The sequence below is a fragment of the Drosophila hydei genome, unplaced genomic scaffold (assembly GCF_003285905.1).
Source record: "Drosophila hydei strain 15085-1641.00,03,60 unplaced genomic scaffold, DhydRS2 tig00008130-arrow-arrow-pilon, whole genome shotgun sequence".
Lineage (NCBI taxonomy): Eukaryota > Metazoa > Arthropoda > Insecta > Diptera > Drosophilidae > Drosophila > Drosophila hydei.
In genome coordinates, this window is record NW_022045839.1 from 2,070,543 (window position 1) to 2,140,451 (window position 69,909).

The 69,909-nt window shown below is 41.2% G+C and overlaps 8 protein-coding genes across 8 annotated transcripts; 4 read left to right on the top strand and 4 right to left on the bottom strand.

The window, feature by feature from the left end:
• Positions 1–12,335: 12,335 nt before the first annotated feature.
• LOC111597921 (DE-cadherin) lies at positions 12,336–20,216 on the bottom strand. The gene is made up of 2 exons (XM_023312865.2): positions 18,516–20,216; positions 12,336–16,675 (listed from the first exon to the last, which is right to left on the bottom strand). Exons 1-2 carry the CDS (start codon positions 19,212–19,214, stop codon positions 12,767–12,769), a joined length of 4,608 nt encoding a protein of 1,535 aa, XP_023168633.2. The 5' UTR covers positions 19,215–20,216; the 3' UTR covers positions 12,336–12,766.
• A 749-nt stretch (positions 20,217–20,965) lies between these two features.
• LOC111597952 (F-actin-capping protein subunit alpha) lies at positions 20,966–23,672 on the top strand. The gene is made up of 3 exons (XM_023312914.2): positions 20,966–21,494; positions 22,157–22,326; positions 22,393–23,672. The coding sequence occupies exons 1-3, from the start codon at positions 21,254–21,256 to the stop codon at positions 22,840–22,842; spliced, it is 861 nt and encodes a 286-aa protein (XP_023168682.2). The 5' UTR covers positions 20,966–21,253; the 3' UTR covers positions 22,843–23,672.
• Positions 23,673–23,747: 75 nt separating this feature from the next.
• On the bottom strand, positions 23,748–24,449 carry LOC111597955. Its single transcript, XM_023312919.1, has 2 exons — positions 24,254–24,449; positions 23,748–24,197 (listed from the first exon to the last, which is right to left on the bottom strand). The coding sequence occupies exons 1-2, from the start codon at positions 24,423–24,425 to the stop codon at positions 23,806–23,808; spliced, it is 564 nt and encodes a 187-aa protein (XP_023168687.1). The 5' UTR covers positions 24,426–24,449; the 3' UTR covers positions 23,748–23,805.
• Positions 24,450–24,621: 172 nt separating this feature from the next.
• On the top strand, positions 24,622–25,363 carry LOC111597956 (39S ribosomal protein L54, mitochondrial). Its single transcript, XM_023312920.2, has 3 exons — positions 24,622–24,734; positions 24,797–24,930; positions 24,994–25,363. The coding sequence occupies exons 1-3, from the start codon at positions 24,638–24,640 to the stop codon at positions 25,153–25,155; spliced, it is 393 nt and encodes a 130-aa protein (XP_023168688.1). The 5' UTR covers positions 24,622–24,637; the 3' UTR covers positions 25,156–25,363.
• Positions 25,364–25,458: 95 nt separating this feature from the next.
• Positions 25,459–26,939, top strand: LOC111597953 (acidic mammalian chitinase). Its single transcript, XM_023312915.2, has 2 exons — positions 25,459–25,523; positions 25,580–26,939. The coding sequence occupies exons 1-2, from the start codon at positions 25,460–25,462 to the stop codon at positions 26,926–26,928; spliced, it is 1,413 nt and encodes a 470-aa protein (XP_023168683.2). The 5' UTR covers position 25,459; the 3' UTR covers positions 26,929–26,939.
• On the bottom strand, positions 26,935–28,755 carry LOC111601014 (chitinase-3-like protein 1). Its single transcript, XM_023317414.2, has 4 exons — positions 28,519–28,755; positions 28,287–28,466; positions 27,965–28,229; positions 26,935–27,907 (listed from the first exon to the last, which is right to left on the bottom strand). Exons 1-4 carry the CDS (start codon positions 28,586–28,588, stop codon positions 27,001–27,003), a joined length of 1,422 nt encoding a protein of 473 aa, XP_023173182.2. The 5' UTR covers positions 28,589–28,755; the 3' UTR covers positions 26,935–27,000.
• Positions 28,756–30,082: 1,327 nt separating this feature from the next.
• On the top strand, positions 30,083–33,676 carry LOC111595247 (sodium/potassium-transporting ATPase subunit alpha). The gene is made up of 9 exons (XM_030225387.1): positions 30,083–30,154; positions 30,225–30,307; positions 30,375–30,558; positions 30,625–31,067; positions 31,125–32,720; positions 32,775–32,866; positions 32,926–33,100; positions 33,157–33,386; positions 33,443–33,676. Exons 2-9 carry the CDS (start codon positions 30,227–30,229, stop codon positions 33,573–33,575), a joined length of 2,934 nt encoding a protein of 977 aa, XP_030081247.1. The 5' UTR covers positions 30,083–30,154; positions 30,225–30,226; the 3' UTR covers positions 33,576–33,676.
• Positions 33,677–35,905: 2,229 nt separating this feature from the next.
• LOC111595253 (RNA-binding protein asd-2) lies at positions 35,906–56,035 on the bottom strand. The gene is made up of 8 exons (XM_023308899.2): positions 55,976–56,035; positions 49,511–49,589; positions 41,918–42,003; positions 41,589–41,852; positions 38,458–38,923; positions 36,760–37,008; positions 36,538–36,694; positions 35,906–36,469 (listed from the first exon to the last, which is right to left on the bottom strand). Exons 2-8 carry the CDS (start codon positions 49,563–49,565, stop codon positions 36,370–36,372), a joined length of 1,377 nt encoding a protein of 458 aa, XP_023164667.2. The 5' UTR covers positions 49,566–49,589; positions 55,976–56,035; the 3' UTR covers positions 35,906–36,369.
• Between the last annotated feature and the right edge of the window lie 13,874 nt (positions 56,036–69,909).

Genomic DNA, 69,909 nt, shown 5'->3' on the forward strand with positions numbered 1-69,909 from the left:
CATATTCCCAACTAACAGCTTAAGAATTCATAAATAAAGCTGCAAACTGTTGCCCGCATCTGTCTCACATAAAGCTTTTTTGAGTCTTACATCCGGCCACGCATTGGACACATAGCAGAGACTTGAGCTGCTACTAAGTGGAGCTTGTGAGTCTGCTTGAGCTAAAGATCTCATGATCTTAAAGCTAATGAACTTAGTTCTTAGATCTACTGATCTAAGCATTTATCAACTCTTCTAGTCTGGGCTACATTTGAGTAATATAAGATTACCAAGACTTTTAAATTTTTGTGTTCTCAAAAAGATTGAATATTTTAGACCCAGTAAATGGGATTCTATAAATATATATAGATATTATTATTTTTTAAATATATGTTAAAATATACTATATATATATAATTACAAAAAAATTAAACACTTTTAACCTTCTTCTTCTCTTAAATCTTACAATAACTCAAAATCGAAATCAAGAATTTTTCTTTTCAGAGCAAATTCAAATGACAAAACAATAAAAATAAAATAAATTAATTTACACTAACAATTAGTGCTTAAATAAAATATACAAAAATACGTTCAAGTTTTCGTTTCTGTTTAATTTTTCTGCTTCTTCAGTTTGGCGTTGTTTGAGTTTCGCGGTTCATTTGCCTGTTATTTCCGGCTCAATAAATTAAGTGAAATCAATTAAGCAAACGCTCGCAGTTTTGTGGCTGCCTCTAAATTTGTCTAAATGCGCTTTTGAGCGAAGCAATTGAAATGCGTGCAGCGATGGCCCCAAAATGTCGCTTGGAATGTGCGTGCGCACGCGCCAATTCACTAGGCTCCACTCGCTCCACTGCAACCTCTTCATGGCACTGGTGGCAAGCGGAAGTGCACTGTCAGCTGGCCTAAGCTTGGCGGCCTTTGAAGCCGCCGGCCGGCAGCAGCCAGCTGCCAACTGTGGCAAGCAGCGTGGCTTTTGGGGCAAGCACGTCCAGCCCCAAACAGTCAAACGGCAAACTTGAAAAGATCTTTTTGTTTTTATGGCATCGCCGCTTGAAAGCTACTTTTTCAGATAGACAATTGCACTTTGAGTCATTGTCACTCGCCAGCAGCTGCCCCATGCCACAGCTCAAGCCCGATGCAGCTGACCTCAATCTAGCTTCAGCAATGCGTCAAATGCAATTTACGCAGAAAACTAAGTGCAAAGCCAAACGAGAAACAAATGCAAAGCGCAGCACCAACACAAACCAACTAACAATGCCCCAATCTGTGCCACTATCGATACAAACATACTCTGTCTTTGTTCAAATATCAATTGGCCACTCTAATAACAGTTGTTTGCGAGTGGAGCTAATGCATAAGCTGCTTAACTCTACTCTATTCTCTGCATGTCGATACTAATCCATATGTCGTGGCCACACTAGATACAGATAACATTCTTTGCTATTTATTATTACTATTTTTAGCTTAGCATATATTTATAACAACTAACAACCATAAGCTACTAGTGTGTGCTACTATTTTGTGAATATTACTACTATTATTGTCTACTGTCTTCATTTAGTCTTCTAGGTTATTAAGTTATGCACTACCTATTCTTAGTAGGGTAAAGATATATACTATTATATGCTGCTATATGATTCCATTCTGTACTATTGTTGGAAATAGTTATACTTATACTTCTACTAATAATATAGGCTACTTTTCTTTATTACAATTCTTAGTATTGTAAGTATTTATACTCCTATTACTTCTAATACTTCTACTACAACTTCTGCTACTACTACTACTACTTCTACTAATACTTCTACTACTATTTATACTACTACGTCTACTACTATTTATACTACTACTTATACTATTACTTCTACTACTACTTCTAATACTACTTCTACAACAACTTCTACTACTACTATTATTACAACTACTTCTACTACTTATTCTACTATTAATTTTATTTCTACTGCAATTTCTACTACTACTGCCACTACTACTTCTACTACTACTTCTACTACTACTTCTACTATTACTTCTACTACTACTTCTACTACTACTTCTACTACTATTTATACTACTACTTCTACTACTATTTATACTACTACTTCTACTTCTACTACTACTTCTATTACTTCTTCTACTACTTCTACAACTACTTTTACTAAAACTTCTACTACTACTTTTACTACTACCTTTATTACTACCTCTACTACTACTTCTACTACTACTTCTACAACTACTATTTCTACTACTTCTTCTACTACTATTATTCCTTCTACCACTCCACTCGAAGGGCATCAAAAATGTCTTTTGAGTTGTTGGCAACAAAAATGCTTTTAATCTATAAATTGGTAATGTTTTAATCCTCGGCTCACACGACTAGCAAAGCGACGACTGCAAATACCAGAAGAGCTTACAAAAAGCCCGCTGTAAAAGCAATTTGCGTGCCTCGAGCGGCGGGGCGTGGTGCTTGGTGCTTGATGGTGCAACAACTAAGCGGATCCAAGCAGCACACGCATTGCCGTGGCATTCTTGTCCAGCTCTAACTCTCTCCGCGCCCCTCTCGCTGTTCTCAGTCTCTGCTGTGGCGGTCTCAAATAACAATGGCTGGGTCTGTCGGTCTTAAGATGCCCAAACGATCGACTAATTTGTCAAATGCCTGACCTGCGTCCATTGCTGTGCGAGGTTGTATGATGAGACAACAATGCCTAGATTTTCCAGCCTCATCTAACGCAACGCAGAGCTGTTGAATCATGCAACATATTGTTGCGAGAGAGAGACTTCTATGAGAACTGTCGAGGCACTCAAGTTGATCGGTTCCAGCGCCATTCGGTGCTAGATTTCGCGCTGTGTGGCCCCTCGCAGGGTTAAGTACCTCATAAAGCGGGTCTGCGGTAATTGAAATGGGTTTCCCTACTAATACGTTCTTCAACAATGTTGGAAAACTTCTGCGGAGACCACAAAAAACTCGCATTGCACTATTATGTTTCATGCTCAGACATCATTTGCTCTCTGTAAATATTATGAATGCGTTTTATGATCAAAAACCTTAGATGGATTTCTTTAAGTTTTAAGACTCTGCCTAGTGGCATATATTTTAGTGAGCTGGAAATTCTTAAAGCCATGTCTGAGTGAGTGAGTCACTTCCTCCTATGCCGAAACTTCATGGCTCAAATCACAGCGTAGCTTCAAGTGACAAGCCACTGCCTTAGCTGAAGGCCATCAGAGCTGATGCATGTTAGTCATATTTTTATTTTAAGCCAGACTTATGCATGTTTATAATTGTGTATAAAGGGTGTATTAGTTTCATTTATTTTGTGAGCAAAGAGTGGCAGCGCTGCTTTGAGAATAGACTCCACTATAAGTGGCTATAAGTGGCTTTTAATACGCGCTTAAATAGTGAAAAGGGTATATTGGTTTGGAACTAGAAGCTTTTTATCTTCGTGTACATAAATCACATAGGCTCGTTGTGTTCTTGATAGCTTAAGAATAGCTAAGTTCTGGAAAAAAAGTAAAAAAAAAATCTATAAAATTTTTACTTCACAAAACTCTGAATATGTTCTACAGTTTAAATGCCTATATAACAAAATCCTTTAAATGAGTTATTTTTGATGCCCTCTTTAGTTCAGATAGATAAATTTATATAGTTAGCCATATAGTGACAGATGCCTGCTGCTGGCTTGCATAAAAAACTTTTTGCTTCTAAGTTTTTTGGCCAAGTTGATGAAGTTTTTGCAGTTGGATTATTGTTGAGCTCTATCTAAATATATATAATTATATATATTTACTGCTAGATGCTTAAATTATGAGTTCATAAATACGTAACTTCAATAAGTTCAATACAAATTGAATTTATGTCAACACATAAGCTGAGAGCTTCGCTTCGCTTTGCCCTGAACTCTGAACCAATTGTGGACAAATAAATAAATGGATTGGTTGACCTCCGACCTGGTTTATGCGCAGCCTTAGAAGTGTTCACATTTGGTCGCTTTTTGCAATGTAAACTGAATCTTTTGTGTCATTTGCTGTTTTTCTGCTGTTTTTATTGGCCACGAGCGATCAAGTCCAAGTCAAGCTGCCCCACTTCATCGCGTTCTTCGCGCTATTTTTATTTATTTTTAATTTTTTATTTCTTATTTTTTATTTTTACTTAGCTGTCTCAAATGTCTTTATTCTGTTTACTTCCATTTGTCGTCGCAGTTTGTTGCTTTTATTTCAGTTTTTTTTTCATCTGTTGTTGTTGGTGCAGCAAAACCTTCGCGTCATCGCATTTTGGCTTTATTTTTGCTTTGAATTTGAATTTGAATTTTCGCTGTGTTGGCGAAACTCTAAAACACATTTGACAGCCAGAGATTTCTCAATTTCGTTTTGATAGCATGTCATTGTCACACACGACTTTTGGCTTTAATGAACAAATCTTGTAGGGGATAGAAGAGCAGCAGATCAGACCAATCAAAGAACTTTTGAAGCAGTCTTCAGGTTTTTTTGTTGAAGTCTTAGTTTAGAAAATTTTATAAAATTTCTTTGTCTTAAAATGATGTCTTTGAAATGTGATTTAATGTAAGAGAAACTTGAAGTTTTTGTTAGTAAATATATATTATATATATATATATATATATATATATATATATATATTTGATATTAGATTTAAGGAGCTTCAGGCAAGGTCATACCTGTCTGCCCGTCCGACTGTCCTTCCATCTGTCCGTCCGTATATATGGAAGCGTCGATCTCAGAACCTAAAAGAGCTAGAGGCTTGCAATTGAAAGTTGAAAGTTCGTCTATAGCAATTTGTTTTAAATAATTATAATTATAATTTTATAATATAATTATTACCCTTTTTATTGTTATCGTTTAAAACATGATCGAAGTGCAGCTAGAGTCTCTAAATTTTGTTTTTATTTTTATGTAAAATTTAAACAATTTTAAAGATTCAAGACTTCAATAACAACAGCCATTATTCAGCTTTCAATAAATGAAACCTTCACTTATCCCAAATCTCAAAACATATATGTAGGTACAGTACTTATTGCACGCCCTGGACAATCGAGTTGGGGTGAGTGCCTAAAGGTTCCCTAAAAACTCAATTCACCTCGACGTTTACCGCTATTGAGCTGCAGCACGTCGCAGGCGCTGACGGTGACGCAGCGGCATTTATCAAAGCTGTCAAAGAGCTGTGCACATTCAGTCAAAGCCATAAACACAGGCTTATCCATGTCAGTCGATGCATGCAACAGCAACAACTAGAAGCAGGCGACATCGAGATAAACGAACTGAGTTCGGAATTTCAATATCTTTTTCGCAGTCGATATGGGAAGCACATGCACAACAGCTATTTATACATGGGGTACACACATGCAGAGGTGTGCGTGTGTGTGCGTGTGTGTCTACTCAACGACCTACATATCCGGTGCTCTTATCAATTATCACAACTGCCAACAATTGAGGCGCAAATCAAGAGCGCGGGCCACTCTTTGTAGACACAGGCAATACCCTAGCTTATGCTGTGTGCGGGGAGTTTTAGCTTCGCTAGCAACTGCACAGCCCTTTGGCACTTTGGAAATTCCTTTTTAGTTTTGTATTGTTCATAATTTATGGTTTATGGCGAGGGTTGCTCGTGACGCTCCCTGTCTGTGTGTGTGCTGTGGGGAACTCTAATTTGTATTAGGGTCATATTTCACTTGTAGGGTTTCCAGCGAAGTTTCATTTTAATTTTATTGTTGTCGTCGTGCCACATGAAGCTAAAGCATTGTTTTTTTTTTGTTTTTGTTTTCGTTCTTGTTCGATTTTAGGCCTCGCTATACTCTACTTTATTCGAAATATATTCCACCCTGCGGTCTCGCGCTGGCGTTAGTTTTGAGCCCATCACGTTCCACTAGGGTGGGTGCCAGGCGCATTTCGTGGGTTTCCGCATATTTGGCAGACTCCTCCTCAGGTCTGTTCTTTTATTAATAATCGACAATTGTTGACGCACATTTATAGCCCAAAACTGTGACAGCTGCCATATGGATTCCTATCTGAATTCAGTTGCAGCCGTATCACATATTATGTCACGCTTCATTATTGCAAAAATAAAATATGTTTTCTTTGGGATTTATTTTTATTTACAATAGAAAATAACATTTGCCATATTTGCTTAATGTGTTTCTCAGGTATTTCCATTAACTTATTTCACTGATTTTTTAGTCACTAATAGTTAAAAGTTAATAGTTTATTAGCTGCTTAGTCTCATTAGAAACATGTGTTTATGGCCTCGGTTGAGTGCAGTTTTTACTAACTCTGCGAATTTGTGGCATATTTACGACTCCAGAAGGTGTATAGAATTTTTATTTTTATATATATATATATATATATATATATATATATGTTTGTAACTGTTCAATGGCAACAACTAAATGAACATAAATTCATCGTTTGCAAACGAAGTTTTTGCATAAAAATTATCCATAAAATCCTTTAAAGATCTGCAGTTTACGATATGTATATATGGAAATCTTAAGTTTACGACATTAATATATCAAATCTAAATCGATCTTCATTTACATTATTATTATTTATTTATTATTTATTCTGTTCTTTATTATTATTTATTCTTTGTTATTCTTGCAAGTTCTGTGCCTTGGAATGTTGCTTCTAAGACTGGTGCTATTTCAGTTTTCGCAGCTGTAGAATTCAAATTTGAAGTCTTTATAGTATTCTTGACAGTTAGAAGATAATATATATATTATATATATATTCTTTTTCGACCACGCCTACTTCATTACATTCTACACTTGTTTACATATTTTCAAATGACTTTTAAGTCTATTAAAGCTGTTTCGGCCTCAGTTCAACTAGTTTCTAAGTAAGCAAATCTGCAGTTTTATATAGTAGAACTAGCTAGATTTACTTAGCTTGACAATATATTAGCTTTGTGTATATTTTATTCCACATTCTGCAGATTGTTGGCCAACTGGTGAGCAGCTAAAAACCAAAAGCAATTTCCCGGAATTCCAAATTCTTTGTAAGTCGATGCAGCAAAACAAAAAAAGGTGAGCAAATTCACACTCGACGAATGCAAATGAGCCAAGCCAAGCCAAGCGGGCAGCCAGGCAAAATCTCTCAGCCCCGAGTCCAAAGTGTTCCACTCCTCACCTCCGCTACCCTCTCACCTGTTTGGCTGTGACTGTGGCAATATTTGCAGCTGAAAACTGAATCACTTGGAAACATTGCAATTTAAGCAGAAAATATGGACTTAAACTAGTTTTGCCACGTTTTCGCCTTCAGCCTGAGGCTCTGAGTGGCAACTAATGCTTACGCTGACAAACAAAGCCAACAAAACAGACTAAACAAAAGCAACAGCAACAACAACAAATTGTGAACATTGCTTTCAAATGCCCTTAAAAGCAATCATAACTCGGTAAACATTTCAAATACATGCCAATTTTCAAAAGTTAATTTTAAAAACTATAAAAAAGTCATTGCGGCTACGTGGAGCGCCTTTCTAGTTTGTTCAGCTGTCGCTTCAAGGGCCATGCATAATATTTTTCCCACCAGTGTTGCATGCGAAGCGAATGCGATTTGGAGATCGTTGCGATACAGGGAAATAAATATGGGGATGTGGAGTTAATGATATAGATATAGGGATATATCTAAGGACTTAGATTTAGGTAAATAAATTAATGTAGATATAGAACTATAAAAGACTTAATATGAAATGCATTTTTTATATTTTAAAATTTTAAATATTCTTTGAAAGCTCTTTCAATTGTGAGTTAATAGAGTTAACTATTTCCCTTTTTGGCTATTTTAATTAATATATTCTTCATCCAAATATGAATAAATATCTTTTGCTTAAGGCTCAAGCCATATTCGGCTTAAAAGCTGCATCAATTTTGACATTTAAAAACGATTTTGGCCACACAGTGCAATGCAGCGATCTGCCAAGTGAAGTAGCGTTTACACATGCACACGCGTGCGAGTGTGTGTGTGTTTGTACGTGCTGGGCATGGCAAATCAGTTGATGGGCAAGAATCTGTAGCCGGCACGTCCCGCCGGACAGCATTTCTAGTTGAAATACATAGGCCTCGATGGTCGAGCGGTCAGCAATCGCAGCTATGAAATTTCCCTTTATGAGCGATCTGTATTATTGATTCTAGACGTCAGGCAGGCCAACAACACAGGTAGCTGTGTACCTGTTGGCATGTTGGCCAACTAATAGCCAACTTAATACAACAGCCACGTCTCTAGCTTCATAGAGTTATTAGTGTCGTCTTAAAAGGCTTGTGGGTGGAGGAGCAGCTGGAGTATCGCCGATCAGTTCTCAATGCATTACCAATATATGAAATCTAGTATATATATACATATTTGGTGTACAATGGCTGCTCTTTGTACTACGTTTATGAGTAGAGAACAGTGTCAGAGTCTGCTTGCCTTGGTAATTGAAATTGTGATGAATAATCGCCGAGTGTTAATGAGCAGTTTGGTAGGGCCTCGGAGCAGCGCTACGATTACCTATACACACTTACGACATTCCTTAATGGTCAGCCAGTTGGCAGTTATTAATCAAGAGCAGCAATGCGTCCGTGTGTGTGTGTAGGTTGGGGCGAAAGCAGAACTGCAGCAGTTGGGTAACAGTGGCGGCAGCGACGACGACAAGCAACAGCAAACAGCATCCTCATCAACAGGTAGTAAAACGCCAAGACGTGCCCATCAATATCAATACAATGGCATCGTGCGTACCATGTTCGGCTTCAAGCTGCTCAGTGTGAGAGAGGGAGAGCGCGCAAGAGAGAGAGAGCGACCGAGAGGCAGTGAGCGAACGAATCGAGCGAGGGGACAAGCACAGCACTGAAATAGGGAAACGAAGTTGGCGCGGCAGCTGGCGAATGAGCAGCCGAAAGAGAGAAACGAAAAGACGAGTGCAAATTCGAAATGAACTCAAAGCTTAGAGTCGAAACTTCACTCAAGAACAAAAATGAGCACAACAAGGCGGCAGTCAACAGATACACACCTCGCTGTCAAGCAGTTCCACAAATACTGGTTTTCTGCAGGCGGCCAAGTTCGTTACAAAGATTTGCTTTCATTTTTCCGTTAACGGCTGCTCTGGCTACATGTGTGACTGTGTGTGTGTGTTTGTGTGAGTGTTTCGTGTGTATCCGAAAAACACACACACATTTACACATGAATAGTTAGCTGTGTGCGTGTGCGTGTACTTCGAACTGCAGCAGCTGCCCAGGTAGCATTTGAGCCGCGTTCTCAACTTGGCTTTGCTTTGCATCTTATGCTTTGTTCGCTTCTTTCGCCTTGTCGCTCTTTTATGTTAATCCATTGGCTAAACATCCCAGGCACAATCCCAATTCCCGCACACACACCTGAGTGGCAGCGGCAGCTGCAGCTGCGTTGAGCTCCGCTCTGCGGACAGGTAGCAAAAGGTTATTTGATTATTCAACAGCCATTTTTTTTGGTATTTCCTCTGCGTCGAGCCCTGCCACTACCTGAGCGAAACATCCTCAATTCTGATAATTTTTGCAGTTTTTATTTTTTGGGTTTTTAATGTTTTTTTTTTTGTTATCGTCTGTTTGCTCGAGATAGAAACGCATCTGCCGTTGGCCCTTTCCGCAATCCACGAAAGCCTGAGCCATGACATCAGAAAGACTTTCGTGCACTCAGAGAAATATTTTGTATAGCATTCCTTTTGATTTTCTGCTTGATCAGAAATGTTTTATTGATACATTCGAGAGGCAATTGAAAAGTAATTTGCTTTAAATTTATGAGCATCTGGCAACTGGAACGATAATTAAGGAATTGCCAGTATTTCGCCTTGGGTTAGCGGCAATCTTCGCTCAGCGATAGGCATGTGGTAATCGATTGTTAAGCGATAATCGATAATCGATTTGGCTGGCTAAGGCGCACCTGCACTCTATGCAGAGCACATCAAGTCTTATTTCTCAGCTGCCCCAGTTTGATGCACGCGCTGTAATCCATTTGCTCGTGCTTCAATCGATTTACACGCACTCAACACACACACACACACACAGTCACACCCGTTGAGTGTGTGCCGGCGACATGGCGGCCTACTTTTGAGTCAAGCCCGCTGATAAGATAATGGGGCTTTTCCTCCAACGCCATCACACGGTAGCCACAGTCAATGACTTCCACTGATGTTGGGCTGCCTGCCTGCCTCCCCCTCCCTCCGCCCACCCTCGCCCTGCTCACTACGTGGCTTGCCTTGTGTAAACATTGCCTCTTGAAAAATCGAAATCGTTTGCTTCGTGCTGCATTTGGCATTTTTGTTTATTTCTTCTTTCGGTCTCTGTTTATTTTGGAGCTTTCATAAGACTGTTTGTCTGTATTTCGATTTATAAGCATAATTCTGGCTGTCTTATCGATCATGTTTAGAAAGGGGAGCGCAGAGCCCAACCGAAACTGATGAGCGATCAAGTATTGCTCAAGCATCATATAAATGTGTTTCCTAACTAGCAGTTCGACTCCAAGTAGTTCCCACCTTTGGCAAATTCTTGTTAATCATAAAACCGATCCTGATCGAACATCGTCTTATCTGTATGTATATTGTATAACTCTAGCTGTCGTATCTATTGTATGTTGAAGGGGTGCCACTATATACTATATTCCTGCTCTTCGTAATTTAATGTGGAAAGTGTTTAGTTATTCAGCTTTTCTTATATATATATATATATATATATATATATATATATATTGATGTACGAGTATTTAAGCCTTTGCCTCTTATCGAACATAGTGTTATCTATATATATATATATATATATTTTTTTTTTCATCACGTTTTCTATATTAATTTGACTACATTTCAACCTCTAGGCAAATTCTTAATTGATTTTCTTATAGAGCAATATTACACATTTTGAAAGTTTAAACTTTTAGTAATTGTTTTTATGCTAATCTGTTAAAGTATTATATATATATTTATAAAATAGATGCCCATACCTTTTCTTATCAGCCAGAGGTCGCACTTCAGCTCAATTTAATGCTGTAAATCGTAAATAAATAAAAAATCTTGAAATGTTTTCTTTTAAATATATTTTGTGGTTTATTTTACACAATGTTTGTGTGTGTGTGTTTGAAGTTTTGTAAATTGATTTATATAAATAGATTTGTCAGTTAATCTAATGTGTTGGCTTGTAAAAAATTTGCTTAGTTTTTAGGACTCTGCACGAAAAAACGACTTATAAAAAATACATATCGCATATTTATTTATTAAACATTTTTCACACAAAACTTCTAGTTTTCAGGTTACTTTTATTCGATCTCTATATGGAACATAGAAATAACTGCACACACTCAAATGCATATACGATACATAATACATATATAAATATATGTATTTGGCTTATTCGTTATTTATTGGATAGATTTGTTTCTTACATATATATATATATTTATATATAAGAAATTTACAGCGAAAACTTAAGAACTTATAATAAAAATTGAGTTAAATTTTTTTCGTTTTTTTTTCTTTTCTTTTTTTTTTTTGCTTTTCATAATTTAAATGTAATTAATTTGTCTTAAGTTTGAGTTTCTATTCGGAAGTTGAAACGAGGCTCCACAACCTGTACATCTGGTGCTGGGAGTCTGTCTAAGCATAAAATACGACATAATGCCTTTCATAGAATCTATAAGTAGCTAATGGTCGCTCCTTATCCAAATTTCACGGAATCCTCTCAATGCAGATGGGAAAGTCTGTCTCTCTTTGAGAGAGTTGTTATAATGAAATCGAAAAAGACTTTGAATGGTTGAATGGAAGCAGATGGAATGACCATGATAAGAGAGACAAACACTATGCTCATGGATGTTCCGCTGAAGGTGTTCTGTGACCAGAGGCTTGTTAGTTAGCTAAGAGATTTTATGAACTGCTGGGCGGCTAAGCATAATAATTCAAATTTCTTCAAGTCACACACCAAATTTAAGAATCTATATGCTTTAACTCTTGTCTGGTGTTTTGATAAAGGCTTGAGCAAGTCTTATCCAAAGCCAGCAGATGTAACAATTAATGAGAGCTCTCCAAACGTGAACTGAATTATAAGCCATTTATTAAACAGCCCCAAGATATGATGCACTCCTAGCTAGAACGAACAATGGGAATCCTAAAATGAGAGTTTATGTATCAGCTGGTTGCACCAGAGGATTCCGCTCGACTTCCACTTCCTACACGCTACAAATATTCAGCTTTAAACTAGTCCTAGATCTATTGTTGGGAATATGCAAATCAAATGCAATGCGTTCTTTAATTCATATTTGTTGTAGGAATATTTGATTGAAATTTCGATTATTTCATAAGTGTTTAAATCGTAAATATATATATATTCATATATATATATATATGTCTATGCTACAGATGTGTGTATGTATGTATGACATATACTCTATGTGTATATATTTATATGATATTTGTGTTTAGTTCTATATTTTTTCTCGCAAAAATACAGACAACAAGGCTGCAATGATATTTTGTTCGCAGTTGCTTCGCTAAATTAAAGTTTAGATTGGTTTTACGTAAGATCAAGATCACTTTTTGCGATAATGGTATCGACAAAAACATTAATGTGTTCCTATGCCCTTGCAATGCTCCTCTATTTAGTATAAAAATCTATATATTTGCAATGTCTTGTTCAAGCGCTCGGCACGTCGATTGGCCGAGCTGGGTCCGTCCGGCTAGGCCGTCGTCCCGGCGCCCTACGCACACTTATCATAAAAGTCTTTTGAATTTCGTACTCGCTATTATCTTCGTACCGGTTGGAGTTCTTTGCCGGCTCGTCCTTCGATCGTACGCTGCTCAAATGCGCCAGCCCTGCTCGTCGTCCACGTTTGAGTCGGTATCGGAGGGCTCCTCGCCGTACATATCGGCCAGCTTGCGGAAGCGTGGTCCAAAGTTGGACAAGTAATCAAAATTGAGATCGCCGTCGTCGGTGCACGACGCCAGGCTGGACAGGCTGCCGTCCGAGTTGCCATCGCCCTCGTAGGCATAGTGCCGAACATCGTCGACCGTGTTGGCGCCCGTGTCGCGGTCGCAGTTCTCCTTCTTGCCGCCGAGGAAGTCGCCGATATCGGGTATATCATTGGGATCTCGCATGCCCGACTGCAGCGCGTGTGGATCCTTGTAGAGCTTCTCCTCGTAGAAGGGCTGAGTGCGCAGAACGTTCAGATCGTAGTCGGTGTCCCGCTCGCCGCCGCCCTCATCCTCATAGTTAATGATCGTCTCTCGGATGTCGTCGATGTCCTTCTCGTGCCAGCCGTTCTTCTGCTTCTTCTGCACCACCACGGCCAACAGTATGATCAGCAGCAGCGCAATGCACGTGATGATCGCTATGATAAAGTTGCGATCGATGCCAAAGCTGACGGCCACAGCCACCGCCCGCTGGCAGCCGCTGTCGATGTTCCGCGACAGCGACGGCATGCCCAGGTTGTAGGTGCGCTCGTTGATCGTCAGATTGCGAACGCAGCCGAAGAAGCCCTGCTGATTGGGCACGTGCGTCCAGTTCAGCTGGCGGCCCAAATGCACCAGATCCACGGGCGTGCCGCCCAGCTGCAGGGGCGAGTTGACGTTGAGGAACTCATTGGGGCCCTGAGGGGCGCCCAGACTCATGCAGGTGGACAGTCGGCAGTTGTCGACGGTCATCTCAATGCTGGCCCGTTGCAGTATGATGTCCAGCTGATAGGAGCGACCCGCCTGCAGTTGGATGTGCTGGTGCTTGATGCGCACCATGCCCGAGCCGTAGTCGACGCTGAGCACCGGGTAGCCCTTGTCCAGCTCCAGGGACAGAAAGTCGGAGATCGGCAGCAGCGGATTATAGTTGAGCGGGCCCAAGTACATGATGAGTCCCTGCTCGTGCTGCGGCGCAATCTCGAGGCTAATGCGCGTATTGTCGCAGGCGGATACGGGCTCGTAGAAGGCGTAACCATTGCCGTAGAAGCCCACGGAGACCAGTTCGCAGTGGGGACCCGTGAAGCCATCAATGCAGTCGCAGGCGTCGTTCTCGCCGTATCTGCGCGTGCCTCCATTAAGGCAGGGCTGCGAGGCAGGCACCGGTTCGCAGACGCACTGCGCCTGGACGAACGCATTGACGCCCACAAAGGAGGTGGTGTTGGAGTAGATCATGTAGGGCACGGAGCTCTTGTGCAGCTCGTTGGTGCAGGAGCTCTCGCACTTTAGCCGCTCGATCAGGCACTCGTCTATGTTGACCATCAGCATCTGCAGGCCCAGTTCATCCTCCAGGCGCTGTTGGCTCTGACCCACCATGCCATTGAGCTTCTCGGGCGCATAGTAGGGCGAGCCGTGGGCGGAGAAGCGTACGTCCAGTGTGTGATTCTCGTTCTGGAGCACCGTGAACACATCCACGTTCGACACCGACGTGTTGAACAGCTTGGCCAGCGAGTGCTGCAGGCGATCCTTCAGCGAGAAGACGTCGTCCGCCATTACGTCGCGAGGCACGCTGATGAAGTCCTCCTTGGTGATATTATAGAATCGTATGCTTCCACTCTTGTCCACCGCCTCTTCAGGCAGCTCGTGCACTATGACCGTGACGTCAGCGTCAACTGAATGCTTCTGTATCTGTGGGGCGTCCTCGGTCACCACGAACTCTAGCAAATACTCGCCTTCCTGTGTGCCCTGGAGCATGGTTATCATGCCGGTGCTGGGATTCAGACGGAACTGCTCATGTGGTATGCCGTTCTTCCATTCGAAGTACTTGTCTTCCAGATCCCAGTCATCGTCGTCGTCCACAAAGACGCGCCCGATATCCGTGTCGGGCGCCTCGCCCTTGTAGTTGTACATGAAGATGCGTGACGAACCCTCCGACATGGCATTGTCGTTGACGTCGCCAATTATCAGATGCAGAATGCTCACCGAGCTCTGCTTGGGCACGCCCGCGTCGCTGATGCGTATGGGTATGAAGTATTCCTTCTGATGCTCGCGATCGAACTGCACGTTGGCGAACAGGTAGTCGTTGTCGATGCTGAACTTGGTCTTGATGTCTGCCGAGGCTTCGCTGTCAATGCCGAAGGTGAAGGGCGGTCCATTCTGCGGCTCATCATAGTCGTTGGCCAGCAGCTGCACCACCTGGCCGGGATTCCGATTCTCCTGCCAGATGACGGGCATTTGGTTGATCAGGAAGGGCGCATTGTCGTTGATGTCCTCCAGCGTAATGATCACAGGCTTGACCGACTTCAAAGACGTGCCCACGCCATCCTCGTCGCTGGCCGAGATCAGCACTTGCCAGCTCTTGTGCCCGTTGGGCGGATCACGGTCGAGCGGCTGGATGAGACGCAGGCAACCGCTGTTGTCGATGGTCAGCAGCTTCCTGTGGTCCTCCTTGACAATCGAATAGGTGATGTGCTGGTCGGCATTGCGATCCTTGATGTCCGGATCGTATGCCTCGATATTTAGAATGCAGTCGTTCGACAGAACGGGGCCCTCCAGTATGGTCTTGCTGTACTCTTCCTTGAACACCGGCGGATTGTCGTTGACGTCCTCGATTTTGACCACCACCGTGGTGAAGTCGTCGTAGACGCCATCGAAGGCTCGCACCTTCAGCACGTACTCGGTGATCGTTTCGTAGTCGAGGCGCTGATTGACCGTAATTTTGCCCGTCTTCAGGCCGATCTTGAAGGCGTCACCCACGTTGCCGCTCTCAATGCTGTAGACAATCTGCGAGGCATTGTCCTCGTCCTCGGCCTTCACCTCGATCACCTCGTAGTTGGTGTTGGCATCCTCGAGCAGCTTATCTGCCAGGTACGTCATCTTCTGGAAGTGCGGCTTGTGATCGTTCTTGTCGCCAATGGAGATGCGGAACACCTGGTAGCCGTGATTGTGATCCCCATTGTCGAACAGACTTGAGGGTGAGTTGTCCGTGGCGCTGACCTTCACGTTGTAAAAGTCGCGCTCCTCCCGATCAAACGTGGTCAGCGCTGTGATGTTGCCCGAGTTCGGGTCGATCGCGAAGATTTCCTGATTGTCGGCCAGCTCAAAGGTGATGATATTGTTGGCCGACGTGCCGTCCATGTCGAAGGCGCGCACCTGCATGACCGGCGTGCCCGGCGGCTCGTTCTCTAATATCGTGCCGGACTTGACTTCCGTAAAGAATGGAATGTTGTCGTTGACATCCGCCACTTTGATCTTAATCTGATGCTCAGCGGAGAGCTCGAACGTGTTGCGCACGCTCATCGTCAGTGTGTATTCCGTGATGGCCTCATAGTCGAGGCTCTTGCCCAGCTTGATGGTCACCTCGTTGCCAATCTGATTGAAGACAAACGTATTCTTGCCGTTCGTCTGCTCGGTGCGACCCGTGATCAGCTCAAAAATAACCTCGGGCTTGTCGGGCATGTTGGACACGGCGCTCAGCGTGGCTATCGGCTGCGAAAAGTTCTTGAGATCCTCCTTCAGGTAGATGGGCTCGTCAATGGGATCGACGAACGAAGGCGGCTTTATCGATGACTCCACCACGCGTATGCGCACCTCGATGTGCGCCTCCTGCAGCGGATCTGGCACAATATTGAAGGCGCGCACATTTATCGTATAGGTCTGCCCGGGCCGCTTGTCAATCGGCCGACTGAGATAGATGATGCCCGACTCCCTGTCGATGCGAAAGTATTGGAAGTCTCGCTCCCGCAGTATCTCATACTCCACGATGCTATTGTTGCGATCATCAAAGTCGCTGGCACTGATCGACATGACCACTGCGTCGATCTGTAAGTAGAGCAAAAACAATATCGATTGAAGTTCTATATTCGAGAGAAGTGCCAGCTCCCATTGCCTCAGCGGAAAAACTTGCCTGCCAAAATGCGATTATGCACATTTTCCTCAAGTGAAAACTTATGCAAATTTTTACACGCAAGAAAATTCTCACCAAACCCAACCTAATGTAAGCGCGCAGCTCAACTGAGAAGTCTGCTTGTAAAGCCAAAGACCAAGCGAACAAATTGTGGTCTTAACTACAGTGGCCACTCGCTAATTGCAACCTTGGCGAATTCGCATTTTCTATAAGCACCTTGAAAGTCAACTTTTAACTTTCGCCATTTTTATACTGAGAAAACAAACTGGTTTTCAAGCCTCGCCCTGTGCCCCAAAAGTTCATGAAGTAACAATTTTTACAGCTTTAGTTTAAAGTCTTAGAATGCTAAACTCTAAAATGAAAAAGTTTTAAAACAGAGAATTGGAATTTATATTTTTATATTTTGTTCTCTTCTTATATGTCTCTAAGCATCTACTCTTTGAGGCTTTACTGTATTTAATTTATTGATCCATTTTGTGCTAAGCTTTGTCCCAAAATAATCAATAGCAGCACAGGGCAGGTGTATATATATATATATATATATATATATAGAATATATATATATATATATAGAATTAGCTCAAGGTTCTCTTGTGACATATGGTTTTAGGTCATGGGAACTGCTTAACAGAAAACTAATTGCATTTAAAAGGAAATTCTAGCCAAGCTAATTAAGTAGAGTTACTGACGAATTCCATTTTGATTTGTATCCAAATATCGTAAATTATTTTCTTTATTCAAGTGAAACGTAAATGCAAATTAAACAAGTTTTATCTATAATATAGATGAGCATATATTATTAGGTTTCTGCATCTCCCTACCCGGTTCTCGGTAAACTCTTGATTTTATCTAGACTATTAATAGCGGCTACTTCCACTTCCAGAGTAAAATGAGTTAGGTCTCGACCCGTTTGGCAGCTTTTAAGAACTATTTGTTGTGGGCAGAGAGGTAGAGCGCTTCAAGGTTTCGGGATTGACTCATCGAGTCGCGAGCTGAGAACCGCCAACTGAGAGCTGAGAACAATGAACCCCAACCTGTGCCTCTGCCATTTTTTGCCCTAACCTAACCAGCTTTTCCAGTTGAACGCCCACTCCCACGCACGCCGTGATCCTGCTGCAGCTACCCAGTTATACTCTATATGGGAGAATATCACGACTTTGTTAGCACATTTGCAACTTTCGGCACAGATCCCTTCTCTACTCTCTCTATTTGAAATACTATCCCAGACAACCTTTTCATAGACTTGCATTTTATTTCAATATTTCTCTATTTTTCTAGGCATCTTTATGAAATGGTCTTTCCCTCTTCTTAATTGTTTAGTATTTAAAAATATTGCACCACCAAATATAATTAACTATTTTATGCCATTTTAATTTTTAGTATTTTAAAATTGCAATTTTTTACTACTCTAAAAATACTGCATAATTAACTCGCTGCCTTTCCTTGATATTTTAGCTTTTAAAACAGTTGTAATAAAATATAACAATAAATATATTCTTTACATATTCTTGATATAGTTCTGCATATAAAGATATAAATACTTATCTCACAAATACTTTTTTTTAATATCAAGAGCTTCATTCAATGACATCACAGCACTCGGCATATACAGGGTGCTTCTAAATTTTAGCTGACTCAATATGCAATTCATTATTTGTTGTTAGTCACATAACAGCAGTCGGAGCAGGTAGAGTTCAAAAGGCGGTAATCCGTGGTCCGCACATTTGACCCGAGTGCTCAGTTTGAGGTACTCACCATAGTGTTCTCGGACATGGACTCGTCGTAGCGTGCCTTGTTGAAGACGGGTGGATTGTCGTTGATGTCTTCGATGGTCACGTTGAAGGTGCACACATCGTCCAGGGGCGGCAGTCCATTGTCCGTCGCCTGCACCGTGACGAAGACGAATTTCTCGTGGATGGGCTCGTCGCGGTCGAATGTGTGCGCCGTCACAATGACTCCGGAGTTCGGATGGATGACGAACTTGGGCCGATCGAAGGCCGACTGTACCAAGCTGTAGGTTATCTCCTGATTGGGATCTGGGTCCGTTGCCTGCACTGTGAACACGTATGTATTCTCCGGCTGCTCCTCCTTTACGGATGGCGCATAGCCGGCGCAGTTCTTGAACGCGGGCTTTCGATTGTCGCCCAAAAAGCTATCGTATTTGCCGCCCATGTGAAAGGTAGACGTACTCGGGCTGGAGCTGGAGCTGGAGGTACCGGCTTGGAGTGCTTCGACAAACTGGGCGGGTAAACAAGCGAAGGCGGCAACAACAACTAACGCTACCATCGCCGGTCTCTGTGGCCGAAGGCAGGTGTAGCAACTTGTTGTTGTTCTTGTTGTTGTTGTAAAGCGACATTTTCGCTTGTGTTGCTGATGTGGCTGTTGTTGAGCGGGATTCGCATTGCTGTTGCTGCTGCTGTTGTTGTTGTTGTAGTGTTGCGAACGTAACGACATTTTATTGCATTTTCTTCTGTGAACACGGAAGGCGGAAGGAGAGGGGCGTCGTGAATGGGAATTACGGTTTGATCAAGTTGTGAAATTCATAATCGTAGCAATAAACAACAAATTACACTTCTATATCACCCAGTATTTCTGTTGGTGTTTTATTCTATTATTCTGATACTCTCTGTGTGTATGTGTGTGTGTGGTTTACGTTGCTTCACTTTACGTTTTCTATTGAACTCGAATTCTAAAAATTCTCTCTCGTTCTCGGTCTGGCTCTCTTGCGCTCTTTCTTTCCCGCTTTCTCACAATCGTTGGTTTGTATTTGTGTGTTTGGCAGTTTGTTTAGACTGCATTTTCATGGCAACCGACGCACAAATACTTTGTAAAATCGAACTTAAATCAACTAGCAATTAATTTAATTAATTTTCATTCAACTTGCAGCATTTATTCTCATTTAACTTAAGAATAGTATTCACTCGTTTGCTTTGGTATTCACGTTGATTGCCAGGTTTGCTTTGTTCACGTATTCGTTGTTGCGGCTCTACAGCTTATTTCACTGGCACGAACAAACAGGTAAATCCAGGTAAAAAGTGGTTTCATATACACGCAAGCGCGCATACACATATAAAGGCCGCCTCTTTTGCAGGCATGTATGTGTGTGTTTAGGAGCGTTGTTTGGTCTTTGCACTTGTATTTGTTACCAACGCATCAATGTGTGCGTGCGTATGTGTGTGAATGTTGGCAAGACCAAGAGAAAAGGCACTTTTGTTGCTTTTGTGACGTTTGCACAAGTTACAAGCTCGATTTTATTCGTTGTTTAATTGTTCACTGCACTTTAACACAGTAGTTAACTTTATTTAACTTAACGCTTATTAAATTGGACGTATATCGGCGTTTTGTTTTGCTACAATTTTATTCACAATTGCTTTGCGATCTTGTTTGAAAGCAACCGTTAGATTAAATTAAGCGACAACAAGAGCACGAAACTCTCACGAACATCCGCACGATTCAACTGCGAGAGACAGAATGAGCAACAAGCCAAAAATGAGCGGCAAGCCAGTGAGCACAGCGATATTTTAGTTCAAAATATATCGATATAAAATGTAATCGATAGTTTATTGTGAATAATGTTATTTAACCGTAATTACTTTCTTCTTCTGTAATAATCTAACAGCTTGGAGAGTCTGTTAGTGGATGTAGGCTTAGAATAGTTCGAAATCAATTAGAAATAAATTTAATCACTGCAATTTATGAATGTAAGCCATTATTTAATATCTCTCATATATAACTTATTCAGGTGTTTAAGATTAGACGGGTAAACTTTTACGTCAGCCCCACAAAGTTGTGACCGCCACTAAATTGAAATACATTTTCGAACATTCTTTAAGCGTAATAAATCTTCGAACTTCGAGAAACCTGTCATGCGTTTAGAAATCAAAATTACAAAATTTTATTTGATCCTAAAAGTATGCATTTGTTTTTTGTTATTCTTCTTTGCTGCTATATCTAAGATACAAGTTACCGGTTAATTTGTTTCATATGTGTGCTAAAACTTTGATGCGTTTTATAAATTATTAAAATTACAGAAAATTACATTTTAAAATATGAACTTAAATCGTATCTTAAAAGTCGAAGTATTCCGAAAAGCAATATAATCGATATCGATAACAAGAGTTTTGGCCCGCAAAAACACAATAGCTGAGTATCGTTAAAGTGGCCCTCAAACATCGATACATGCATGCGATATTGGACTTGTCACTAAGTAATATACTAAATAAATACCAAAGGAAAAACTCTGTCATCGTCATCGTTCATTGTCTTTTCATTAATTGCTTGAAAAAGTAAAAAAAGGCCGGATTAATTTTTATACGGGTAGAAAATTTAAGTTTAAAACAATATTGGCGGAAACACATGCCAGTTGCAACTGCCGTACACACCCATATACACGTACTGTGCAATACTGCGATAGTTTAACACCACCAAAAGCAACAACAATAACAACCTAAAAACCAAACACTGCCCCAAATTCGTGAATCACCAACGAAATAATGGAACAAACACAGATTACAGATGCGGAAAAGGTTCGCATTGTCTCCGAGTTTATACTGCATGCTCCACCCGGCGAATTCAACGAGGTATTTAACGACGTCCGCGAGCTACTGAAGAACGACTCCTTGCTGAAGGATGGCGCCAGCCACGCCTTCTCCCAATACAACAAGGACCAACTAACGCCCGTGCGGGTCGAGGGCAGTGAACACAATGCGATCATCTCAGAGTACAATGATTTGGGTAATTATTCCAATTCCAATTTATACGACTTAACCTGTAGGGGGTGGGGGTAGGCAATAGGAGTAGGAGTGGGCGTCAGCTGCTGAGAGTTTGTTTGCTTATGTTTTTATGGCGTTTGCCATATATGGGCATACGCTTCAAAAAGACAGTCAGCCGAAGCACACACACACGCACAATATTTACAACTGGCTACAGTGGAAGCAATCGCCGTTGAATCGAATATAAATAGAAATATGAATTAAAGTAAATGCTTGAATAAAATAATTACAATAATTAATAAGAGGTAAATCAAGAAACTTTAAATAAAATTTTAAATGAGAATTTCATTTATTTTTGTTTTATCAAAAATTAGTCATAGATAAAGTTGGCTGCAGTTATTCCCCTTTTAAAATCGTTTAACTTAAATATTTATTATTTTATTATTTCTAAATTTAGCCACTCAGCATTTTGTAAAGCTTTCTTATCATAAAAGATTTAGATATTGATAAGATATATATATATATATATATATATATATATATATATATATATATCTTATCAATATCTAAATCTAAATCTATATATATATATATATATATATCTTATCAATATCTAAATCTAAATCTATATATATGCATTTGCTTTTATATACATTTTCTTATCTATTTTGTTTACATTTACAGGGAATGGTCGCTTCTATGATCCTCGCACAAAGCAGTCCTTTAAATACGATCATCTAAGGAAAGAGGCGTCCGACTACCAGGACTTGAAGGCCGATGCCAATGCGGAATCGTGGCGAGCTGCACTGGATCTAGCAGCTTTAGCATATACCGCCAACCACTACAGGCATGGCGTAAGTTCAATTAACTAAATATTTTCTTAAATATATATATTTATGAACGATTTATTTGGGCTGCAGGTGAGCTCAGTATTTGGCAAGTCGCAAGGCAATCAGGTGACGCTGACCATTTGTATTGAGGATCATCAGTTCCAGCCGAAGAACTATTGGAATGGCAGATGGCGTTCGCAGTGGCACGTTAGCTTCCAGGCTGGCAGTGGCACGGCGGAGCTGAAGGGTGTGCTAAAGGTTCAGGTGCACTACTATGAGGATGGCAATGTTCAGTTGGTGTCATCGAAGGATTGTCGCGAGAGCGTTGTCGTATCCAACGAACAGCAGTTGGCTAATGAGGTCATACGCCTGATCGAGGAGGCGGAGAACGAGTATCAATTGGCCATCTCGGAAAACTACCAAACTATGTCGGACACCACGTTCAAGGCGATGCGGCGACAGCTGCCCATAACCAAAACCAAGATTGACTGGAGCAAAATCGTATCTTACAGTATTGGTAAAGAGCTAAAGACGCAATAAGAACAGGAGCAGCAAGCGGAAGCCGGTGGCACGCCAATATCCCCGTTGCCCATGGCAGTGCCGGCGCAGTCCCAGATCAAAAGACCCAACAGTCTTCCACTTGCAATGGCAAATCGAGAGTAGTGAACGGATCGGAGCGGAAGTCGCAGCAAGAACCATATATATACACTATCTATTTACGATCGTTAAATGTTGGCGCTTATGTAATAACTGTCTTTAATTTGCTTATCTTTTACAACCACAACACATGCATCAATACTTAACTACTACATCTACATACATATACATGCACAGAGCATACATTTCTTATCTGTTATATTATGATGAAAGTGGATATGTATATATATATAAACGGAACACACACACACTCACACAAACACATACTATGTGCATATATGTATGTGCAACGTAATGTATCAAATCAATTAAACTTGGATGATTGTCGTCAGCTCGAACCTGGATCATAGTCACAATCGCCACCAACAGTCGCCTTTATCGTTTAATTAAGCGCGTGTTTTTAATTATAATAATAATAATAATAATAATAATAGAATGCATGTACTTTCAACAATGTATTATAAACTTATAAGAGCATCGGTCCATTTATGTGTGTAACCCTTGTCTCTCTCTCACTGAAGCTGGCATCAGTTAGATCTAAGTGACAGCACCTTGCAACAGCAGCAGTAAACAATTTATATAAAATCTTTTTTAAAAAACGAACAATATTTTAATGCATTCAATAAACACATCTACACAATTGCAAGATAATTGACAAAAACTATTAATAATACGAATATACATATATATACAAAGAAAGGAGCGCTGCATAAACAAACAAAAATGTAAGTTTTTTGTTTAAGACTTTTTTTTATTTTTGAAAATTTTTGTACACTAAAACGGATATTTAAAAAGCTTGCATAGTCAAATTTAACACGAATAAATAATATAAATTGAAAATTTTATTCATCGCATGCGTCCACCATCCGCAGTATGAACAAAGGCCGAAGACTCCTCCGCTTGATGAAGTGGTTGTGGTTTCGGGTATGTCTGTCTCTCATAATGTGGTACGCCTTCTGGTAATTCCGTGTGATTGCGTTCTAAAGGAGCCTCCATGGAGTAATCATTTTGCTTTTTAATTAAAAACCGCTTATTGGGATGCTGGTTCGCTTCCAATTCAAGTCGATCTATGAACCAGCCTTTTTCTCGATTTGTTGCCCAAAAAAAAACTGTACCTTTGTCCTTGGGTCCACGTACAGAAATCTCAAATTGGGCCCTATCCGCATTGCATATATTGTTGGCATTGGACATGTCAAAGCCAGAGTCTTTAATGGGTTCGCCTAGCAATCCAACAGCACCTGTAAAAATTTGTTTACAATTTAGCCGAACAGCTGGTATTGGTCTATCCCCTTACCCTTGTGTTGGCGTAGTGTTTGCATGGCCAATTTGTAGTATTCTGTGGAACGAACACGATCTTCAAGTTTCCAGCGCATGAACATAACTGCTGAAATGGACACCATCGCTCCATACACACATATGTTGCCCAGTGTTCGATTGGACGGAAGCCGCAGCTTGATTGTCGGCATTCTTGTATTGAAATTTGCCTTTGCTCAACTTGTATAATTTAGTTATCGCTCAAATACCGGCGCAGGGATGATTTCGATAGATTGTTACATGTGTGCCCGTTTGGCAAATTTAATCTGATTATACAACTATATCGCAGCAGTTCGAGCGTGTTATAAATAGGAATGAATTAGATCTGAACTTGAAGTCGTAGTCAACTATAAATTTAACAGCTATGAATAATCTGACGCTTACTTTAAATATGCTAAGGCAGCGCCTCACAGTCTCAACGATTGCTGCGCGCTGCTATGCAGCCAAGCCGGTGGCAGCAGGTGAGTTTCTTAACTTTGTAATTTATTCTTCATATTGATAATTGAAATATCTAACAATATAGTGGGCAAAAAGAAGAAGCTTGGCAAGCTGGGGCCTATAATGGAAAAGAAGGTTATACCAGTCGAAACGGATGCTAATAAATTGGTGAACTACGTGTGCGGCAGCAACTACCTAAAGACGGGTGAAGACATCAAGGTAAATGTGAATTCAATAAAAAACTAACTAACTAAACTGGCGCTAATCTTTACTCATTTGCAGCTGAAGCCCGACGCGGAGTACCCAGATTGGTTGTGGACTCTTAATACAGAACGCATCATACCGCTGGAGGAATTGGACCCCGATACCAAACAGTATTGGCGCCGCCTGCGTAAAATGGCGTTGCGTCGCAACAATCAATTGTCCAAGCTGAAAAAGTTCTAAGTACGTTATTTTTTTTGTGACAGGTGCTGGTCACACTAGCCACCTGACCTTCAACTGTTTAAATGAATCGTGTGTCGCGTTCTTTGGTCAGCCGAGAATTCATTCTATTTGCCTTGCTGTTGGAGCAAGAATAAACACTTCGATTCATTTTATTGCTACGTTCTTGTAGCACATGTATACAAGCTTTTATTTAACAACAACTTGCACTTATCGATTATATTGTTTGCACTCTTTTACACGTACAAAGCGTATAAAATACAAGCGTAACACAAAAAGTTGAATCAATTCAAAAGACTAAGTTGAAATGTGGTCTTATATAGCTTTGCTTTTTGCTTTGACAGCAGTTGCAGAAGCAACGGAGCCCGCTAGTAAGTACTTAAGTTTGGCAAGAGTTCAATAATAATATCCTTAAATTCGCACTCAGAGCATGTTGTGTGCTACCAGGGCACTTGGTCTGTTTATCGGCCGAAGGAGGGAAAGTTTGGTGTGGAGGACATAGATCCGTTTCTTTGCACACACTTGGTTTATGCTTTTCTGGGCATACAGGAGAGTGGCGATCTCCGTGTCATAGATCCCTATCTAGACCTGGAGGACAACGGAGGACTGGGCAACATCCAGAAATTTAATGCGCTTAAATTAAAGAATCCGACGTTGAAAACGCTTCTAGCTGTTGGCGGCTGGAACGAGGGCTCAAAGCGCTTCTCGATTGTGGCCAATGATCCAGAGAAGCGTTCGCGTTTCGTCGAGCAAGTTGTTCAGTTTTTGCAGCGACATGGCTTCGATGGACTGGACTTGGATTGGGAATATCCAGGACAGCGTCATAATCTGACCGGCAACAATGATCGCGAAAACTATATAACTTTTCTGAAAGAGCTTAGGGCGGGGCTGAATCCTTTTGGCTATATACTCAGTGCTGCTGTTGGCTCGGCAGAGTTTTCCGCGAGTATATCGTATGATATACCAACCATATCTCAGTACTTGGATATAATTAATGTCATGGCTTACGACCTGCACGGTCCTTGGGATGAATCTGTGGCTATAAATGCGCCTTTATACGCTGGTGCAAATGATACCACGGAACGGGCGCAGCAGCTGAATGTGGATGCTGTTATCAGATATTGGCTAGACGCTGGTGCACCGCCTGAGAAGCTGCTGCTCGGAGTGCCCTTTTACGGTCGTACCTTCACACTAGCTTCAGCCGAAGGGCATATGCCTGGTGCAGACCATATAGGACGCGGCATTGCAGGCCCATACTCGCGGGAGCCAGGAGTTCTGGGCTACAATGAGTTGTGTGAGCTCTTTCAGCGCGAACAGTGGACGACAGGCTGGGAGGCAGTGCAACAAGTGCCATTCGCCTACAAAGATCGCCAATGGCTGGGCTACGAAAACACGAACAGCTTAGTGCTGAAAGCACAATATGCCATGGAGCACAAACTGGGCGGCATAATGATTTGGTCGCTTGAGTCGGACGATTTTCATGGTAGCTGTGGGGGCGAGAGTTATCCATTACTGCGCAACATAAACCGCGTGCTCTTCGGAAGGGACAATCCAACAGGACTCGCGGCTGAGGTGCAGCCAGCAGCAACGCCTCGCAGCCGAGTTGGGGTCGAAGACTATTGCCACGACACCGATGGCTACGTTAGGGACTCGCACAATTGTTCCAAGTTCTATTACTGCAGCGCCGGTTCGACTTTCCAGTTTGCTTGTCCAACTGGTCTGTCGTTTGATTACAATACAAATAGCTGCAACTATGTTGATTTAGTAAAATGCTAATGGGAATGCACGGCCAAAAGGATTTATTATTTACTGACTACAATTTACTGTTATAAACTCTGTTACAGAAAGTTATTCAACTATCTTCAAATTGAGGGGTAAGTCGCGGAAGTTGTAGCCTTCTTGGCCTGGACGCCAGGTGACAAAGTCGTTTGAACATTTTACCTGTTCAGCGGGCTTGCATTGACTCGATACCTCGTCGAAGAAGTCTCCGTCTGGGCACTCGTAATCGGTGCGCTGGGCGTCGCGGCATTCGTAATACGATTGACAGTTCCATAGATTGCGGAACATTCCGTCCTTGGGGCAGAGGCCGACGCCCTCGGTGGTAGGCGCTGCGGTTGTCAGAACAGATGGGTTACCTATTTGCGAGACGATTACCTTGAGTAGAGCGTAACGTTCTCCGCATCGGCCGTGGAAGTCGTCGGCATCAATGGACCATGCCATTGCGCCACCCAACCGTTGCTCCTTAGCCAGACGCATCTTAGCGCTGATGCTGTTGCCGTCCTCAAAGCTGATCCACTGATCATCCTTATAGGCATATGGCACTTGCGCCTGTTTGTCAAACTTCTTCTCCCACTTGACCGCCTGCGAGCAGAACTCGGCGTAGGTCATGAACCCGGGCCGCTTCGAAAATACGTGCTGCAAGCCAGGCCCCTTGCTGGGTGCATGCACATCCGTTTTGCTCATGTCACGAATGGTATGCGTCTGTCCAAACAGCGGAATGCCGAGAATGAGCTTCTGTGGCATTTCGCTCTGCTGGATCCAGTGCTTGACGCCACGTGCCACACTCTGACTTCCGTTTCCGTGGAGCGGTGACATGTAGTTCAGCTGCTGCCCGTATATATCCTGTGAGTCGTGGGTGTTAAGAATAATGAAATCTGCGATTTTCGCTATCTTGCGAATGTTGTAGGCGGCGAGGGTCTGCTTATCCAGCCGAGCAGAAACGGTAACCAGGAGCAGAAAACGATGTTCCTGCAGACTATTTGGGGAACGTTAGAGTCTGTTGTATTTAATGGACCCCTCCACCTTCACTTACATAATCTTCAGTTCTTTCAATAGTGTGAGAAAGTTATGTCGGTCATCGGGCCGGCCACCGTGCTGGGTCGGAAACTCCCAATTCAAGAGCACTCCACTAAATTCACGTTCGACGAGGAATTTCATGAGCGTTACAAAGAAATGATCGCGTTTGCGTTGGCTAGCTGCCATCTTGGAGAATCTTCTGGAATCATCCTTCGTGTCACCAACGGATAGAATTGCCTGATAGTTGTCACGTCTCACATTTAAGATATCATTCAGAAGCCCTGTAAGATTCGCTGTTAACTAGAGACAGCCTGCAACTAGTTCCATAAGATACTTGCCACGTTTTTCCAGCACTGCCTCATTAATAACTTTCAGGCCGCCCGACCCATTGGGGTCCAAACTGGCGACATTGCCATACACGAAATGCGTGCACAGCTTCTTATCTATACTCCACGAGTTGAAGTAACTCAATCCTTTGCGATTGTAGGAATCCGCATCCCAATGGCAAAAGATCGAATCTACAGATCAGGATTATATATAGCTGTATATACATTTTATATTTGTACTCACATTCTGAGTCTGTTGCCTGGCTGCAGATCAGCGAAATTAAAATAAAAAAAATTACATGCAGGACTTTCATAATGCCAATTGCAATTACATCTAATAGTTAAAACACTAGAAATTTAAGATTATTTTATATATACTTCTGATCTGCGCTCTTTCGAGTGATACGGTTTTTGAAATAAATTCAAATAAATAAATACAATTTAAGTTTAACTAATTTAGCTTGGAAGTGTGAGGCGCCTTCTGATGTCTGGCCTAGGTCTAATAAAGAGAGTTACATGTATTGCAAGGGTTACTTAAATTCGGTTGAAAGGAATATATGATAACTATGATTTTTTTAACTGGTATTGCTCTAAGCGGGTAAGGAACTCGATTGAAAGGTATTTTATTCTGAAAAGGTAGTTTACTTATCAGAACTATAAGAACATATTCTTTGTCATTAAAATGGGCTTAGATACTTAGTAAGTCCGCATGGGATATTAGGCTAGGTCAGGTTAGGAGTGTTTGGGAGTGGTAGTATTAGAGGAGAAATGGAATCTGCTTGGGTCTGAGTCCTTCGCTGCTGGCTCAAATTCATTCTGAACATATTAAATATAATCGTACAACTAACAGCTTGGTTCATAAGTATATTATACACTGCTCATATATGAAAGTAGACTTATATCAGCAAATATATGTTCATGTATTTTTATTTTATTTTGGGGCAATCAAATTTTAATGTGCCATTAAATGTGGCAATAAAAAAAGTCAACTCAGGTATGCTTCAGATTCTTTTTCCAGCTGAGCAACCGGACATATGCATACATGTACATATACAGACATATAATATACATATATACATATACATAAACATACACATATTCATATACATTCAGGGAGTAGCGCATCCGGCACTTTATGTGTGAACAACAATGAAACAAATTTTACGATTATTACTGATTTAAAAAACAAAGTCGATCGATTTTACGCCAATTCGTTTACATAAATACACAAATTTAAGTGCAACATACTCCACTGCTGACTATATTACAAGAGGACTGCCTCGGTGTGTCTCCTTCTGGTAACTTAGTCCTGAGAACCAGCGAAAAGCATATAAATTGCCATCAAAATCATTGAATACAGCTGTTTCTTAGTTAAGAGAAGATAGAGGAAGAGAGGGAGAGAGAGAATGACAGAATGAGAGAGAGAGACAGAGAAAGAAAATGAGTGAGGGGCGGAACAACAGCGAGACTGATATGAACAAAGAACAAGAGGGAGGCAGACAGAGAGACGGAGAGACAGTAAGACAGAGAGAGAGAGAGAATAAGTGAAAGATGAAGAGTGAGAGAGAGAGATAGACAGACAGATAGAGAGAGAGAGGATAGAATAAGAGAGTGAACGAGAGAAGCAGAGAGAGATAGGTACAGGAAGAACAAAAATAAGAGTGAGAGAGATAAAGATAGAAAAAATGAATGAGAAATGGATGGAAACAGAAAAAGAGTAAGAAAGAAAACTAGTTAGATAGAGAGAGACAGTGAAAATACTTTCCATAGCAGTATTTGACATACTAATCAATTATATATATTACTGAGTCTGACACATCTCAAAACAAATTCAAATTGCACTCTTAATGAGGTGCAGGCACATATACCTGTACAAGTAGGTAAGCGAGATGAGGTCCATAAATTCGGACTCTTAAGCGTAAGTCATAAATCTGATATTGGCATAACTAGGCATGTCTGGGAAAGGGAGCTCGACGTTTCACACAGACGACTTAAAAACAGTATGCTTAAAGCTGCAGACCTCTACTTCCACAGTGAGTTCTGGCTATGATGGTCTGCATGCTCGAGAGTGCAAAGAGATTTTGGTGTTTATCGTTTCAGGGCCTGACGTCTGCAGTGGCAAGGAAACGTTTGATCGTAAATGGCAAAAATAAAATGAATTTGCCGGAGAAACCCGAATTCCGATGTCGAAAGTACTTGAGAAACTGTTTTTGTGGCTTGGCCTCAATCATATTTATTTCCATTGTTGCCTGCTTCATTCTGGACCACATTCAGCAGGATAAACGTACGGATACGGGACGCGACTTTGAATATTTGGTAGTCGGAGTTATTTTATTGATAGTTTTTCTAGTGTCTGGACTTTTTCGTTACATTCAAGAGAACAACGACTTCCTCGTTGCATGGGCCTTCATGGACCTGATGCCCATGTACTGCACAGTGCTCAGAGATGGCCGCAAGCAGATAATACGCTCGGAAGACGTTGTTGTGGGCGACATACTGATGATCATGTATGGCGAGCGCATTGCGGCCGATGTTCGCGTCTTTGTCTCACACGACTTGGAAGTGAACAATGTCGCCCTCACCGGTTACTCGACTTCGGTTATAATCATTCCGAACATCAGTCATCCAAACAAGTGGATCTCTCGCAATGTGGGCTTCGCGTGCAGTCATGTCACGAAGGGTTCTGGCCGAGGCTTGGTCATTGCTTGTGGCGTTGATTCCGAAGTTGGGATCATGGCGCGTTTGAGCATGGAACCGCGTCCCTTAACCAGGCCACGTAAGCATATGCGACAGGTCAGCAATGTTAGCTTGGCATTTGCAATTCCAATTCCAGTTTCCGTCTTCCTTCAGGTTAGCTTCTATAGGTACACCTTATGCGCCATCATGTGTCTTGCGTTCTTCTTATCATTGAGAATGGAGGGCCCTCCGGCCCCAATCCTGCTAGATTTCTATGTTAGCTTTACAATATGTTCGTCACCTGTCTATTTGCCCACCTTGATTTTTTTCGGACTGTGGCATACCAAACGCCAGCTGCTGAAGATTGGCTGCTATGCACGAAACATGGAGGCTGTCTCGACACTGGGACTGACTACAGTAATTTGCAGTAATTTAATCGGTTCTATGACACAGAGAGCTTGGAGGGTCTCAGAGTTGCTGGTGGATGGCGAAATGCTCAACGTGCAAAAGGACTTCGTGGCGACTAATCACTTTTTCGATCTGATTCGCGCTTCGATACTGTGCAATCACGCCTACGTCACGCCCGGCCAGAGGGGCTTGCCCAAAAGCGAGCATAACTTCGATGGCACTGACTACGACAAGGCCTTGCTCAAGTTCGGCAGCCAGTTCGTGGCGAGCATTGAGATGCTGCGCGTCCAATTTAAGAGATTGGCCAGTAAGTCCTTCGACGCCATTACCCACTTGCAGGTGAGCGTCCACAGTACAGAGAACGTCGATGGCGAGACAGAATATCACCTATTTATACGTGGGCATTTGACTGAGGTCATGGACCATTGCAGCACCTGTTACATGAAAGCTGATGAGCCCAAAAAGCTGATCAGGTCTGTGCGCAATTCCGTTGTTAAGAAAGGTTCAATGATGGATCAGCTGGGCAGGCATACATATGGTTTTGCCTCGAAGGTATTGACGGCTGATGACTATATGCTCTCGTTGATCTCGAACGGCTTCAGCTACAGCAAAAAAAACACATATAACACTTTCATGCAAACGTATTCTTATTCAATGTGCTTTCTGGGGCTCATTGCCGCAAACAATCCGCCGTATCCCAATATCATAAGTGCGGTGGATCAGTGCCGAAATGCAGGCATCAAGCTGGTGCTCTTGACCCGTGCGGACGTCAGTTTTTCGCGTGCCGTTGCCAAGTCTGTGGGCGTCATTGGCGAGCTCAACGAGACCGCTGAGGATGTGGCGAAACGACTTCGCATACCCATAACTCGGGTCGAACGCCGGATGATAACAGCCGTCACGGTCAACATGCATACCATGAGTAAGCAGCCGCATCACCAGCGCTGGGATATCGAGCAACTGCTGCTCGCCCACGTGGACGTCGTCTTCAACCGCATTGCTGTCTCCCAGCGCCATTTGATTATCGACGTCTGCCTAAAACTGGGCGCTGTGGTAACAGCGATCGGTAGCTCAGTCCACGATACGTCAGCTATTCGTTGCGCCAACGTGGGTGTCTCGGAGAGCGCCTCGTCAAATGTCAGCCAGTCCTGTGCCGACCTCATTGTGCTGGAGAACAACTTCGTCACGTTGGTAAAGGCCATTGCCAAGAGTCGCCTGCTATTTGAGAATATGAAAAAGGCCGTGGTCTATGCGCTCTCCTCGAATATGGCCCATCTAATGATTCACCTATTTTTCATAGTGCTAAAGATGCCGTTTCGAATGTTTCTGTTGCCTTCCATATTTATAGCATTTTTCGTGAATCTGGTAAGGAGTTGCTTCTGAAGCTACTACAGCTATTCCCATTTAGTTGCTTTCTAGATCCCGGCCTTGACGCTGTTCTATGAGCCCCCAGAAATAGATCTAATGAAAGTGAAGCCGAAAGTCAATGAGGATTTCCTGATCAACCGACGGTAAGGCTGTGCATGGATTTTGTTAATGGATCTGAACTGAACTTCCACTCACGCATTAGCATGTTGTTTGTGGCCTTCATCACTGTGGGCTTGCTAGAGGCCTGCGCCGTAGGACTGGCCTTCATTGCGTACATGTTGTTCAACGGGTTTCTGCCTGGATTCTTGCTCGGGCTCAGCGTGCGATGGTATGATGATTCCGTCAATGACTTGGTTGACTCCTATGGCCAAGAATGGGCAAGTATCATCGCATCTCAGCGTATCATCTTCTATATCCTCAACTGCGCTTACAGACGCGCGGTGCACGGTTGCAGCTGGAGTATGAGATAACTTCAGTTACCATCATCACCTTAACCATAATGCAGGGCGTCAATCTCGTCCTGACCAAGGCAGGGCGTGCAAGTCTCCTGAGTCATGGCTTCCTCAACGTTCGCCTGAACATTGCCATTTTCTATATGATCGGCATCTGCATTTTGTTCACCTTTCTAAGCTCGCCAAACGTACTAAAGTGTTTACCCGTCGAGTGAGTACCCTTGATGGAGCATATCGAATATAGTTATCTTATTTTACGGCTTGCAGCTATCTACCCATCTTTCTATATATCTTTCCGGTGGCTATACTGACCATCATTGTAGAATCAATGCGGCGGTTTATATTGAGGAAATATGGCGGCAGTTGGATCGAGGAAGTATCATATTACGGATGTACATAAGAATAATATATTGAAGAGGCGGGCAATTATTTAAAGGAATAAAGGATAAAATGTTCATGTCTACTGTCTCAATGTTAATGTTTTATAGATATATATAATAGAAAGGAATATTTATATAATGGTCTAAAACTAATATAATATCAAGCTGTGAATGGTGCACAGAGGAATAGATGAATCGAAGAATATATGAATATATGAATATATGAATATATGAATATATGAATAGATAAATAAATGAATAGATAAATACATGAATAGATGAATAGATGAAAAGATAAATAGATGAATAGAAGAATAGATGAATAGATAGATGAATATATGCCTATATATGAATAGATGAAAAGATGAATAGATAAATAAATGAATAGATGAATAGATGAATAAATGAATAGATGAATATATGAATATATGAATATATGAATATATGAATATATGAATATATGAATAGATAAATAAATGAATAGATGAATATATGAATATATGAATATATGAATATATGAATAGATAAATAAATGAATAGATGAATAGATGAATAGATGAACCGATGAATATATGCCTATATATGAATAGATGAAAAGATGAATAGATAAATAGATGAATAGATAAATAAATGAATAGATGAATATATGAATAGATAAATAAATGAATAGATAGATGAATAGATGAACCGATGAATATATGAATATATGAATATATGAATAGATGAATAGATTAATAGATGAATAGATGAACCGATGAATATATGAATATATGAATAGATGAATAGATTAATAGATGAAAAGCTAAATAAATGAATAGATGAATAAATGAACAGATGAATTGTTGAATAGTTCAATAGATGAATAGATGATTAGATTATATGAATAGATGAACATGAATACATGAATACATAAAATCAGATGACAATCTCTTGATCGTTATCTTTCGAGATTCAAATTCTATGCAATTATAACTCTAAGATCGTTCATACTCACGCTCACCTTTATGTTTCTTAATATTTATGAAACTCTTTTATTTATTTATGAAATATAGAACAAAGACGCCTTGATTTAATGTATTTTTAAAATATTGCATTTATTTTGGGAATAGCTCGAAGCTGTGGTGGTGTATCTGCAATTACTCACATCAATATTGTGTGTGGGTGTGTGTGTGTGAGTGTGCGTGTGAGTGTATGAGTACCTTGTAGATTAATTAATTATTTAATTAAAGTTGCATATTAATATATTGAGTTTCTACATGCAGTTATTTATGTAGGTACGAGTAATTTTTTATTTATTTTTATTTAGTTTTTTAGGACTTTACACGGTTTGCTTTTGCTTTCAACATCAATATCAATATTTGGTTTTATTTAATGCTATTTTGCTTGTAAATTGTAAATATGCCTTTTGATTAAACTGTTGAACATTAATGCATATACTATTTATGTTTGTATGTATTTCGTATTTGTATTTCGTATTTTGTTGCTTTTGGTATTCATATTTCGATTATATTTAGTTATGAATGCATTGAGTGCACATTTAGATATTCAACGTTGTTTTTCCATCTATTTGTCGAGTATTTGAAATAATTTTCATAAATTTCAGAATTCTCTATACGTACTTAAGTTATTCTCTTCTCTATGTCCGGCAACTAATAGAAACGCAAATCAGTTGAGAACTGATTCTAGAAAGCAGTTGCTGAGGTCTTCGTATAAAAACTAAATTTGAGCAAATAAACTGCGAAAATATAGTTGAGTAATTCGTTGCTTTCGATGTTCTTTTCTTGTCATATATTTAAAACTTGGTTTGTGTTTTAACTGAAACCGAATAATTTGTTATTTTCTTCTTTTTTTTAACGACATTTGCTTTGGGTTCAATATGAAACAAGCTGAAGGCGGTGGGATCACTGTGATCACTTTTTATCCAGGACTTGGAATATCGTCTATATATATATATATGTTTTTATATATATGTATCTATAATATGGCATCAATGTGTACTACGGGTTGTGCTCCAATCTATGCAAAGTAAAGTATCGTAATGCCTGGGTTAAGAGATTTGTGGGGTTTCTTCAAAGTTTCTCAATTCTCGATCTGTTCAAAAAATCTGTGTGTGGTCGCTAAAGTTTTCTTCTTCTTGTACTGAGCTCTCTTTGGGCTTTGAGTTGCCTTTTAAAATACTCCAAAAATTATCATTATTATCAATTTATGTGACGTGTTTTAAGTTTAAGTTTTTCTCGTTTTCGCTTTTGGCTTTTTGGTTTTCTTCAACACATTTTATTTTTAAATATATATAGATTTAAGTACATATTTAAGTATATATATTTGCTGTTTGTATATATGTGTGTGTGTGTTAGTGTATATTTATTTAAAGTAATTTATTTAAAGTAATTGCGTTTACATTGTAATTCTATTGAAGTTGTTCGATAATTTGACACTAATTTAGTTTTTTTTTTTTAAGTTTTTTAGTTTTTTCTCTTCTTTCGAAATAAAACATCGCATTAAAAATACTTGCGTTATTTATTTAGAATTCGCTTAAAACAAATCGTGTGTAGACAGGCTCTCTGGTATTGGTATGGCATGGTAAGGGCTGCAGGCGTGCCCGATTCTCTCTGCGCTTCCTCTTCAAAGACCTCATTTGTATCCCCGATAGACTCGACTCGTATTTTCAGAAATCGTATTTCGTAAATTGTAATTTTGGTAAGCCTAAATTATTTGGTTTTGTGTGGTTGGGTGTCTTTAGAAGAAGGAGGCGGGGCAAATTGTAGTCGGTCAGGTGCGACCATCTGCGGTGCGCAGCGTATAAAAGTCGTAGGGTTAGACGCCTTGGGCTAGACTCTCCTTGGGCAGCGCTATGATGGACTGATCCATGCCCTGGTGCGGAATGATGAAAGGCGAGGCCAGCATCTGGAGGGGCCTGTCAAGCATAGATAATACATATACAAAATCTCTTCAATCTCTGACTCCCAACTCTGAGCTATTTACTCGGCAAAACTGGTGGCTGTCACCACCGGCTGGCGCACAGTGTGTAGCGCCTGGGAGTTCTTGGCCCGCGCCAGCAGGCTCATCACGGTGCGCTTCGTGGGATTCATTCCGGATCGTGGAACGCCCAGCAGCGGTCGCTTGCGGCCCAGGCCACCACCTGCAACGATAAACAGAGTTGATCCACATGCCACGCCGCACGCCCATCGATTAACTGCAACGCACCTATGTTGATGGCCTTCACGTTGCGCAGCGCCGGATGCAGCAGAGCTCCAGGCGGTTCGAGCAGCGTCAATGTCGATGTGTTTGCGTCCCCATCGCCGGCCAGCTGCAATGCTGCGGCGCTGTTCTGCGCGCTGGGCAGACCAGACATGGCGCCGGCTACGCCCACCCCAGGCGCTGGCTTCAACAGGCCACCAATGCCGGCAGCCGTTAGCTGATGCTGCAGCGCCACAGCCATTGCCGTTGTGTGCACTGCAAGGGAAATGTAAATCCAATTTTCAATGTGATTTCAAGGAGTTAAATGCGAGAATTTATAGAAGGATATTGACTAAGTAATATCCTGTAGACAAGTCGGCTAGAAGAGTTGGTACTTTATATATATATTGATATATATGTATGTATGCAGCCATACATATATACATACATACATACATACAGACATATGTACATACATAAAAACATACATACATACATACAAGCATACATACATACATACATACAAGCATACATACATACATACATACATACATACATACATATATACATACATAAATACATACATATATACATACATAAATACATGCATACATACATACATACATACATACATACATACATACATACATACATACATACATACATACATATATACATACATACATACATATATACATACATGCATACATACATACATACATACATACTTACATGCATACATATTTAATATATTCATATACATGCCCATATACATCATATATACATTATACATGCAAGAAAACATGACATGATGTATATATTCATGACATGTTTTCTAGCATTTTCATGTATTTGTGTAAGGATATCTCCAAGCACCCTCAAACACAGAGTCCCTAGTACACGCAGAAGACGATAGATGGCGCATCATGATATGAGTCTGTTTCTATTTATATGCTCTAGACTGCTGGCATGTGGCAAATGACCCAGTAGCATAAAGTTGCAGCAGGATAATGATCAAAGAAATGTCTTCCAGTTGATATAGTTAACATGCGAGAACCCTGATGCTATGCCACAGCCAGCTAAGGCGTCGGAAATGAATCTTAAAAATTTATTAAGAGACTTGCGACATTTGTAAGTCAAATACCAGCCAGTTGAAGATAGATATAAGAAACGTGGTTGGGATTTCTATGTTTTCAAAAACATCGCAGCTATATGAAGTTGCCTATTTGGCTTTAGCATTTAAATTTAAATAAATGCAATCGAGTTGAACACGCTCATGTAACTATGTATATCATGAAGCATATATAAAACCTATATCTTATATGTGAATCAACTATATCTAACTTCTATCGGTATCCACAGCATAAATACAATTATTGTTATTTAAAACAAATTCAAAGTTAAATTCTTAATTTGACATGGAAAGGATGCGCTCGCGTGCCCTTCTATGCGATTCTCAAGTGCTGCCCAGCGAGTTTCATGATTTAATTACAAATGTTAATGCGGACAGAAAGAGGTATTAAAAGGAAACGCAGCAGGAGCTAATGAGCAACTTCGGTTTGATATATATATATATATATATATTTCATGAAATTTGATTATTGCCGGAAATTGGATTCGCTTAATGCGCATTACAATGGCGAGTTGCGCTGCGTGAGGATGTCCACACTCTCATCTCAGTTGACATTTTGTGCTAATTACATTTTCTTAGCCGGCGATACTCACGTGCTGCTGCTGTCGCTGTAGTCGCCTGGCCAGCGAGATGCTCTCCACAGGCGGCAGCCGCAGCTGCAGCGCTGGCTCCTCCGTGCGCTTGGAGCAGCTGATGGAAGTGCGCTGGCTGGTGGTGATGGTGGTGGTGGTGCTGTTGCTGCTGCTGCTGTTGCTGCTGCTGTTGTTGCTGATGCTGCTGATGCTGATGCTGTTGCTGATGATGTGGGTGGGTGTCGCCGCCGCCGCCGCTGCTGCAAGACTGGCCGCAGTCGAGCTTGTCCGGCGAGAGGCAATCCATGCCGCTGGCATCGTTGTCAGACTTGTCGTCGTTGGACGTGTCCATGTCGGCCAAGCCGCCGCCCAGGCCGCGGTTGGTGTTCGTCGGGCTCTGCGAGTCGTCCAGATTGCTTAGCGTGGGCGTGGACGTAAGTGCCTGCATCTCCCACATTTGCTCTTGTCGAATGTCATCATGGTAGTCCTGCAAAGCAAAGTAGACGCAATACACATTAACAATGGATTGGGGACACGCCCAGCTGCGGGCAGCTGCTGGCACCAGGTGCTGCTGGGGCAGTCATGAAAACTGCATTTCGTCTCGTCGAGCAATTAAATTTAATTCAGGCGTTCGCAGTGCGCGTAATAAATGCGAATTTTATTGGATGTCAATTAAAAGTTTGCGAGGCCATTCATGTGACTGACACGCCCACACCCCCACTGCAGCCCCTCTGCCCCCAGCCCCCTGCCAGCCTCGGGTGCGTGCGCGTCGGACCAGCGCGTAGCAGCGAAATATACGGGTGTACACATACATATATTTACTTCTGTATGTGTGAGTGCTTAATGCAATTATGGCGAAGCGCCAGGGGTGAAAACTGAAACTCGAATGGATACACAGCACAAAATTGGGAGCTATCTTCGAGTATGGGAGGCGTTCGGGCTGCCGGCTGAGTGTCTACTTTTCCATTACGAGCATTAACCAAGTTATTGTTAGTTCAACAGTTAAGTGCGCATGTGTGTGTGTGTGTGTGTGTGTGCGTGTAGTCCCCAGATGAATCTTTAATATGGCTACTAGCCAACTACTAATTTCATTCGATTCCATACGACTGGGCAATGCTGAAGTTGACTTTCTTTCAGGGCAATCGGGCCCTCATAAGTCGCTCTGACAGCTGCCACAAGCAGTTGGATTCACTTTGCGAATTGCCCATTCCCACACACACACACACACACATACGCACACACTCATCTAAAGTGAAACAGTTTATGCTTCAAGTGTGAGCGAATCACATATGAGTACGAGCATAAACTTGAAATAATTTCTATGCAAATTTCCTGTAATCAGATCAGAATACTCCCAAACCGCCGCCAAAGCAAATTTATGTTTCTGACAGTTGCGTGTCACAGGTTCGCTCGTGTCTGTGTGTATGTCTGTGTGTGTGTGCGTTCCGCTGACACCACATGTCTCCAGATATTATCCCAAGTTATGAGTTTCTTTTGGTGTGTGGTTAGCTCCTTGAGCATAGGCTGCGAAAGAGTTATGTCTTTATTTCGCAAAGCATATTGCAAGTAGTCTCAGCTCTAGGCCTGACTGAATTCTATATTCATCAAATTGTGTTTTATTATTTGCAAAGCTGCTGCAGAAGTCTTAAAATCTGGGCAGGCTTTCGTTTTTGATTTTTTATTTCTTTTTATACCAGTTTACATAAGAGAAATAAAATATTAATAAATATAATAATAATAAAATAAATAAAAATATATTAAAAGTGAGCAGGTTACCAGGTTGTAAGGCTATTTCTAGAAACCTTCCAGCACAAACATAAACAGAGTCAATTTTATATTAAGTGCTATTTATATTCTCACTACTCTCTAAGCTAAGCTTTAACCAGTTGAGAATTCTATGGTTGCAGAGAGTGAGAGGCAAAGTGTGTGAATTCAGCTTTCACTGCCTGCTGCTGTTTCCTGAAACAGAGTTGGAGACAATCAACTGTGCGTCAGCTAACTTAGCCACAGCTTAAAAATCATTTGCCGTCGCTTTTCCAATTTATTTAATGAACTCGTTTATAGACTTCAATAAAATAAGCTTACTAACTTGTTGAGCAATATTTCGCTTATACAAATCATTTACACTTGAGAACAGTTCATTCAGCTGCTCTAAAAAATATTTTATGCAAAACTTAAATATTTGAAAATAAGTCGCAAATATTTTGTTGAAATTTCATTCGAATGATTTCCTTACGACAAATCGTTCGAGTCTGAAGCAAACATGCTGCAGCGCACAATTTAAAAGCCGTCCTTGGAAATGGATTTGGAATTTAAGAATTTTTAGATATTTGGGTCACTTATGCAGGCCAACTGGGTGGCTATAATTTCAGGTGTATTCGTAGTTTTTCACAGAAAGCGCAAAAATAAATAAATAAATATCGTTGCGAGGGATGTGAACACGTGAACATGTGCACTGCAGCTGGCATGATGGAAGGCAGAAGGATTGTAAACGAGCAGCGAGTAGAGTAAATGGTTACCGTTTGTCTCTCAAGTGGACGTAGCCACATCGACGGGCGTGAAGTGGGCGTGGTGGCACACACGCGATGAGAGAATGTCCTGTGAATGGCATGGCGTTGGCGTTGGCGATGGTAATGGGAATGGAGATGCGGCATGTGATAGTGTGCCAAGAGCCGCACAATGGACAGAGGCGACATCAGGCAGCTCGACAGCAGCAGCAGCAGCAGCAGCGAGTACGAAGTTTATGGAATGCTTCCCGAGTGCTGCCAAAGGGGCGGCAAATGTAATTACAGCACAATGCAATTTAGTCAGCGACGCATGGAGGCGTGCCACGTTGGAGGAGGCTGCTGCGATGCAGCAGATGCCGTGAGCACACGGAAGCTGAAGTCGATAACGAGTGCAACCTTGATGCTGCCCATCCGCCATTCCCCGCTCAACGCCTCGCCTGTCCCTCTGCCAGCACAATTTGTGTCTCGGACTCGGCGGCTATTGGCGTGCCATTACTTTTCGCGCTTGAGAAAATTTAAGATGTTTTTGTGCGCACTGAAAGAGCTTCAACTTTAAGCACTTACGACTGCCAATTGTTGCGAGCGAGCAAACAAAAGCTGTAATGTCAACAGGGACAACGGGGTGGCAAAAGAAAAGGGACTCACCGGAACCAGAAACCGACGCACTTCCGCCAGGGCGTAGGCAATGCGAGCGTGCGCCTCAGCGGGTGCCGCAAAGGTCGAAATCTCAACGTGCAGGTCCTCAAAGAGATGGGCGTAACGGCTGTCGCCACTGGCACGCAGCTCCTCCTCCTTCCGGCGGTCGCGCATCGATCCGCGTCCCAGCACGGCCATCTTGCACATTGTGTCCTCCTGGAGTCGCTTCATCGAATTGCCCTTCGGTCCCAGCAGCTTGCCAACGAAATTGAACTGACAACCAAGTGCCCAATAAGTAAGCTATTATCGTAAGCATGATTAACAGATATTCGACCTACCTTCGGGTGATCCCGCACGGGCACAGCCACTTTCACGGACACCTTGACGGGCTTGTCGCGCGTTATGTCCAGCATTTTGAGTTTCTCTGTAAACGTGAAATTGCGCTTAGTAAATCGAATGACTTAATAAGTGTTTAATGTAAATCAGTGGCAAAAGGCAGAGATTATTTCTCTCTACAAATAGCGTTCGTTGTTCCGGAGTCATGGTGATTTCTAGGAAATAAATATTCCCAGCATTGACTTGACATTATTTAGAGCCAATTAAAGCTCTTTGGCATAATTTCAAATATCAATTTCCGCTTCTTATCTTACGCCAACAGCAGACTTCTGCTTGTTTAGCCTCGGAAGCTAACCCGCCAGAATCAGTTCTTGGTATTGTCTTTATGCTTTGATTATTGACAGATTAATTTATTTGTTGTCTGAATAATTTCCCTTAATCATCTTAAATCTGGCATTGCAGTACTTAAAATATATAATTAAACCCTGACCTTAAGCTCCCGAGCAGCTCTGCCTCACATGTTAAATATCTGCTATAATATTCCATAAGCTCTCTGTGCAGAATTCCATTGACTTTTCTATATTTATGATTAATATTTAATTACCTCTTGTGCGCCACTCTTTCAGTAAAGGCTTATAAAAGGCATAAAATCTCAGGTTAGGCCTTCGAGCTCAGTTTAGTTGAGCTAAGTTAACTATAACTTGTTTTTAGTTAGCAAGCTAGATATATGCATAGATTAATAAAGATTAAGTCTGAAAGTTTTCTGAAGAGGGAAATTCAGCTCCTGCAGCTGGAATGACCCTGCGACCCGAACTCAATGCTCACTGATTTCATCAGAGTTACAAAACGTGCAAAAGTTGAAAGTGTGTGTCTGGTCGGGTGAGAAGATTAACACAGTTGACTTTGACAATGTATTCGAGTGTTTATCAGATAGTTACCTGACATCCTTAATCAAACTGTCAGAGTCAGTTGCTGTTGTTGCTGCTGTTGTTTTTGGCTGAGCTGCTCAGTCCAAGTCATGTGACCCTTAAAGCGAGTCAGTGTCTGGCTGAGGTAGATAATTCCTTTTGGATTCTTCGTTTTTAATGTTTGTAACTAATTAAGCAAAATGCTTCTGCACACAGCAAGCTCACGCTTAGGCCAAATGAGAGCGACGCTGGTGCGGCACGGGCAACTGAAAGGGACAAATCTGTTGACATGCCCAAACATGAAAACATTTTTGTTTGCTCTTCAGCTCAAGTCCCGGCAAGGCTAGGGCCCGGCCCGGTAAGCCAAGACAAGAGCCTGTACACACACACAAACACACACTCACATTTATACCGACACTCATTAGCAGGGAAAATGGCTTTCTTAACACCTTTGTCACTGTTGCTGCTGCTGCTGGTGTTGGTGTTGGTGTTGCTGTCTCTGCCCCCTGCTTCCGATGACTGGCTCTGGCTCTGGCTCTAGCTCTGGCTGATTCTGAATATGTCGAGTTGTCAGTTGCTGTAACATACGTAAGTAGTTTGCAGTTGTCAGCAGAGTGAGTGCACTTTGCCGGCGCACACCCAGATACTTACACACCTGTTCAGGCCTGTGAGTGAGTGTGTGTGTGTGGGTGATGTATTTCGGTACTGACAAATGCATAAACAGTCAAACGGTAAGTGCAAGAGCGAGCAGCTGAATATGCTTATTGCCCCCGCCAGCGTGTGTGTGGGTGTGTGTGGACGTCGTCTATTTGTGTTAATTGTTGTCATTGCCACATCAAAAGCACGCTTCATCATCATCATCTCCACTGTCCGTGGCATTTTCTACATGCGGGAAAAACTTCCAAGACGCACAAACACGTCTCTTTCTATACATCGTATATAATATATATATATATATATACATATGTATACTTATATATCAACACATACATATGCATGTACAATATTTTGCATAATTTAACTGGAAAGCATTTCGGCAACGGTGCGTATGTGTCATGTAAATTTGGCATCAAAATATTTGCATACATGCATAAATTTGAGATGAGTTTCAGAACAGGCTGCCAAGCTTGTTGATTAATTACACCCATCGCATGATTCCCTAAAAGGACTTTTGTGTTTATAATTAAGTTAATTAATTATAATCATTTAAGCAAAACATAAACGAACAAGCTTACCCATCCTAACCAGCATATTTACCACTGAGCTTAAGCTGAACATATTACGTATACGTAATATTTGTAACACCGAAAATACATAATAATCTTTTGGAGGTCTTCTTTAATATGCGGTTAACATATAATTTAAAAATTCATATTTGAAAAATTCTTTTTTAAACTGTTTAGGATATTCCCATTAAGCTTAAGAGAAAAATGTTACGTATACGTAATATTTTAATTAGCGAAAATTCAAAAAAAAAACATTTAATGTTTTAATTTAATTAAAAATTAGATTAAATTAGTTTAAAACATAATTTAATGTTTTTTAATATTCAGGATATTCCCACTAAACTTAACTTTAAAATATTACGTATACGTAATATTTTTCATACTGCAAATGTTAAAGGTCTATTAGGCTTTTTTGTTGCCTGCTGTCCACATATACTTTATGCTCATTTGGCTTAAGTTTTGTGTTTGCAATTTTGATATTCGCCATGATTTGCGATGCAGAGTCCCACAGTGCGTACTAAAGCCCCACCTGCCTCAAGCTCGAATCAGCCTGGTGCGATCAGGCTGGAGCATAAATATGTATTTGAAATTTTCTTTGGAGATAATTTTGATTTAATATGCTTTCAGGTTTTACTATGCTCTTATTCAAATTCTTAAAAATTCAATTATAGCCAAAACGTGTTTTTTTGAGAAGTTTATAATTTTAATATCTTGATCAATGTGAACTATAAACGCTGCTCTTCTAAAGGTTTACTCTATACTAATTAGGTTTACTATACGCATAAATATTTTTATATAATTACAACTGCCCCAAGCTGTGGTTTCTTATGCAAACAATATTCAACTCAGAAAAAATTAATATCATAAATTATAAAAAACTTTCAACGTTTACTTAAAATGTTAATTACATTCTGTGCTGTGTTCAAAGTTGGTAAATCTATCTAGTAATATATAAAATGTATTAAATTTGAATACATATTTTTTATTAATGTTGGGAATTGCCTGGGAATTTCTTTTCAACACGAGCGCCCTTTGGGCAACCATTGAACTAATTACGTAATTAATTTCCGCTTTATGCATCGCATATGCATTTAAAATCCACTTAATTGGCATTTTGCCATGCAGCAATCTATTGATTTTAAATGCCGACCACACCGAACAACAATTATTATAATCATTATTCGTTTACAGTTAACAGGGGCTGACAATAATTGTATAGGTCTGCCGCTGGCAAGGGCAGCATCAGCAGCAATGGGGCTGCAGGAAAAGTTGTTCTATGGCTGGAGAGTGGCTGGGTGGTTGGTTGGCTCTGTTGGCTCCAGCAGGTTAGGTGAATGCAAATTTTTTGGTACTCTAATCTTGTATAATTTATGGGCAAAAGGCCATTAAGCTAATTAGGTATGCATTTCAGGGGCCTCGATTGCGCGAACTGCTGTTCCAACTATTTTCTTGCCCCACTCCCCGCTTCCCAGCGCACATTTGATCAGATTGCATTAAGTGCTGTTTTTTATAGGGGCAGCTGTAAAAGTGTTTTTGGCATTTGTCTATGTGCGGGCTGCCAAAAGTGCCAAAGCTGCTAAAAAGTAAAATATATCAGAGCTGTGGCTCCTGCTGGGCCCCCGGCTCGATATGGGCCACAGATAAGCCCATTGGATGCGTAATCAAACTAAATTTATAGTTCCGGCAATCAGTGAACTAACTGAATATGCAACAAATATCGCAGTCGTTGACAGCCAGCCACTGAGCGAGGAGCACTTCCTGTGTGAAGAGGCCTCAGGACAGCTGCTAAACATTTGCTCAGTCATTGCAATTGTTTCCGTTTGCCAAGTTGTTGTTCAGTTGTTGTGCAGCATTCGCCCCTTGCTCGCATATTTTTCCATTTTTCCATTTCTTTTGTGTTTGCTTTCGTTTGGCTTTTCCAGGTCATTTGTTTGTCCGGAAAACAGTTCCGTGTGCCTGTTGCCCGTCTCCCGGCACAGCACAGCACAGTCCATGCCCATGCCCCAGCCCATGCCCGAGGGGCAGACACTTGTCTTAACATGAGGCTGTGCCCTGCCTCAACCCGTGACCCTCAACACTTCAGCGCGCTGGGCACCCTCTTCACATTGTGAGCATGATTTATTTACCTTTAATAAAAAGGCACACCTGAATTTAAATAAATTACATTTGCCCATCAAAGGCCCAAATACAATTTCCTTAACATAAGTTCAAATATCCGATACTTAATTAAGCCCACTCAGCAAAGATTGATTTACTCTCGATAATAGAGGTTAACCCTTTAGATTTACATAAGCGTATGCTAATGCTCGAAAGCTTTTAGTTAAAGCTTTAGCTTAGATAGAAGCTAGAAAGCGCATAGATTGTTAATATTTAAGCCTGACTATGAGCTTTCTATGCGATAATCAGTTTTCATTTTATTTATCAATTTTGTTGATTGTAATATGGAATGGTATGATGTGGTATGATGTGGTATGATGTGGTATGGTATGGTATATATCATATATGGTATGGTTTGATATGACAAGCTAATAGATTTCTATCATGCTCCATCACAAAGTTGACTATTATAGACATCCCTCAAAGCTAGTTTGCTAGAAGTATGGATGACTCTATTGACATTTCCCAAAGTTATTTCTTAGCTATCTTTAACTCTTTCCAATTATCTACCCAACATACCAAAAGCCTTCTTTTTTCCAGACCCAGGAGAGTAATAAACAATGATCCAACCCCAAAAAACTTTTACAAATTCTAAGCAAATTCGTCTTTTATTGCAATCTTTAGCAAAGGTCATATTCAACTGGAACTGCGAATCAAATGCCAGAATTGAATGTTTATTTACGCCCAAGTTGCTGGCAATTATAAAAGTGACGTCTCATGGCAAATGTTGGCATTCTTGTTGAGAATTGAAACGTATTGATTACAATCAAACAAATGTAACCCTGCCCTGGCCTGGCCTGGTGGTAAGTGCGTGTAAAAGGCTTTGTTGGTATTAATTCGGTTTGCCTTCTGCTGCTTATCGCAAACATGAGCGTATAAAAAATAAGATCCCTGCGTTAAAACACAAAATAAGACCCAGAGGAAACCAGACGCCTTGGGTCAAAGTCAAAGGCAAAGCTAAAGCACCAGTGCCATGGCAATGCCAATGCCAATGCCAGTGGCAATGGCCAATGGCTCATTTAATCGTTTTGCGAAAGTCTTTTCGGTGCTCATGAGGGACGCTCTGATGGTGTTGGCTTTGGCTCTGGTTTTTGGTTTAACATTTCCATGCCAAATACCCAAGGGACGGATTACCAAAATGCGGCTCGTTAGTCAAAAAAATGTGCTGCCCAAGAGCTTACACGCCGCAGCGGCGACGAGGACATCAAACATTCAAAGAACATTTGCCCCCTCGTTACGTTACGTTACGTTGCGTTACGTACGTATCCTTTTCTTTCTCCCTCCTTTTCTTTTCTGCTTTTTATTCTCGTCTAGATGCTGGGGCGACGGCATTGTTATTTTAAACTTCAGTCTTGGGCAAATTGAATTTGAAGAAAAACGAGCATCCGTTTGACTGGGACAGAGTTCGCTCTGTGCTGGATTTATGTACTTTCTGAAATACTTTTATTTTTTTTGTATCTATGCTGAGCTTAGGACTTGTCGAAGGCGTGGGCGTGGCAGTGGGGCTTCGACTAATGAGCTCGAATAGAGGGGGGAGGGGTGCAGGCGAAGGGTGCTAGTCGCCGACAAATAGTTTTGTTTTTCGTTGCTTATCACCGCATGACGTAATCTGCTTGTGAGCTTATGATTAAATTTCGGCGTGTTCGGTTCCCGATATCGGTAACAGCCAGTGCGACGACAGTTTTTACGACATCAGGATGCCAGTCGCTTTATGTCCTTCCTTAACTTTTGCACAAACAAGTCGCAAGTCGAAAAGGTAGCTGAATGTGAACAAGAAAGCAAAAAAAAAAACGAAGAAGAAGAAAACACTCGCCGGCTTCGTTCGACGTTTGCTTAGCTCAGCAGCGCGAGCCGAGCTGTGTGGAAATTCGTGTGGCACCCCGCACAGAGAGTGGGCATGGAGCTTTCCCACCATTGAGTACACACCCACACTCACTCCCGCACCCACACACAATATACACAAGCGTTGCTGGCGCAAGTTTACTTTACTCTGTTTGAATTTCTTTGCCACCCCAAACGCGCACTTGCAGATGGTTTGGCATTTGATTGTTCTTGGAGCTGTTTAAGCTGCTGGAGACTGCAGAGCGTTTCCTCGTTCTTTATTTTCGTAAAAAATAACATAAGTCATAATGCGACCAATGCATAGCAAACAATAAAAACAGCGTAAATCTCTGTGACACTTTCACTCAACTAGCCTTGCAAGAAACTTCTCAATTTGATTGTAAACAGAACAGAGACAAGAGAAGAAAACATTATTTAAAGTTTAAGTTAGATTCAAGAACTTGGCTTTGCATTCGTTATTCATGTGGCCTTAAGGCTCTCTTAAATATTTTAGATAAATGTGCTCTTAGCTGCTTGACTTTATATTATTATTATTTTTTTTTATTCAAAATTTTAGTTAATTTTTTTTTCATGAATATCTATTTTCTTCACTGCTAGTAATCCTGTCACCTATTCTATTTTTCTAAAAATTATATTTTCATTCTAATCTAAACTCTTTTTTAATCTTTTGCAGCTCCATCTTCACATTCTCAACAGCAGCTTAACGTGGCCCTTTCATGTAGCTCTTCAGCTTGGGGAAGAAGACAGAGTCCCTGGCTGCCAAGTCTGGGACTATGAGCATCCTTAGTGTGTTGTTATTAATTGAAAATTAAATACAGATTCTTTGCTTAATTTTTTGGAATATTCAAACATCCAAGACGAGTCAAAACATGCCCAAGCTGAGCAGCTGCCTGGAATGATTTCAGCATTTAAAATATTCGTACTCAGAGGCGTATGAGTATCAAGTAATTATAATACTGAATACAAGTAACTCTAATTGCTACCATTACTTTAATTCCTACTCATTCTATTACTACATATTCCCAAATTACTCTCTGAACCCACCTCGTTTGTATGCATCTTTCCAGCTAGCTAAAAAAGTCCTAATGCCTCAGAGTACTTATTTTGCCTTCCTTCTATCAGCCTTTATATTTCATATGGAGACTTCAGTATATTCAGCATATTCAATATTGACTCAACTCTGTCAACTGTTATTTTTTATTCTTTGCTTAACATTTGGTTTTATATGTTTATTTACTATTTGCTTTCGACTCATTTTGCAGTATTTGTTGCTCAATCATATTTGACTGGGAAATTTTTCTGTAATCCTATCAGATTTTATAGCTTAGAAAACTTGGCTCTTCGTTAGCACTATGTGTACAAAATGAATAATAAAATTAGTTCAGCATACTTTTAGTGGGGCTTTTATATTCGATTAAAATGCTGGAATTTAAAACTTTCACTTTTGACTTTTATTGCATACCTGAACTTTTGAGGGCACGTTCCTCTTGGGTGCTTAAGCTGGATTTGGGTTCCATTTTATGCTTCAATTTGTCCAGCAACTGCAAGCAAAGAAGTCAAATAATCAATGTAAGTACATAATAATAGTTTGCTCTGGAATTTTTAAGTTCTTCATCCGCCCGCTGCGCCGTGGCTGCGCATGTTGCGAGTTTGAGTTAAAAGCTTAGGGAAAAGTTTGCAACATTTGATTATACAAGTTGGGTAAGTAGTAGCTAAGACCATCATCGAGGCAAATACGCTTATGGGGCTTACAGCTTACAGCTTACAGCTTACAGCTGGCAGCTGAGGCGAAAGTCCAGAGAATGCGTCCTCCTCTATTTGGTATGTTTGAATATTTTGTTGACAAGTCGAGGAACATATTTAAATCAAATCAAAGTTTCAATGAGCCATTTAGCAAAACAATTCATGTCAAGTGGCTTGTTCAACGCTTTGTAAACAATTCCCTTTCGTGTCAGCCCGTCTTGTATTACATCACATCGCATCACAGACACAGCGTGCGCCAAATGGCCCACATGCCAGAGTTTGGCCAACACATTTGGGCGCTGGGTCCATTCGAGAAGCGACTATCAAGTATCAGTTTTCATAGTCAGCAAATACTTCAAGCGAATTCACGCCGATATTTAGCTTACATACCTACACTCCCTCACACGTATATATGTATATATATTTGCATATATATTCATGTATGTTTAGTAGAAAACACGTATACCAGCAGACGGCTTGCTTAATGGAATTGATTTTGGCCCGCGGCGGCTTTTGGCCCAGTTTGGCTGGCAGGCAGGCGTATTTCTTTTGCCCCAGGATAATTGCCGGCACGGTCCATTAATTTCTAGAGTATCGCAATATAAATTTATATACATATATATAAAATTATAGCTGATGTAATTTTCGCAGTCATAAACCTGTGCATCATCCCGCCTAATTGCCTTTTATGACGACGCGAAACATTTGTCGACGCTCGCCTCTAAAAGCCCGCTGCACGACTACCTGGGAAATCGACGAAAGGATAATCGTGGGAGCAGTTCTTCAAATTAATGATAGCGTGGGCTTGACAATCCCTGACAATGTTGTTTGTCATTGTTGGTTTTTTCCCTCCTTTTGTTCTACCATCTGTAGCTGTTGCTGCTGCTCTCTATCTATCTAGCTGTCTCTCTCGCTTTCTCTCTCCTTCTCGCGTTTGCCATTCTACTTTCTGAGTTTGACGGATTTGTGCGCATTTTCAGATTAATGCTGCGATTATTGTTTACCGTTGGAATTGTGCACAGTGGTGCGTATACGCAATTTTATTTCCTGCTTAGAAAACTTTTTAATCTGCCCAATTGTCGCTCGTAATATAATTTAAGGGATTCAAATGCGACAAATGTGGAAGGTAATTAAACTAATCTTAATTATGATACGAAATATTATTAATAATAATCAGATCTGACGAAGGATTCAAGTCTTGAAACGTTCGTCAGATCTGATTATTTTTAATCATATTTCTTATTATTGTATATTAAATATAATAAAAAATACGATAAGTTTTAGCTATGCTCAATTTTAGGATTGATAACTTTCTTGATTACGGAAAAGCTTTCAGTCTCCACATGTTTTATCATTTTCACCTGTGACTGTGAGAACAAAAGCTTTACGGTTGCAACGCAATTGAGCCACTGTGCAGTGGCAAAGACGACATTTGCAGGAGCGTTGTCTTTTATATGCAAAATTTAACCCAGAATAGAGTCCTGAACGCTTGGTGAGCTAGTGGGCTGGTTGAGGCGTCGGTGGTGCGGCTTCTTCATTTTCTTCATGAGTCCCGTGCACTCTCGGCGCTCTCGCTTTGTACAGCTTCGCACGCACGATTTAAGGATAACGAGGATGGAATGCAGGAAGCGAGGCAAATATTTACACAGTTGGATGATTTAGATAAAGAAGACATGAACATGAACCATAAAACGAAGAAGCCAACAGAGCGGTGAGGCGACGCTGACGCCGGCCCCGGCCCCGGCCCCGGCGCCGGAAGGGGAAAATAAGCCCGAGACATTATAAAAGTGGGTTGGCATTATAAAGGATAAAGAAATTTGAATACAATGAAGAGGATTTGGGAAAGCCGTGATTGCCGAGCGTCACTTCGCAGCCGTCTTTGTGGCCTGGCAGCAGCAACAGGAAAGCAGCACAAAACACAAATAAGCCGAAATAACAAAATTCCCATCAAAATTAATGCAACTATCGTGTTTCCGAATCGGCAACATAAACATAATGAGCTGCCCGACAATGGCAACCTGTCAATCAGTCTGGCATCGAAGTGCGCAATTAAGTTTCAGGTTCAGCCTCCGGATGAACTATGTTCAGCTAGCACGTTTCAGCTTTTGCTTTAAGCAATGCTCGTATGCAAAACACGAATAATTTATTCAAGCAAACGAAGCGAAGGAATGGAAAAATAAAAGGAAAACGAAAACGAAAACGAGAATGAAAATGAAACTGAAATGGAAATGGAAATGCAAATGCTGAAGTAGGTGTGTGTGTGTGCGGATGCATAGAGGTATAACAGCAGCCAGCATGATATAGTCCTCTCACAGACACCTGCGTCCGGGTTCCGAGTCCTTGTGCTGGTTCTACTTCTAGTTCTAGTTCTGGTTCTGCTTCTGGATTTTGTACCTGTTTCTAGTTATGTCAAAGGTGAATATGTGCTCACTTGAATTTCATGTGCCCTGTGGCAACTGAGGGCACAAAGAGCCACCGCACGTGCCAATGGCCCAAATGCATTCGCCGGATGGCCGGAATGTCGGAGCGCATAACATATGAGAAATTCGTCAGCTTCGCACAGCATTTAAATTATTTGTGTTTGTGTCAACATTTGGAATTCCATAAATTTCAGCCAGTCGATGCATACCAAATCGCATCAGGGCAGCAGCAACAACCCAAGCCCAGACCCAGTTGCAGCTTTCAGCTCTAACCCAATGCCGCCCACTTGCATTTGTTTGTTCATTTGCTCACTCGTTTGAGCATATGAAATAGAGTATGGAAATCTATGTGAGTATTCAAATGCATATGCTAGCTCACTCTAACCCACTCTCGCTCTCTCTCTCTCTGCCCGCCCGCTGCACTGTCCATGAATGCAGCTAGAATTCCTGACCGGAAATTGTTTCACAAATGCTGGCCAATTAATTTGAAAAATAATCGAAAAAATTGTATTCCGAGTAGGAGCAAATCAACAAAGAGCCAAAGAGTGCAAAATAAATGGAAAGCCCGTGAAGCACGCTTTCTTTTCTTTTTGTTATGAAAAAGCGAATAAAACGCACTCAACAATAGAAAAGCGAAGCATAGAAATACGCTTCGATGCACTCCAGCTATAAACTAATCAATTTTTAATAACTAACAAATAAAACTAACTCGTAGAATCAATAGAAAAAGCAATTATTTTTCCAAATATTTTTATTCGAACTGCATTGAATTGAATTTTAAAAATTGGACCTAAGCAAACACCAAAAGTTTTTGCTTAAATCAACCAGATAATGCGCTAAGCTCATTCAACTTAATATCTGTTCAGTTTTGCTGTGAATAAAATAAATGATTTATTAAACCGACATTTTTGATAAATTAGAGGCAATTAAAGTGCAGAAATTATTATGTTTGCTGACATAACAAAATTTATTTTTATTAAATATGACTTGCTATAGCTATATATAAATTTAGATTTATATATTTATGTAGTTTTACCGCATGAGTCATTGTATATATATAATATTGAATAAAATTGTATAAATATTTATATTAAAAATCCAGCTTCAAAACTGTGAAACATTTAGTTTTAATGTATTTGATAAGCCTTCAGCAACTATGCTCTTATATAATTGTAGGCATTTAAAATTGAGTGTAGGCCATACGAAATAAAAGCCTTTATATAGTTAAAATGCAGTAATAGTAGTTTCAAGCTGCTACGCCCCAAGTAGGCGTGTTCAAAAGTTACGTTACAAATATTTCGAGCTTTAATAGCAGCAAAATGTAGTCAGACAGACAGCTGGACAGACAGCAGGATAGACAGCTGAACAGACAGATGTAGAGTCGAATATTTGCACTTTAGGGAGCGTGCAAGAAAAAAATATAAAATTGTAAATGTTAAAAACATTTGAAACAAACGAAAAACAACATTTAATAACTAGTTTGAAGCAAAGTTTGCTGTTTTTGCGTTTGCTGCTGGTATAACAAAGCATAATGATATGTTGAGCTTTGACTCATTAAAAATATTTAACTTTTGGCACTATATAAATATATAAATGTTATACATCATTTAAAATTGTGTTACATATATGTAAGTATTATATACTGTACTTCATTTCATATACTATATAGTGATTGCTAATACGTTAGCTCAAGCTCATATGCATCAAGAATTCTGTTTTGTTTTTTGGTGCTTGGCAGGGTTTTGTCCCTTTGGCCACCTCAAATAGGGCACAAAAATAGTTGAGTGACCCGCTAACCTTTTTGGGAATGTGGCTAGGCACACGTACTTATATACCTAAAGCGTATGCACATACATTAGAGGCGAGCAGCCAGCATACATAATCTCATGTATATATGAATTGTTCGAGTTGTTGTTGCTGTTGTTGTTGTTGTTGTTGTTGTAATACAATAATGTGCATATATAAATAGCCGCACAAAGCAAAAGTTTTGCCTTTATTGTCCGCAATGTGGTTGTTTGTTGCCCACACACACCCGAAAAGGAAAGAGGAGAAAGGCTGTGCCGCCGAAAGGTCCTTTGTGCTGAATATATTATAGAGAGCGAGGACCATATTCACGGTTTCCAAATACAGTTAAGGTCTTCTTGCGGCTTTTTAAAGTACGACTTTTTGCGGTTCAAAGCGTGCGCTTTTAAAGGTAAACTCAACTGCGACTTGCCCGCATTGAGTGGGTGGCAAATTAGGATACATCAATAAACAGTCAGCTCATAATTCATCCAAATTAGTTTCGTGCTGCAGAGATCAAGGAATAAATGACACTCCACTGCCCTCTGCTCGAAGCTGTCGGCTATAAGCGTGAGATAAATCAAAGGCAATTACAAACATTCATTCTCGTTTACTGTCTGGCCCCAGCCCCTCTGGGGGAGTTTTTCAGAAAATCCATATGTATAAGTAATCGAGCCCACATACATAAATAGGCGCCCGTTGGCCATGGCATTGGCCTGGCGGCCGGCTCGTAGGTCGGGCAGAGTAAATAATTAAGTTTATTTCCCAGCAGTAATTAAGCTGCTTCAGGTGCACAGCAGCGTTTCATTAAGTCTTTAATGCAAACTGATAGCCAGTCGAACTCTCAGGCAAACTCTTTGCCCAAACTTAAATAACTCTCAATGTTTTTCGATCTTAAGTGCAAATACATTTAAGCAAAATCCTCACTAATTACACAATAAATTGCCTCATGTACAAACAGCAGCAATAGCCGCAGTAGTCAAGCAGCAGGAATCAGGTAAAGTTGTGTAATTAAAGCTCGAAAATCACTTGTAAATGTGCCAAGTTTCTTACTTGAATGGAGTCCAGACTTGGCTTGAATATAAATTCATCATTAAGGCTCCATTATGACAAATTAGCCAAGCTTTCTTTCAGGTGCATTAATAATCAAGCAAAGGCTGCTTAAATTGTTGGGATTGCCTGATGAAAATGTAAAATGAATTTCAATTTTATTTAGAAAAAAAAACTTATACAAAAATTTTCAATGGTGTAATTTGAATTTGGAATTAAAGCAAGCGCTGAACGTGCTGCATCTACAAACATTTTTAGAATTTTCAAACATTTATTTATTTATTTATGATAAATGAAATAAAATGCATTTTTGTCTGGACATTCCAATTCCTACAGTTGAGTCATAAAAAATCTGCTTGATTTAAAACTCTATAGCAATATGGCAAAAACCCTGACTAATCAGGTGCGAAAAACTGTATTTGGTTTCCTGGCTTAATTTATATAAAAAATATTCGAATTTAGCATATCAAAAAAATAGTAGAAAAGTAAATTTTAATTCTTTGTTAGGTTAGCAAATATTAAAAATAAAAAAAATAAATATTTTATAGTTTTTATATATAAAGTTATTCTATTACAAGTCGCGCCCAATTTCATTCCAATTTACATTCAGTTAATATAAAAAGCTAATATATTCTAAGCAATATACTATAGGTTACTATATAATTTACTATATATATTAATAACTTACTCCCTTTACCATTGTTAGTTCATCAGATTAATGCTATCATTCATATGCACATTGCACACAGAGATAAATTGTAATTAATCTAAAATATTCTTTTTATTGGCAACTTGTCACTCCTTCAAATAAACCCCAAACAAAGCCAAGTTCAGGCTGTGATTTATGCAACATTCCCGCCCATTGATGTCAATAGAGATAAGTTAAATGTGAGTTGCTTAAGCTTAGCCTGGGGCTACTCATTATTGCTTACCGTCGAATGCAATGAAATATGCTATATTAATTCAAATTGAATCGTCTAAAGTTTGGCCGCGTTAAAGTAATCCGCTGGAACTGTCGATTTAATTGCGAAACATTTATCTCAATTTTCAGGTGACACACTTTAATTTTCACTTTGCGTCTACAAGTGCCTGGAAGTGCTTATTTAATGCTTTATTCATTTGCTGCAAACATTTGCACATCCACCAAATTCATCAGGGCTGATTAAAGATGCATGCTCGGGGGACTCGTGAGTCGGTTGAGGGAGTCGAGTTGTGCACTGCTCGCCCGAGGTGCGAAGACTTTGTTCGCTTTTAATTTAAGTCTGGTTGACAAAAAACAACAGAGTAAACAACAACGGCAGCACTACAGACGCAGACACAGACACAGATACAGATACAGATGCAGATACATATATATCCCGCGGGCGTCAGATAATGTCATCCGATTGGGGAGCCGCACGAGAGCAGAGCGCGCGACGATATCAACAACAAATACGTGAAGCGACTACGGCAAACGACTACGGTAACGACTACGGCAACGACTGCCACGGCGTAGACGCACCAACTGTTTGGCTAAGTACTCCGCAGACGACGCCACACGGCACCCACAGCAAAACCGCCAGCGACAACTTTCACTGCCTAGCAGTTAAGGCTGGGCCTGGACCAATACCAGGCAATGTGTTCCCAGCACTTGACACAAGATAAACAATTTGTCTCTGCAACGCGCGTCGAAATGGGCAGCTGGGCTTGGCGCCAAACACCTGACTACAGCAGAGCCGAGCAGAAACAGAAGCTGAAACTGAACTGCACTGCAGCTGACTGTGGTGTGCCTGACTGACTAGACTGACTGACTGACTTGGGCGCAGCTACACTGGCGTCCCAGCATTTCCAGTAACTGAGCACATCTCACTGCCGAGTTATCCCCGATTGGTGAACCGTTCCGTCAAGAGCCCAGCGCACAACTGATGCGACAGCATCAAACTCTGCACTAACTTGGCCCAAAACAAAAACCCATCTGCTGCTGTGGATGCTGGATGCTGGGTTACATTTGAGCGAGTCTGCGCACTAAATTCTATGCGAGTCTCTCGACTCTTATATACTGGGTACAGATAGTTAGGCTTTGGTCTTGTTGTTAGACACTCTGTTCAAGTTACTTGATTTGGGTTGGGATTATTAATATCTTATTTAATTGTCTAACTCAATATGGGATATCTTTTAGCTCTATTTTTTGCTAGATTTTATCATGGTTAATTAGATATTTTTAGTCTATAAAATTATGAATCTAAGTCTGAGCTTGAAATGCTTTATCAACTGTATAAAGAACTGATTCATATAAAATATATATGCATAATGTTTGAGAGATTCAGCTGTATATCTATACTAACTATCTAATTGTATATCTAATATCTATCCTTTAAGGTAATTTCGGAATATATGTGCCCTTACGTTTATTCATAGTTCAGAATAATTTGTAATTCATATTTCTATTCTGCAGAAATTGACATTCATTAACTGATTTAGAGGCAGATTAGCTTATAGGAATATATCTCCCTCAAACGTCCTTTCATAGCTCAGAATAATTTATAATTCATTTTCCTATTCAGCCTTACAGCAGCTTCCTTCACACATCTCTTTTCGAATACCAAATTTTACACTCTGGGTTCAATGATAAGATAATATGATAAACCCAATCTTATATTCATATTTTATATGGCCAACAGCTGGCTAAGAGTGAAGCATTTTCTAATGTGGATTGTGGCAATTCACTAAAGTCGATTGTTTCCTTTTTTTTTCTTGAATGGTGCAAAAGCAGTTTAAGTTTGGCTTTATGGAACTAGCTGGACATAGCCGTAGGCAAAATAAATTTGCATACACGTTTTCAATGTTTTCAATGGAACAAGTATATTGGACAAAAAGCAAAAACAAAGAAGAGAGCGAATGGGGGAGAGGGAGGGAGAGAGAATGGGAAAAACAAAAACAATCAGCCGTGAAGCTGTGGCCACAACGGCTGTCCGAAAATGTGCTCTTGTTCACGCTCGTTATCCTTGTAGCGTATGTGTATTCGTATTTCAGTGTTGCCAAGGTCCACATATTCAGCACAGCGTCGGGCACAATACGCTGGGGGCCTTATTTGGTTACCGTTCAATGCACCAGGGACTCCTCTCCTATGTATGACAAACAAACATAAACATTGTGTGCAGAAATAGAGACCGTAAAGTATCGTATACTCGGCTCCTTAGCCGGAGCCAGAGCCAGAGCCAGAGCTGATGGAACAGCGTTAGATGAAAGTGAGTGAAGGTGAAGGGTCGCTGCCATGTTTGCGTGGAGCACTCTAATTAAAATTTTGGCCCCCGGCTGCAGTGCACCCAAAATACTTTACGAGGCTAAAGTCAAAAAAAAAGCAGCCGAGAAAAACTAAACTAAACAAGTGGCAAACAGCTTAATTTGGTCAAGTCAGGAAATGTAATAAACTCGCGCCGAAGGCTCATTATTATGAGCATGTAGTGGCCGTTCGTTGGCAAAATGAACCTGCGGCTGCCACACATACACACACACATAGTTATGTAATCTGAGAGATTTCCAAAACTCTCTAAAAAAAGTGAGGCAAATGCTGTGAAGTAGACATAGCAGACTAAACTGACTTCGTAAGTGACTTAGTTGGCTTCAGTGGACTTCACTTTTGGATACCTGTCTCTAACGAGCCGGATGACCTGGCATTGATTGTGTTTTGCCTATTAGCATACATCGACTCACACACAAACGTGTCATAGGCCAATCACAACAGAAGTCAAAACTAAGCTATCTGTCGTCTCAGGTGAATGCAAATGAAAGACGCTCAGATTTCAATTTCACAGAAATTCATTCATGACAGCCAACAAACAATTTTCAAAAAGAAAAAATTCCTTACTGTAAACAAAAAACCAATTCAGTTGGCAAAACTTTTTCCTCCTTTTTGGTAAAGTATTAAACAAAAATGAGTTTGAAGACAACGCCTTATAAATTATTGTGAGGAATGTTCATTTATGTAAATATTTGAATTATTTTTTATAAAGTCTTTGATTAAGCACACATAAATATCAGAAAACTGGAAACTATAAAGACAATTTTTGAAAATTTTTGAATTAATAAAATTATTAAAAAAAATTATAAAAAATAAGTTCAAAATTAAATTTAAGAAATGAAAATTATTTTGTAGATTTCTAGGGAAAATATAAGTTTTTCTCTCTCTCACTCTCTGTCTTCAACTCTCTTTCAACATAAGTCAATACGCTGTGCGTTTTCAGATGAGCTTGCTCCTCAGCTACTCCATTAATATTCCATATTTTCGTGTTATTCCAGTTATAGTTTTAATATGTATATTATTTATTACATTAGAGTTTTAAAAATTAATTCTATTGAACTTAGTTTTGGACTTCTCAAAGTAAAACTGAATTGGCTATTTTAACATACTAGAATAAAATTTTTAAAAAATTAAAAAAAAAATCTATGAAAATTTGATCAAAATTGTTTTTTTTTAATATTGTTAAAAGTTAAAAATTAAATTTGAGACTAACACAACCAAGTTATACTTGTGAATGCCAAAACATGAATTTAACTGATATTTAAATTTAATTAATGTAGATTAAATTATTTTTCCATAAGCTCGAATTGCGAACAATGCAATCAGAAATATATACTAAATACAATTTATTTTTATTTTTTAATTTTATATTTTATAAATTATGCTTACAAGAATTTTTTGTGCTGTGTAATGCTGTCAGTTTGATATATTATTTTGAAGTGCTTGTGTCATGGATATTACCTGCACATGTTAAACTAGATGTTAGCAGAATAAACTTGGAGTCGTGAGACGAGCGGCGTGGCGTGTGTCATTAATTGTGCTTTACAAACTGTTTAATTACCTTTAACTGTCACTGTCACATCGTGTCAAACATGTCGGACGGAGCGTTGACATTCGTTGAAAGGTCTGGAGCTGGAGCGGCATGACCAGGTTGCCATTGCCGGAGCATGAAGGCACCAGGGCACCAAGGCACCAAGGCAACAGAATTGCCATTGACAGGAGCAAAGTTTTAATTGATTTCCTGCACTGACAGGACATTGCATTGGATAGACGCTGCAATGGAGAAAGGCATCATTCATCACATACCCACACACACACAAATATACGTATATGTATAAAATATAACTGTATGACATGGAACTGCTCGACCAGGCAGAGCGGGGCAATTTTATGCCTGCCGTAAAGTCAGCCGGGTTGCGAGCTGGCGATGCAGCTCTGGCTCCTAAGTAGAGGCCCCAACTCGTAAAGTTTCGTTTAGTGCAGTGCATTTCTTTGCGGCACAGTTCGCACAGCACTCAAAATAAAGGCAACAAAGTGTTTTGTGTTTGCCACTGTGGCAAGCTTGCGACAACACACATAAAGTTGTCAAGCACTCGAGCGTTGCCAAAGCCTGACAGGCTCGTTCTATGCCTCAGCTACAGGCATAGACAGGCAATAGCCAAAGCGGGTGTGCATGAGGCTCTCTCTGTGTGTGTGTGTGTGTGTAGTAGTAGAAGAGATAGAAGCCAAATGTGCCATTTATAATTTAAGCGGGATTAAAGTTTCCTACAATGGCAAACTTGCTGCATGAACATGCCGCGCGTCAAAAACTTTTTATGGCCTTTGGGGCGGGCAAAAAAAGTACAGAAAACTGAAAACTGTAACTGAAAACGGCCCAAGAGTTGCCAGCAAATTTGACATCAAGGCGGCCCAAAACATACCAAAGCGGATTAGGCAACGGCAACGGCAACGGCAGCGGCAGCGGCGGCAGCAGCCAGCCGGCAGTCAGCAGTCCGCCCAAGGCGCAGTCAAAGTGCTTTCTGTACAGAGATTTCCAGCAGCCGGCAGCAGCAGCAGCAGCAGCCGTAAAGCAATTGCAGTTTGGCCTCCATTTTGTTTAGCGTCCACAAGGGCTGTCGGCTGGGCACGAGCAAAACACGCGGAAAAGCACGTGAAAAAATAAAGCAGAAAGCAACAACAACAACAACAACAACAACAACAACAGCAGCAACAAGCATCAAACACAACGGCCTGCAATTTTGCAAATTGTCTTGAAATGGCAGCAACGTTTTTCCGACCCACCGCAAGCAGTGGCAAAGCGCTCGGAAATGCCACCGGCAGTCGTTGGATTAATTATGAAAAATACCCACGCCCGCACAGTGGCACGAGCTGGTTGAGGCTGTGCATTGTTGTGCGCCCATCTCTGCTCTCCATCTCGCTCTTTCGTTTGGCGGGTCAGCAACTTAATTGTCTGTTAAGTGTCACAGTGAGAGCGGCTGGCTATGCAGTGGGTTGCCTAGGTGGCTGCCTGGGTGGGTGGCTCTGCTCAGTGTCGTTGTCGGAAGTGTGTCGTCAGCTATGTTTTGACACTTGGACGCACTTGTCACACTTCCGGCTCTGACTGCAGCTGTGACAATGCCTACACCTGCCTACAGCTGCCTGCACCTGGGCACGTCAAGGACAATCGTCTAATTTGACGTGCGCTATGCAACGTGACAACAACTGTATGAACGGGTCTATATCTGCGCTTAGCAAGGCTAATAGAGACACAGAAGCAAGTAGAACTCCATATATAAATTATATGTTTTCCAGTCCTGTGGTGACTGAAAGTTAGGTTGAGAGGCGACTGTGCCTCTTATTGCTGGCCTCGGGCTCAGACAATGAAATAAGCCATTTAACGAGCAAATGACGGAGTGAATATTTATTTAAGCGGTTTACTGGAAGAACGCTTTTTAACCCTGCTTTTAATTGTTCTTTTTTGAATAATCGAAACAGTTAATTTTATTGGTTTTTCTTATTATATTCACTATTTTTAGTTTTACTTATATGACACCAATTTTTAGCATGTCCTATCAGTACGAGTTAAAACACGAGACTGATCTATATTTTTACAAATCATAGCCTCACCGGCGTAAGTAGAGTTGCTCTTGCCAGGGCTGTTCCTTAACTTGTCTAGCACCCGATAATAAGTGTTGAATAATACCTTATATTAAGTGTTATAAGCTAACTAAGTGTTATAAGTTAACTACCCCCCCCTCAAGTGTAAGGTCGTCCTCGACCGACCCAATTCCAGCGACGACTCCTCGCAAGTGCTTCGCGGACTTCTTTGCGTCGATGATCCACCAAAGAGTGAGGCCAATGCAGATTAAAGTACAGCATATGGCTCCTCTTTCGGAGTGCCGTACAACGACACATCATCAAAGTGCACCATTTCGGTTCCTTGGTCGCATATTAGCAGCGGTGACCAGCGAGTCGGTGCAGGTGTTCTCGAATGAAATCCGCAAGTCGTTCTCATTCACATTCAATACGGAGCAGTATGAGCAGCGTACTGATTCTTCGCTATCGCCGTTCAGCAGGCGCTTACTAAGCTTGCTCTTGCGCCTACGTATGTGGCGTCTGTTGAAGCTGTTGGTGCCCGACGTGGACGTGAGCCTTGGCATCGGATGATGCACACCAAAGTTGTGCAGCTGCAGCGACTTGAGTGTGGCTGGCGCCGTCGATGACTGGCCGTGCACGTGCCCGTGATGGCCGTGATGACTGTGTCCCACCACTCCAGCGATGCTATGAGCCGTTACTGGACGAGTGATGTGTGTAGTCTGTCGGCGCGCTCAGCTGGCGATTGAATTCGGCCTTGCGGCGCGTCAAGTCCGTCAGGCAGTATTTGTTCAGATGGCCGTTGCTGGAGACAGGGCTCTTGGGCGATGATGCCAGATGCTGCGTATAGGCCGAAGGAGTTGCTGCTCACGCTTAGCTTATTGCCGGCGTTGTGCAGCAGATTGTTACAGTTCTTGCCGCTGATCTTGGCCGACTTTTGCCCGTCGTCGGTATCGTGTTGCTGCTGCTGCTAGCCGCCCTGTACTCCTTGTCGTCGCTCTCGCTGCGCACCGATGCTCGATACGCAGGAAATGTCTTCGTCTTGCTCTTCAGAGAGCCGTTCAGCAGTAGCTGCTGTTGCCGTGCGGCAACTGCCGACAATGCCGGCAGCTGCAGTTGACGTGACGCCGCTGCCGATGAGGATGAGGATGAGCCGGCAGCCGTGGCAGGTGTCGACAGAGATGGGCAGCGGTTGGAGCAACCTGTGGTTGTGAAACTTCTTGAATTAATGCAGTTGGCGGTGTTTTGGGGATTTCTTGACTTGGTTCTAGTATGGATGAAGAGTCGCTTGGCTCTGCCGCCGCGAAGAGTTCGTTAGTTGTTGCTGGCTGATGAGCTTCTACTGTTGGTGGTGGTGCCGTGAACAAGGGGGTTTCCTCAACGATTCCGCTTGTAGATTTGCATGCTGTGGTTCTGGCTTAGCATCCAACTATGGGGCGAATAGAGCTGTTGCTGGTTCTTGTGGACGACAGGATAAATCGTAATTTTTCTGCAGGCTTTTTTAATTTTTGGGAATTTGGTTATAAAATGTATAGTGTTGATGGATTCCTCTAGCCAAATTGATTTTAAATCTGAGGAGTCCAAAATGTTTGGGCTAACAATGAGCCTTCGCGAGAGTAATAGCAAGCATTAAACTTTGCAACTCCATCGTCCGCATTCTGTTTCTGGACAGTGTTTCAGTGTTTCAAATAAATAAATCAATAAAATCAATTTGTGAGTTTTGGCTATCCCGAGAACTCCACTGACAGCAAATGTTAACTGGTTAAGTTGGTCTTGAACCTCAGTGTTTACTTCTATCCGTCTACTGTTGGCATTCATTAGTCGCATTTCAGTGGACCTAGTCTGCTCTAAATCACCAGCATCGGGTGTACCCGCCACCAAAATGTTTTATAAAAACTATGCCAAGTGGCTAAAGGTAAATAGAAAACTATATCTAACTTATTCGAAATTGCCTAGCGGCTTAAAAAAAAGGTGTAATAAAAAAAAACAAGGGAGTCATCTTAGGTTGTCCTTGTGGACCACCCTTCCTTTAATGAGGACCTCGGTCCCCAGGTCTGCTTCCACGGCCTTCTCGACACATAAAGGTGTGAGTTTGTTTCCGAGCCGTCGGTTGGACTTGACCAAAACCTTGTCACCAACATCGAAGACTCTATTCTGCCGCTTTGCGTTCTCCCTAGCTCTGAGCGTCGTCTGAGCGTTTCTGATCTTTTCTTCTATCTTCTCTTGTGGCTCATCAGAGTGCGCCTGAACCACATCAACTGGTCTCTGGTCGATGACCGAATGGATCGACTTATTGTATTCGGTTGTGGCCAGTAAAATGACTTCTACGGTGTCATTTATGCCTTTGTCGATCTTTAGGCATCTGGCTAGCTCTAACAGAGTGCTGTGAAAGCGCTCAACCTGTCCATTCGATATGCTATGCAATGGTGGTGCATTTGAAATGCTGACCCCATAGTTGTTTGTGAGCATAGTCATGATGGTCTCTGAATTCAATGACGGTTCATTGTCACAGTAAATGGATCTGGCTTTTGGAAAAAAATTCATAAGTTGCATTACGGCTGGCTTCAGATCCACAATGGTTCTTGAAGCGACCGGTTGGACGATAGCAAACTTAGAGAACTTGTCGATGCAAGTGAGAAAGTATTTCTTGTCAGTGGAGAAAATGTCTATGTGTAACATCTCTCCTACATGTGAGGGGATCGGTGTCTCTCCAAGCTCTTGTTTTTTGGGGTGTCTATCATACTTAGCCCTAGCACATGTTTTGCAGTTTTGTACTATTTCCTTGGCAATTTTTGCCATCCGTGGAAAGTAGTACTCGGAGAGTACCTGCTTAACATTTTCCTGTGCAGACCTATGGGCCCTATTATGCTCGACTGTGAGGATTTCCCTTCTTTCTCCAACCGCAAATATGTCCACTACGCGATTTTTGCAATGCCAGAACTTTGTGGCTGGGTATCTTCGCACCAATGCATCTTGTATCATTGCAAGCGTGTGTAAATTACAGTGGAGAGCATTTACGCATTTGGGTGAGACTACATCTTCGAGCTCGTCTAGCAGCGATTCGACGCATGTATAGCTGATCAAGTAGCGTTTCTTATTTCCAAAAAGAATAAAACTTCGTTTTAAGGGGAAACGCGCCTCTTCTAGCACTATCTGGTTTTGAAAACAGTTCAAGGGTTTGTCTGTCGTCTCAATGGTGTTGGTGAGAGATACCTCACTGTGGATCGTTGCTGCGCAGGACTCAATTTCTTGCTCATTTATAGCGTTGAGCTGCTGTCTTGACAAGGCATCCGCAACCAGATTGTCCTTGCCAGGTTTATAGAAGATACGTGCATTAGACTCGTCAATGCGCGCTTTCCACCTTTTGATTTTCGCATTTGGATTAGATTCCGAAACTGCGAAGGTCAAGGGTTGATGGTCAGTGAAGATATTAATGTCTTTCACCCCATACAAATAGTGCCTTAATTTGGCAAGTGACCATACAATGGCCAATAACTCTCTCTCATTGGTTGCATAGTTAACCTCACTGTCCTTCAATGTTCTTGAAATCATTGTTATAGGACGACCCTCTTGAGACAAAACTGCACCTATGCCGTGAGCCGAAGCATCGGTCGTTAGATCGAATGGCTTCTTAAAATCGGGGTACCTGAGCATTACATTCTCGGATGACAAAATATCGCGCAACTTCTGAAATGCCCTCTGCTGCACTTCAGAGAATTGAACCTTTATATTTCTGGACCTATGCTTACTGACTGTTCCATTTTCACCCTTCAGGATATTCGAGATGGGTCTTGCTATTGCGGCGAAGTCCCTAATGAAACATCTGTAATAACTTGCGAGGCCTAGAAATGATCTAACCTCGAACAGCGTTTTTGGTTCTGGATACTCCTGTATTGCCCTAACCTTTTCAGGATCCGTCGTGGTGCCAGTGCTGGTGACTACGAAACCAAGAAAGTTCACGCTTTTCTTAAAAAAACGTGACTTTTCGACGGAGACCCTCATGTTTGCTTCGTGTAAGCTTTTTAGGACCCAATCCACGTGTTTAATGTGGGATTCCTCATCTTCTGAAAAGATGATTACGTCATCGACATAAACATAGCAAAATTTGCCAATCTGCTCTCGCAGTATGTCGTGGATGGTTCTTTGAAAGATGCTTGCTGCATTCTTTAATCCAAAGGGGAGTCTTTTGAACTCGTATTTCCCCCCGTTCACAGAGAAAGAGGTTTTTTCACGGTCGCGTTCAGCGAGTATGATCTGGTGATAACCAGACTTGAGGTCTAATGTTGAAAAGAATTTGGCTCTCCCCAAATTCCCCAATATCATTGATATATTTGGCATAGGGTATTTGTCCGGCACGGTTTTTTCGTTAAGTTTACGAAAGTCCATTACCAACCTCATTTTCCTATTGCCCGCTTCATCAGTGCCCTTCTTGTCTACTACCCATATTGGGTTATTGTAGGGAGAGACGGACTTTTGAATTATATCATTCTTTAGTAGATCTTTGATTTCTTTATTAACGAAATCAGCCGCTCCCATTGGATATGGGTAAAGCTTGGCATAGATCGGTTGCTCGTCTGTAGTCCTAATGGTAGCCACGACTGATGTGTTATACGGCAACGCCTCGTCTGGGTCTGCAAAGGCCTTTTGTCTGGTCTTCAGCATTTTCAAAAAAGAACTTCTAACTAATGGGGATGCGTCTGCACAGTCTACATTTGTGAAATTTACATTTTTGCATTTGTGGAAGGTGATTGGTTCGACCTCCGTGCCCCACTTAAGTTGTCCTGAAGCTAAACAAAGCGAAGCAGATGCCTGCTTTAGCAGGTCAAGGCCTATAATCCCATCAAAGGTTGATAAGTCCGGCAGAATAAAAAAAGTTGCTTTTAACCCAAACATTGAAACAAAGCATTTGTGTGTAATTTGTGTCTCGCCGTGAATGGAGTGAATTTTGAAGGGGGACTCTACCGAGCGGACGCCTTTCAACCCTTTATGTGGCCGAATGAAATTCTTGGCCGCGCCCGTGTCTATGAGGAATTGCATGTGAGTCCCTCCTACTCTTCGTCTGATGACGGGTAGAAGGGATTTACTCCTAAAAAATTAAGGGCATCAGAGTTATAACTAGTAACGTCATTGATTTGTGCCGCTGCGCTGGAGGCAGCATCAGCACACACCTCTGCCCCCTGTCCCGCGCCTTGCGTGACGTGATTCAACCTTTGCTGCTTTCTCAGACCGCCTGTGCGGTCAGATGCGGGGTGCTTCTTGTTCGCGTAAGCAAGGGCCTGAGTGGGCTGCATTACCCTTGAAAAGGAAGGATCGACCTCCATGGGCACTGGTGCGCCATTATTGTTGTGCTGCCTGGTGCTTCGTGGGTCAGTCCGAAATGGGGCCCTGTTTTGCTTGCTAAAGTGCGGATTCTTTGTACCGCTAGCTTGTCTTTCGGCTTGATGCGAATACCTCTCATATTGGTGACCCTGCGCTTTTGCATGCGGCTTGCGCTCTTTGTCTTCAAGACTTTTTGCAAAATTAGCCGCGAATGAGTACCTTTCGTGATTCGACTCGACCTCTTGCGCGAGAGCTAGCGCTGATGGCAGATCTCTGGGCTTTGCTGCAAAGAGCACATCTGTTAGACTGCGCTTGAGACCCGATATGAACACACGCAACGCATCGTCGCGGAATTTTTCACATAGGCCCTTTGCTAAAGCCGGCTCATATGACATATTAACTTTGTTTGTGAGAAGAGCGAGTTTCTTCTCTACTTCATCATAATATTGAAGCAGGGACAGGCCACCTTGCCTCAAGGTACTTAATTCTTGTTCAATGACATGAATTGGTCTCTTATCACTGTATGTGAAATCTAGGCGATTTATTATCGCATCAAAATTCAGCACAGTACCAAATGAGGCTAGCACCGCGTCTGCGGGGCCCCTAATCTTGCTTCTTATGATGATGACGGCCTGATAATGACGAGAACTGCCATTATACGGTCTGAAGATCTCGTAAGTGGCTAATGCTGCCTGCCTCCAAGATACATACGATTCCTGTACCCCTGCAAACTCAGGTAAGCATTTGACGGCATCTAGTGGCTCGTCACAGTGAATATCGTTCCTAATTCCTATAGCAGCATACGCTACTACTTGTGGGGCGGCAACGTTTGCTACCGCTATTTGTTCAGCTAACTCATTAATTCGTTGAGTTAATACATGTTCCCTCTGCTGGTTTACAGCAGCCTGTTCGGCTAAAGCTTTGCTGATAGCCGTCCTTATTACTTCCGTAAGCTGATCTACATCCATTCTACCTGATGGTGGGAGAACTGCACAGTCGGAATCTGAGTTGCTAGACTGCCTGCGAGGGTTTCTCTATTGGTTGAACCGAGACATGCGCAGGTCAGTGGTCGCGAAAAATAAAACGGGCCGTCAGAAGATGGGTCGAATTACGTCGCAGTTCTGAACTACGAGAACTGCATGCACAACTTCAGACACACAGAAAGTAACACAATGTAATTTTATTGACGATCTGAATGATCAATTGCTGCCACTAAAATTCCCAAAGTAGTCACTCTCACTTGGTTCTGATCATTAATTTTTTTTTTTTTTTTTACATGCAATTGCAATATAAAATACTCGCTAGTCCTAGCTATTTTTTTATAAAATAAATTTTAACACTTTTTGTGTTTGAAGAAAAATTTTGGCTAGAGTATCCACTTACAAGATTCAACTAACACAAAACAAAAAAAAAAAATCCCTTTATAAGATCTGTCAATTGCAGCTCCCGCGCTGCTGTCTTAATTGTTGTTGGTTGTGGAGTCCGACCACTAGTTGGGCGCCAATTATAGGTTTTCCAGTCCTGTGGTGACTGAAAGTTAGGTTGAGAGGCGACTGTGCCTCTTATTGCTGGCCTCGGGCTCAGACAATGAAATAAGCCATTTAACGAGCAAATGACGGAGTGAATATTTATTTAAGCGGTTTACTGGAAGAACGCTTTTTAACCCTGCTTTTAATTGTTCTTTTTTGAATAATCGAAACAGTTAATTTTATTGGTTTTTCTTATTATATTCACTATTTTTAGTTTTACTTATATGACACCAATTTTTAGCATGTCCTATCAGTACGAGTTAAAACACGAGACTGATCTATATTTTTACAAATCATAGCCTCACCGGCGTAAGTAGAGTTGCTCTTGCCAGGGCTGTTCCTTAACTTGTCTAGCACCCGATAATAAGTGTTGAATAATACCTTATATTAAGTGTTATAAGCTAACTAAGTGTTATAAGTTAACTTATATATATAAATTTATATATTTATATATTTTATTATATATATTTTGAACCCAACTCTATTTGGATTTTCTAATTATTCTTAAAGCTTTGACAGAATAATTTGCATTCTGGCAGTGACAAGGCTGAAATTGAACCATTTAAGCTGTCCATGTCCAGGGCTGCTGACAAAGAGCTGATAAAATATTAGCTCAAATCCAGTGACCCAGACTCCGGTGCCGAAAATCGGATGAAAATGGATGATTTCTTGACGGAGAAGTGCTAGTTGGCCGCATTTTACTGGCTTTGATTTTCAATTACCTCCACTTGATTCATATGCATTGAAAAGATGGCCATTGGCAAGACTGTCAGCTCAACTGGCACACACGCACACGCACGTATGGCCGTAGCCTGGCCTTGGGTAAATATTACGGCCTGCGTTGGACATGAATGATGTGCGCTTTGAGTAGAGCATTGTAAAACACTTAACTGAGGCAGCTGGCGAGGCAGAGGAAGAGGCGGCAGCAGTGGCAGAGGCAGTGGCACATAGTCCTGGGGATGCCTCGCCGTACGCCTCTGTCGCTGCTGCCCAACATCGACGTCCACAGCCAAAAGATTGTGCGCAATTCATTCATTGTGGGCTAGATGAAGTGGCAAGCGAACTGCTGCGTTGGCCAGCTGTGTGCACAGCGCATATAACACACTCCATTGAGTCTCGGCCAACACTTCACACTCTTGTGGAAATTACTGAAGCCTTGATTAAC

Excerpts from the sequence above, each read along its gene's own strand:
- LOC111597921 (XM_023312865.2), bottom strand. The coding sequence starts at position 19,214 with ATGTCGTTACGTTCGCAACACTACAACAACAACAACAGCAGCAGCAAC. Across the intron at positions 16,676-18,515 it reads CCATGTCCGAGAACACTATG|ATCGACGCAGTGGTCATGTC; the intron begins GTGAGTACCTCA and ends CTCTACTTACAG.
- LOC111597952 (XM_023312914.2), top strand. The coding sequence starts at position 21,254 with ATGGAACAAACACAGATTACAGATGCGGAAAAGGTTCGCATTGTCTCC. Across the intron at positions 21,495-22,156 it reads CTCAGAGTACAATGATTTGG|GGAATGGTCGCTTCTATGAT; the intron begins GTAATTATTCCA and ends TTACATTTACAG. Across the intron at positions 22,327-22,392 it reads CCAACCACTACAGGCATGGC|GTGAGCTCAGTATTTGGCAA; the intron begins GTAAGTTCAATT and ends TTTGGGCTGCAG.
- LOC111597955 (XM_023312919.1), bottom strand. The coding sequence starts at position 24,425 with ATGCCGACAATCAAGCTGCGGCTTCCGTCCAATCGAACACTGGGCAAC. Across the intron at positions 24,198-24,253 it reads AACACTACGCCAACACAAGG|GTGCTGTTGGATTGCTAGGC; the intron begins GTAAGGGGATAG and ends AAATTTTTACAG.
- LOC111597956 (XM_023312920.2), top strand. The coding sequence starts at position 24,638 with ATGAATAATCTGACGCTTACTTTAAATATGCTAAGGCAGCGCCTCACA. Across the intron at positions 24,735-24,796 it reads AGCCAAGCCGGTGGCAGCAG|TGGGCAAAAAGAAGAAGCTT; the intron begins GTGAGTTTCTTA and ends CTAACAATATAG. Across the intron at positions 24,931-24,993 it reads AGACGGGTGAAGACATCAAG|CTGAAGCCCGACGCGGAGTA; the intron begins GTAAATGTGAAT and ends ACTCATTTGCAG.
- LOC111597953 (XM_023312915.2), top strand. The coding sequence starts at position 25,460 with ATGTGGTCTTATATAGCTTTGCTTTTTGCTTTGACAGCAGTTGCAGAA. Across the intron at positions 25,524-25,579 it reads AGAAGCAACGGAGCCCGCTA|AGCATGTTGTGTGCTACCAG; the intron begins GTAAGTACTTAA and ends ATTCGCACTCAG.
- LOC111601014 (XM_023317414.2), bottom strand. The coding sequence starts at position 28,588 with ATGAAAGTCCTGCATGTAATTTTTTTTATTTTAATTTCGCTGATCTGC. Across the intron at positions 28,467-28,518 it reads CCAGGCAACAGACTCAGAAT|ATTCGATCTTTTGCCATTGG; the intron begins GTGAGTACAAAT and ends CCTGATCTGTAG. Across the intron at positions 27,908-27,964 it reads TTGAAAGAACTGAAGATTAT|TCTGCAGGAACATCGTTTTC; the intron begins GTAAGTGAAGGT and ends TTCCCCAAATAG.
- LOC111595247 (XM_030225387.1), top strand. The coding sequence starts at position 30,227 with ATGTCTGGGAAAGGGAGCTCGACGTTTCACACAGACGACTTAAAAACA. Across the intron at positions 30,308-30,374 it reads TGCAGACCTCTACTTCCACA|GGCCTGACGTCTGCAGTGGC; the intron begins GTGAGTTCTGGC and ends TTATCGTTTCAG. Across the intron at positions 32,867-32,925 it reads GATTTCCTGATCAACCGACG|CATGTTGTTTGTGGCCTTCA; the intron begins GTAAGGCTGTGC and ends CTCACGCATTAG.
- LOC111595253 (XM_023308899.2), bottom strand. The coding sequence starts at position 49,565 with ATGGAACCCAAATCCAGCTTAAGCACCCAAGAGGAACGTGCCCTCAAA. Across the intron at positions 41,853-41,917 it reads CCGTGCGGGATCACCCGAAG|TTCAATTTCGTTGGCAAGCT; the intron begins GTAGGTCGAATA and ends CTTGGTTGTCAG. Across the intron at positions 36,470-36,537 it reads ACAGCCACCAGTTTTGCCGA|GCCCCTCCAGATGCTGGCCT; the intron begins GTAAATAGCTCA and ends TATGCTTGACAG.